The sequence below is a fragment of the Podarcis melisellensis genome (genome assembly GCF_964234715.1).
Source record: "Podarcis melisellensis genome assembly, chromosome: 7".
Lineage (NCBI taxonomy): Eukaryota > Metazoa > Chordata > Lepidosauria > Squamata > Lacertidae > Podarcis > Podarcis melisellensis.
In genome coordinates this window covers 38,829,658-38,901,746 of record NC_138539.1, presented here as the reverse complement: position 1 = coordinate 38,901,746, position 72,089 = coordinate 38,829,658, and the positions used below count along the sequence as shown (strand labels likewise).

The window sequence follows — 72,089 nt, the reverse complement described above, 5'->3', positions numbered from 1 at the left end:
CCATCCTCCAAGACACTGTTGGGGGGTTGAGTAAATCAGTTTTGTCCCTGCACCTCAGCTTGACACTCTTGACATTCTGTCGCTCCTGTAGGCCAATGAGCATGCTTAGCCTTTATCAAACTATTTGGGGTGGAGTATTTTAATTTATATTCAGATACTTTGGGTAGACCTGAGTACACAGAACCAGAAACAAATGTCTTATTGTTAATAATGGGTCTACTTCTCTGCCAAACTGATAGGCACTGGACCACACAGGTTTGATATAGAAGGGATGGTGATTGTGATAATTAAATTGACCTAAGCACTGGGTATGTTTGCAAGCATGCCATTCACTTTGCTTTAAACAAAAAAGAGTGTCTGTGATAATTTCTGTCATGTTAAGACACAGAAAGAAAGAAAAAATAGCTCATGCTCTAAGTATACATTGTTTGCCTCAATTTAACTCTGAATGTATCAAAGAAAAGCAGACCTTGGGTTCTGAATGAATTCCACTCCTGAATAACCCTACCCCCTCCTGAAACCTGCTACCCCAAACATTCCTCTCGCTTTTGGTAATTCTCTTGTATGTGGTACATAATGGTACCCACTGAGGGAGGGGATGATTCCATGTGGATTTCAACATTTAAAAAGCTCACGCTTCAGCAATGATGCCCTTTTGAAGCACGGCTAAACAAACTGATTAAAATAGCTTGAAGAAATACGATTTATTTTGAAGGATTCTATTTTTAGCATCACCCAATCCTTTTTGCAGGTTTAGCTGCCAGAGCAGCAAAATGGAACGTTTTGCTGCATTTGCCTGCAAATATGAATAAGTAAGAAATCTCAATGCCTCTTCCCACTAGTGAAAAATTCAAGTACTACCAGAGCACTCCTGAAGGTGCTTACAGAAGCACCTAGAAACAGACATCACTGTGCTCTGGAAACACCCTCCCTGTCTTATGGTTCTTGCCTTTCCTGACTCACCAAAGCAGTTAGGGAAGGTTTGTTTGGATGCATAACAAGAGTAGTAAATGCCACCTTGAGGGAAGGTATGGTACCGGTAAGATCACTCTTTTTTTTTTAAATCAAAGTTGGCACACCCAATTTTACACTTCAGTCAGGGCCTTCTCCATTGCAGCAGTCAAGTTGTGAAACACCTTTTCCCGTGAGATTTGGTTGACCCCCTCTTGTACTTTTTTCTACTGGCTAGTGAAGGACTTTCTAATCTAGATGAATTTTGTCTTATCAAGTAGATAGTTTTTATTCAAAGGTTATTTTTTGTTTCTCATGACTGCCTCTATTGTATTTTATTGAAGTTGTAGTTTCATGGTAAGATTGTAATTTTAATTATAGGTGCCTGGAGTGGTGTATAGGGCATCAGAACGATGGGGTACAACAATTCTCTTACGAAATATTAAATGGTCAGATGTCCCTATCCCTTTCCATTGCCCCAAACAGGGAAAACAAGTTCTGTAGTTTGGCAGCAAAAACCAGGTGTGCATAGTGCTGATTGGCTAGTGACCAAAATCCTACCCTTCTCCCTGAAGCAATTCTGCAACATTAAAACAACAATAACAAAAACAGATTGAGTGTACTCCTAATAATATAAATGCACTTGATAGTTTTTTAAAAGACTGATAGAAAAGTAAACCTGACAACAAACTGAGCATTCAAAGTTGAGGCAAGCACAACTGTCAATTTCAATGCAAAGCTGCTGGTAGTGGAGTTCTCCCTACCAGAGGAAAAACAAAGAATCACTTCTTCTTTGTAAGTACATCTGTACAAATCTGGATTCTTCTATAGATAAGTGTAGTAGCTGATAGTAGTGAGATCAGTTCCCCCCAACCTGGACATTTTTTTTCTTTTTGCCTTTTGAAAAAGTGTAAGATACAGTAAACATTTGGCGTATTTTATGGGAGCTGCAGCTGACTTAACTGAGCTGTGACTAAACTGAACAAATGAAGCAGCTAGTTTGAACAGCTATTGTGGTTTCCCTTGTGATGAATAGCTTCTGTTTATATCAGAAGTTCAGATCTCCATGTGATACACTTTCTCTATGTTCTGGAACTTGTTTTTTTCCAGTGGCTGCTGGATTTTAGTGCTTTGAGCTGCCTAAAGCGCTCCACAGACTTGAAAGGAAAGATCGGGTGCAAAAAAAGGATCTTCTGATAAAGAGAAAGAACATCAAGTCCATGGAGATTTTCCCTCAAGTTCAAATTTTACTCAGCATACATACTGGGGTTTAAAATAAATCCCCATCACTAAGAGATTGACAAAAAGTGCTCTCCTAACTCTGCCTGTGATGTCCTGATCCCTATGCATTCTTGCAATGAGTTCTCAGGTTTGGGACTGGGGTGTGTATAACTCTTTTACTAGGAAAAATAGCACTGGCTTAAAACAAACAGAAGTACATAAAAGCAAAAAAAGCAAAAATTTAGGGGATTTGGTCACATAAAGTAGGGTTGAATTTTAGGGATCAGGTAAAATCTGGACAAAAATATGTCTTTTACTAAACACTGGAAGCAAGTGATGTTTGCAAGTGACTGCGTTGCACCATAATATTAACCCAGATAAAATAAATCATCCTGCAGGTTATGCGCAGAACAGGGAAAACAAAATGATTGGGGATCAAGCAGTGAAAGCATTGGGGGAAGTATAGCAGGTAGAGAGGACAAAGAAGAGGGTTTTAGAATGGAAAGTTAAAAGAAACATCAATGAGGAGGACTGGCTGGCAGCCACCTGGAAGCGGAATTCATATATGACAGGTTGGAATTATTCACTAAAAAGAGCAACTTTCAGTTAAGTAGCTTTCACTAAAATCCACTTCATTTCCAAATGACTGGAAGGTGGCCAGAATAACAGTAATTACACTCATGGAAGGTGAACAAAAGTAGGCTGTGAGCAGGTGGATGGGCTGGCTGGCAACCTGGCCAGTGTCCAGGAAGCAAGTCATTCATACACTCCAACGTTTCTCCAATGAAAATAGGGGCGTCCCATTCCATAATGATAATTTTATCATTTATACACTCCACATCTTATTGGGTTGCCCCTGCACTCGGCCAGCTTCCAACATATATAAAAACATAATAAAACATTAAATGTTTTTTAAAAAACCATTCCCTATATAGGATTACCTTCAGACAGCTCAGGGGTTGGATAACTCCATACCCTCCAACATTTCTCAAATGAAAATAGGGACATCCTTGATGGCAGAAAGTGAGGAGGAATTAAATAACCTTTTAATGAGGGTGAAAGAGGAGAGCTCAAAATATGATCTGAAGCTCAACATCAAAAAAACAAAGATCATGGCCACTGGGCCCATCACCTCCTGGCAAACAGAAGGCGAAGAAATGGAGGCAGTGAGAGATTTTACTTTCTTGGGCTCCATGATCACTGCAGATGGTGACAGCAGTCACGAAATTAAAAGACGCCTGCTCCTTGGGAGAAAGGCGATGGCAAACCTAGACAGCATCTTAAAAAGCAGAGACATCACCTTGCCAACAAAGGTCTGTATAGTTAAAGCTATGGTTTTCCCAGTAGTGATGCATGGAAGTCAGAGCTGGACCATAAAGAAGGCTGATCGCCAAAGAATTGATGCTTTTGAATTATGGTGCTGGAGGAGACTCTTGAGAGTCCCATGGACTGCAAGAAGATCAAATGCATCAATTCTTAAGGAAATTAGCCCTGAGTGCTCACTGGAAGGACAGATACTTTGGTCACCTCATGAGAAGAGAAGACTCCCTGGAAAAGACCCTGATGTTGGGAAAGATGGAGGGCACAAGGAGAAGGGGACGACAGAGGACGAGATGGTTGGACAGTGTTCTCGAAGCTACAAACATGAGTCTGACCAAACTGCGGGAGATAGTGGAAGACAGAAGTGCCTGGCGTGCTCTGGTCCATGGGGTCACGAAGAGTCGGACACGACTAAACGACTAAACAACAACAACAAAGGAAAAGTGGGACATTCTGGGATCAAATCAGAAACTGGGATGGCTTTTCTAAATCAGGGACGTCCTTGGAAAATAGGGACACTTAGAAGGTCTGAGTCATTTAGTCTGGCAGCATTTTGGTTTTCTATCTAGAGATACGTTGTGCAGACAGAGAAACCAGGCCAGGTTGTGAGGATTTAAACCCATTGGCCTGTGTATCACCAGACAACCACTTTGTTAACCAGTTAAAGTACCTCCTTCAGGTCAGCTGCCCAGCCATTGCCAAGCGCAAAAACTCCTCCTTTTGGTGAACTGCTGTGGTGACCACAGATTGAGAAAGAAGCTGAATTCAAACCAAACTTTGACAGTATGAAATAAGAAAATTGTGCAAATTTAGACTGAGGAATAAATGTGTGTTTCATTTCATTAATTTACTATGCTGTGTTTTCCAGTTTTGAAATGTGGTATGCTGAACATACAGAATTCCAAGCTTCTGGAGTATAAACATTTTGGATCTAAGGATTAAGGTTTCTTGTAACTTTGCTGCTCAATTACTCTTTCTTCAAACAAAATGCAAATATTTTGGATCCAAGGGTTAAGGTTTCTTGTAACTTTGCTGCTAAATCACTCTTTCTTCAAACAAAATCTCTTTGAAACAAAAACAAAAAAGCTAAAGATTAATCATTTTTTCAGCTCAATGGGTGGTTCTGAACTATTGCCTTCTGTGATTTGAGGTCTCTTGTGATCACTTGTATATTACCCCAGCCTCAGATTACTACAATGCATTAAAGCTCATCCAAAGTTGTTCTTCTGTTTTCTCTTGAAAGCATTTGGGTTCAGAAAAGAAAAAGCAATGTCTTGCATTTTTAAAAGAGCTGAAACGAAGTGTAGCCTGGATAGGATCACATATCTGGGGAGAATATTTCAAGAATCAACTTGTAGGGTTAAAGCCAAATTAATTTGCCTGTTACACCATAAATATATATTGGGGAGCATTCCATGTTGTGGTTGATCTCTTTATAAAGCCATAAATTGTGAATAATACCTTTTTATTTTAAAAGTCTCATGAAATTAATTGTTCACTCTATCACAAAGCTGATTATTGAAAGCATATGATAGGCAAAGCATCAAGAGAATGCATGAAACTTTCTGCTTTCATAGAAATAGCATTTTTCAGGTTAGAGTAAATGAGGTTACAGGCCAAAGATTCCTGCAGCGGATATCTGCAAGAAAAATGAGCAGTTACAAATAACCTAACCTTATTCTTTTTCTTCAGAGAAGTTGATTGAAGCCACAAGATTGTTTTCGCCAGTGTGTGGATTGTGTACTCCCACTCTTATGTGTTTTTGGTTGATAGTTTATGATTTAAATATTTCAGACACCTTAATGACGACATTGTAGGATTAGCCTGTCAAATTATTTCATAAAGCCCATATGAAATTGAAGACATGAGCTTGGCAAGGTCTCAGACTGATGAAAACCTGATGCAGAGTATCTAAACATAATTGAGGTGGGAGACAAAAATACCTACAAGCCAGACATAAGCAGAATTCTTTCATAGAAAGAATTCATAGAAAGAATTACTTGGAGCACTTGTAATAATAATAGGCACATGGACTTTATTGATGTTGTTTTTTTCAAACCAATCAAAACGTTTGTTCCCACTGCACTAATACTCATGCATCATACCCTTTTGTTGAAAAAGAACCCAGTTATTCCATCCAATACCTAGTAATAATGGTGACAATATCAGTATGTCATCAAGGACAATTAACCTTTCTCCATTGTACTGTTATGACAATCAGACTTGATAGCTTTGAAAATCAACAAAACACATTTTTTTAAAAAAACCTATCCAGCTTGATTTATTCAGAAATGTGGTGTTAATGCTGAGGTTCATTTACACAAAATAGCCCTTATCGAGCAATCCAATCTCCATCCCCAATCCACCATACCAGAGGTGCTTTGAATATGGTGGGGTCTCTGCCACTCTGTCCAGCCCTGCCACTCCCAGACTGGAGTTAGGATTGCTCCCGTATTTATTCACCGGTTGTCAAGCCTACCACATATCTGCCTCATCCTTTGAAGAGGCAATTCAGAATGTAAATGCACCTGCAATTCCCTGTGCCAGCTTTGTTGCATCTGCACTTGACAAGAGATGTAAAGCTGCAGACAGGGGAATGGAAGCAGATTTGTGGTTGTTTATGTAAGCAGTTTGACCCATTCATATTATATTATATGTAATATGAAAAGCCTCAATAAATGTTTTGACAGATATGATATAGTGGCAGAGAGCAATGATTGTAGGGGTTTTTAAGCCAGACATTCTCTCAGTTCACACTGGCAGGCAATCAACTCTTGTCCACCCCCCTTCCTGTCTGGCATAGCTTATTAAACAAGATGGCTTGGTGGAACAGATCCCAAACAATAAGAATCCTGGGCACAGTTCAGAGAAATCTAGATAGGATGCATCCTTATTGTACAAAATCCAGTGCTTCTGATACCTGGTTACATTCCCAGTAATTTTTGCACAGTGGTTCCCTTTTAAGTGCTGTTCTCTAACTTTTGAGTTGAAATAAATAGCTGTAAAATAGTTGTATTAATCTTCATGTTCCCTTTTCAAGTACTGTTAAAAACTAGACACATGCTGACGGGCTGTTGGAAGTTTTAGTCCAAAACATCTGGATTTATGGAAGGCTGCAGCATTTGATACATTGTTGATGTTTGTACTGTGGAATTGCTTCAATGTATTTTATGGGAAGCAATTCATAACTGAAATCAAATTAACGAATACAGATTCTATTTTTTGCCGTATTTCATTTTGCACATCCTCCATGCTTTACTTTATGTTTCCCATTCATTTGAGTTGAGAGAGAGAGAGAGAGAGAGAGAGAGAGAGAGAGAGAGAGAGAGAGAGAGAGTGTTAGTTCACTGGAAGCTTTTAGGAACTGGCTTGGACTGACTAATTCTGCATCTGCCTAAATATTCGGCTGTGAAATGTGCAAGACTGATTTCTTTCTAGCCCTTCTGCAACTTGATTTCACAAGCTGTGTGGTGTAGCAAATCACTTTAAGAGCCGGACAAACAATATGAAGCCAGTAAATGTCAGAAAAACCAGTTTGCAACAGAGGGGCTGGATCAAGTTGGAAATTGCCTAGGAGGAAGATTTTACTATTTTGTCAAATTAAAACTGAAGGAGAATTCAAAACACACACACACACAACCAAAAGCAAACCAGTTTAAAGCACTGCCCCTCCCCCTCAATTAAGCAGTTCTTTGGAAGGGATACTGTATATGTTTTTGCAGGTTTAGTACAGCTGTAGAGTCAACATGATGATAATTGGAGAACCATAGCACTGGAAATGTTCATTCCCCAAATAGATCAACTGAAAACCAAAGCACAAAAACACCAGCTTATTTTTTTTTAACAGCTGCTTACCTTTTTAATTAATGTCCTTTTGGTTTCAGCTCCTAGCTACCCAGTTACTGAAACCTTTTTCAATTATGGATCTTCTGTCACACATTGGCTCACCAAAAGGCTGGACAAAAGAACTGGCCAGATTTGTTACAGAAACATGCATAGGAGAACACAGAAGACAGTGGAAAGGATCTGAAGAAATGGCATGCACAGGTTTGAGTTGGAGAAGACTTCATGCAGACTTCACAACTGGACTTTCTTCTGAGTAGTCATGCATAGAACTGTGCTATTTGAGTTTAGGGGGGAAAGATGTGGTGTAACTAACAATTCACAGCATCAAGTTAGCCGGGAGAGTATCTATGCTGAGTGAGAGTCATTAAGTACCCCATGCAACTCAAATAATATCTTGGAGACCTTGTTAACTCTTCATTTTCAGCAGGTGATAATGAAAGCTGATGTGAACTGGGTACACAAAGGAAGTACTCAGAAACCAACTTCACACACATGCCAGTCTCATCCCAGATTCACTCAATTCACATGCTCCACATACTGATCTGGTACTGTGAGTTTTTCACCTCAACGAGGGACAATATGCCACTGAGTGTCAGGGACTGGGCAAAGATGGAATGGCAGAGACCACCTCCACATCCTGACCCTTCCAGCAGGAGGAGGAAGGCAGTATATATTTACAACAAGCTTTGAAGGAGGCTGTAGCTCAGAGGCAGATGAAGGGAAAAGTTGGGAAATCATGGGAGAGCCAAAATACACCCAGCTGACATGTTGTCATTAGAAAGCATTCCAGACCCTCCATCTCCCAGAACCTGGCAAGCCTTAAAAGTAGGAGAGCAGAGAACTCAAAGACAGAAGGCATGTAGCAGCACTTGTAGAGGAGATTATTATGATGACGAATGAGGAAGTGGGACAGTAGGGAGAGGGGTGGAGATTCATTTGGGACAATACCATTATTTGAGGGTGGGTTCTATAGCCTCTCTCTGTAAAAATTGAAATAAAAAAGGTCTGTAAGAAACTTTCCCTTGTCTTTATACCTTCCTGGGCAACCAGCCAGGAGCCGCTGACAGCATCCTGACCATATATCCATGGTTGTAGTCCTGCTCATACCAGACTAGGAGAAAGCCTGTGTGCTGCAGGAACTGCTACAGCTTCAAGGTCCATAGATCTCCTCTCTGTACCTTTTCCTGCATGGAAATTAAAGGTGATATCCAATGTCAGTCATCCTATGAGAGTTACTTTGTTGCCTATCACTCCAATCTCTGTGTAGGAAATGTAATGTATGAAGTGACTCTTGGGAACATTTTAGATTTTAGTGCCTGATGCTTTCTCTCAAGAAAGATAAGTAAGTATGAATAAGTTCAGAGTAACTAAATTGTGGTGGAAGGAAGAGTAACTATGCAGCTTTGTATGTTTATATATGACTGCAGATTTATGCTAGCTGTCATTCCCGAAATGTTAAAGAATGACAACCAACATTATTGTGTGCTACAAGGCTGTGTAGCTTCCATAGTAAACAACAATAATAGCTTATTAATTAGTGTAAAATGTTCAGTCAAAAGAGCATTTTTTCACAGTAAAATCAGCCAATGGCACACTTACAAGTAAAGCTAGCAATGCCACAGCAAACAACGTCCACTATTTTAAGAAGAGGTTTAGGAAAACAATATATTCATGAGCCAAATTAGATCTGTCTATTAGCTGGTCAGTCATTGAGTGTTCCCTTTTTAAAAGTTTTAGCTCGAGAACAAATTGTGCATTAAGTAAAGCCAAAATTCACACAGCTGGAATGACATACTGATAACTAACCAAGACAAGATTCTTGATTTGATGGCCTTTGGCCTGTGACAGCATGGTGGCTCTTTTTATCTTCCACTTTCCCTGGGGTGCAGTAAAAGAAAGAGGACTCATAGAGAGGACCTCTCTACACAATCAGTCAAAGCATGCCTGGCCACATTTTAACCTTTGCGCAAGATGCTCATAAATTCCTTTTCAATGACAATGGCATGAGATCCCAGACATAAATAACCAGCAAGAGGAATAGCCTTACTGGGGAAGATAAAACCTCACAATATAGACAAGCTGCCCTTCCCCCATTCTAAAAGGAAAAACAAGTATCTAGCCAAACTAGTACCTGAGCTTGTTATTTTCTTTCTCCCTCCACTTTCCTTTTTCTTTTCACGCTTTTTAGCTTGCAAGTCTGTGGGCAGAGGCCATCTTGTTGAACACAGGAAGCCTCTGAAGAAGCCTTTTTTTAATGGAAGAATGGAGTAAAAACACTTTAAGAAAAATATAAGTGAATGTGTATTTAGCAGCATCACTTGCCACAGCAGTGCCAGACTCCTGACATCCACTTGCAGAGAGATGCAAGGGGACAAACCACATATTGGCAGCACAGGTAGAACAGCCAAAATCACGTATTATGGGTGATGATGGGTAAGGTTCTTTTTGTATGACTTGTAAAACTATTCTTACTTGTTTTTATGATAGGTTTGCAAATCAACATGACAAACATGGAAAAGGCAATTCATAAATCCCAAAATCACCACCATCTTTGCCATCGTCTCCTGTTCCTCCTTGTCACCACCACTGTTGTTGAGGGCAGAGCAAGAAGCAAGTGAGCCAGCCAAGCAGGAGGTGATGGTGAAGAGGAGGACTGGATCTCCTTGATGACTCCCCTGTGGTGGTAGGGCCCCTCAGAAGAGGACCAACCGTGCTGGCCCAGGATGCTAACCCACTGGCAGTCGATTGTTTGAAAAAGGGACAGTACTTCAGAGGGCTGAGCATTCCTTCGCTAGACTTAGCCAGAAACTAGGGTGCAACTGTTGGGAAAACTGTCCCGCTCACATCCATTTTAAACACATGGTTTCCCCCAAAGAATCCTAGGAGCTGCAGTTCACTCCTCACACAACTACAGTTCCCAACACCTTTAACAAACTACCATTTCTAGGATTCTTTTGGGGAAGCCGTGTGTGTTAAATGTGCTTTAAAAATGTAGTGCAAATGTGAGCTTCTGGGGATCTGCCACCTGCTCAAGGAGGTTCTGTGTCTTTCAGAATGAATTCTTGTAAACACATCAAATATTGCAAGGATGCTCTATGTCCACAATATTCACTCATCCAAAGGAAACTAATCTTGCTGGTGCTGCCCCTGGATTTTCAAGAGGGTTGTCCCAGCTCTTCCCAGCTCTTCTCTGTACCATCTGTCTGCATTTTGCAAACATTCTAAACGTTATTATTACAGCCCCTCTTCTCCTGGGCTCAGTCTTATCCATGTTATCCCTGATTATATTCCTGATGTTCCATCGCCCGCCCACCGTCTGCTGAACAATCTGATTGCCAGTATTACTGTCTCAGTGAACATTGAGAATTGGCCCCGGAAAGTCTAATTAAAAGATCCTAAGAGCTTCTAGTGACAATCTGTCAAGTGACATAAATCCGGCCAAAAGTTCTCAAGTCACTGATGAAGGTCTGACTTTCTGAACAACTGTGGAGCAACCTGCAATAGCTAAAATGCAAACCAATTAAAGGTTGCATTCTATAATAAACTGTTATCCTTCTATTTTTAGAGGAACTGGAGCCCCATTCATTTTTCGTAACGATTGCACCACTGATCATATCTGTTAGGATAATCCCTCTCTCACCCAGACACATGCTAACCAAACAATGAATTAAAACAGGTGTCGCCAACAACTCAACGCCAAGAAGCACCTTTTCCAAATGATTTTTGCTGATTTAATATGTGTTCATTCATGCTGATGTGTGTCTATAGTGATATATCATGCTTCCAGTGTTTATTTTTGTAAGGTGCCTGGGGGGATGGTTGTTATGGCTGAGGACGATGGAAGTTGTAGTCTAAAACACCAGGTTGGTGAAGACTGCTTTAAGATAACAGTTGCAGCTTAATGCATGTACCTTTAGATGGTTTATTGGGTTGGATCCAGATTAAGGGCTCTTCCACACTTCTACTTGTGCTGTGCCTAAGAAAGCATGGGTCTTGGGGGAGTTTCATTTTACCTGTACTTTCTTCAAGCAGTTTTCTCCTGAGCCTGCTCCTTCCCAAGGGACAATCTGCTCTTTAGCCAGTGGTGGACTTTGGGCTTTCACATTTCAGCGGCGCCCTGAGTGGTGCCAAAATTTGGTGGCTCCTACCTCTCGCCCTCCATGTTATATCTTTGTTGTGGTGCCCCCTGCAGCACCCTCTTGGTTTGGCACCCAGTGTGGGTGAACTGGTCACACTCTCCTAAGTCCGCCTCTGCTTTAGCAACAGATCAGAACAAATGGCAATCCGTGGAAAACCCAAATTGCCAGTTGCTCCAGTTCAGCGCTAAAGAGTGGCATTTCCTGGGGGAAAGCAGCAGGACAAGAGGCAGTGTGGATAAGCCCTTAGGCATGCATCAATTTGTCTGCAACCACTACGTATTACATTTATATGCCATCCTTCTTCCTTTGCATTTCAACTGAAACAAATGGCTGAATGCCATGAAAACTAATGCTGTGAAAGATCTGTGCCTACGATCCTGGATCGCTGCTGCTAGTCAGAGTAGACAATATAGAAACAAGTGGGCAGATAGTTTGAGTTGGTCTAAGGCAGCTTCTGATATGTGTGCTTTGGCTCTTCAATGAATGCACGGAGCAGAACATGGGACCTTCATGGGACCGGTCAAGGCAAACTTCACAAAACCACCATAAATGATCCAGTGAGCCAGATGCTGGCTAATAAACAAGTTCACAAATTTTTGAAAACTCACCATGTCCAAGGGTTTGATAGGCTTGTCCACTGCGGTGTCATGGAGGGTTGTCTATTTTTGGAAAATGGAGCAACTCAGATAAAAAGCCATGAAATGAATTGTGGGCCACATAAAAAGGTACATCTATGGCTGTGAAGCATGGAATCTGAGCAATCTAAAGTTAGTTTATTTGGGCCTCCCGAAAAACACAATCGTGGAATTGATAGGGGTGTTTGTCCATTAAAACTAGATTGGCACAATACAGCATCACAGCACAAAGAATCCCAATATAGAGCTGTCCTGAGATGCTTTTGCATTGCTCTAACGAAAATATTATACATGGCAGGCCGGCACAATTATGAATAACTTCAGAGTGACATCAACAAAGGATGTACTATTAAGTTTTTATAAGCGATGATCTATAAAAATGTCCTGCTGACCAAGGATGACATTGAATAAGTGTGCTTATCAAACTTTGTATGACTTCAACATTTAAATAAACACACCAGCAGGACAGTATGCATACTTACCAGATGTGATAAATACTTGAACTAATATAAACGATGCACATCGGTGCATATAATCTTTTTTTTCTGAACTCAGTCTGTCCGTATGTGAAAAAGCAAGGATGTTAAGTGGCAGCAAGGGCAGAGGGCATTGGAAAGGGCAAAATTTCATTTTGACAATTAGAAGAGCCCCTGTGACTTTTGCGAAAAATGGAGGGTGGTCAAACCGAGTCCCATTCATTCACAAATTCATCCTGAAATTATTTGCCTCTGGGAAATTTGTGGACACTTCCTACAGACTGGGATAGATGAGGATAGATGTCAGCACTTAAGTGATGATTAGGTTGCTTCATGGAAAGGTTGGGTTTGTTTTAGGAGAACCTTACAGGTTGCTGTGCAATTCCCCTGAAGTTGCAAACCCTTCACCCCCATTGCTTTGGGTCTTCTGTCTCTGTCCACTCTCGTCTAGCTGTGTGTGCAATCACATTGACATTGTGCATCAATGGAGGGGGGAAGACCTTGAATCACCCTTGTGATCATCATAGAGCTGATGCACATTCCTAGCATTTACCGCAAGGGCTGCTACAGGAACAGAGGAAGCTGTGTTATACTAAGCCAGGCTATTTGCCCATCAAGCCTAGAGATGCTGACTCTGACTGGCAGCAGCTCTCCATAGTTTCCGGCAGAGGTCTGTCTTTCAAGTGACGTCGTCCCTTGTGCATCAAGAGAATGAAGGTTTTCTAAATATTTAATCTCATGATGGGGTCTGAATCATCAGGTATCCTTCTGATTTCTATTGGTGAAATAACTGGAAATATAGATGCACTATTCTTGAAAGACTTAATGAATAGAAATGTCCCTATTGCGGGGAGGGGAACAAAATTGCATGAGCCATGATTCTTCCCTCTGAGGGCTTGGTGCCTACCTCTAGAGGGATTCCTAAACCCAGAGCTTTCCCTCCACTTAGAATGCACATATGGATGCATGCAGCACAGTGGGCTATTAGAACACATATTCACACACAATATATACTGAACATTTAAAACTCTTTAATGTGACAAAAAATGATATGCTAACAAAAATAAAAGTATTTTACGAAATCACATCTCTCAGTTGCTTACATTTGCAGGTCTAAACTGAGTGTGTCCAAGAAGCACAACAACTAGTTGCAAAGCTTATTAAATGCCCCAAAATGAGTAAGTGTCTAGATCCTAGGTCTCTTTTTAGCTCAACCAAAGCCAAATGGCCCTTCCTGACCCACCAGGTTCACTCTGCTCCTAAGTTCCTATCCTGTTCCTCTGGTCAAGTAAGTTATAAGCTTCAAAGCGTGTTGAGCCTGAAGGGAAAGCTTAGATGTGGAAGGGAATTTCACATAAGCCTCGCACTTTCTGTGTGAGTGCCCCAAGAGCTGGGGAGGAGACAAACAGGGATTTGCAATGATCTTCAGGGGCCTCTGTATTCGTAGGTGCTGAACCCAAAAGGTGAATGCTGAGATCCCTTGTTATTGAGTTGACATCTCATTTCAGTCTTTTATTCCTCCCTCTCAGTGGTGAAGCCATCAGGAGTTGCAGGGGGTTGAAGACTGACTACTATTTCTGCAGCAGGGTCTTTGTATCTAGTGCCCTAGAGCTGCCCAATCAGCATTAAATGAGATCTTTTCAGCCAGTGTATGCACCAAAGCTAAGCATTTAGGAACACTGGAAACACAGGGCACTTTGGTTTCAAGAGAATGATAAGCAAGTTCTGTTACCTACAATGATACTTCAAGGAAAACACAACTTCAGTCACTCCAAAAGAAGCTCTTGGGGCCCTGCAAATCATTTACCGGTGTATGTGCACAGAATATGGTAGATCTAGCTGATCGCTACATTATTACAATGCATTCCTAATCATTATTATTGTATAATGATAAGATTATTGTATAACCATAGAAAGTTGTATCATCTCAAAATGGGTGTGGCTGTGAGGGTGTATCATGAAGGACCCTGCCTTTCTGAATCCTCCACTTTCCCCCTCAGAGAAGCACTAGGTATCTCCACATGAGACAAATAATTACCAACGAATTCAATACTTGATAACTTAATATAAGATAAATATTTAGTTTGAAAAATCCAAACTGACTGGCTTCAACCATTCAGTTTCTTCCTAGCATTCTTTGACAAGACATTTATTTTATCCCAGTCCTCCAGTCTTAAATCCTGAGCTGATTGTACTTTTTTTGGTGGGGGATATATACTCAGTACCAATCAGCTGTAATTTCCATGGTTTCCCTCTATTGTACAAATTGCTGTATGAGTTCCAGACCCATTGTGTTGACCTTGATCCAAGGGTAAATACAGCTGGCAAAAAAGTAACATTTATTCATTTGATTTAAAACAGAAACAGCTTGAAACAGGTACTTCTTAGGTGAAGAGAAATAGAATATGTTAAACTAATATTTGCACACTTGTAGGAAGTAGGAGGTCAATGCAATAACCACTTGTTCCTGTTACTATTTATAATGTAAATAGTCAATGACTTGTCCTCTCTGACTCCTGGGGTTGGTTTTTTTTACAGAGAGAGTATTTTGACTGAAATATTCAAGGATCCTTAAGGCAGGGCAATGATGTCCACATTCCCAAAAAGTAGAAATGCATTACCTAAAAAAAAGGAAGGACACATGAGGCCACACGTTTGCCTAGAAAATTAGTATGCTAATTTATATAGCAAGATGCACATGAGGAATAATTAGTCTAAACCGAAATGCAATACATCTCATATTCCCCATAGTAGGGAGGACTGATCAGGTGTGGCGGGTGCCTGCTCATTCTGCTGCTCAGGTGGTAATTGTTGATGGGCAACATCACAGCCTTTGTTCTCTTTTCTTGTGGTTCCTTATTGTTGAACCAGGCTTGGACCAAACAGATTTTCAAAGAGAGGACTCCTTGAAATAGTGGATCATCCTTTGTAAAGTTATACATAGCCAAAGTGTTACTATGTGGCTGGTCACCATTACCTGCAAAGTCTGCTGGTGCCACCTGGTGGTACACAGATTATCTCACTGACTATTTTAGCCTCTTCAAAGTTATCTTACACAGTGTTAACCAGGCCTGTCCCAGTACCCACCCCTCCTCCTGCATGAGACAAATAGGTCTGAGAATCACTGCTTTAGAGAAAAACTGAAATGCTATTTTTTATGTTGCTAGGTAAACCTTTCTGACAGAGTCTGTGTCATTCTCCTCAGGTGTTCTCAAAGACTCATAAGAGTCTCGGGCAATTGTTAACTCTTGGATCCACTTAAGTGTGTGGTGTTCCATATGTCTTGGAGCACTTTGGATCACTTCACATTTGAGAGTGTACAAAGAATCATAGAATCTTAGAGTCAAGAGGGTACCCCAAGGGTCATCTAGTCCAACCCCCCACAATGCAGGAATCTCAGCTAAAGCATCCATGACAGATGGCCATCCAACCTCTGTTTAAAAACCTCCAAGGAAAGAGACTCCACCACCTCTTGTGGGAGTCTGTTCCACTGCCTTACAGTCAGAAAGTGTTTTCAAATGTTCAGTCAGAATCTCTTTTCTTGTAACTTGAAGCCATTGCCTCGAGTCCAACCCTCTAGGGCAGGAGAAAACAAGCATGCTCCCTCTTCCATGTGACAGTCCTTAAAATATTTGAAGATGCCTATCATATCTCCTCCCAGTCTCCTCTTTTTCAGGCTAAGCATACCCAGCTCCTTCAAGTGCTCCTCATAAGGCTTAGTTTCCAGGCCCTTGATCATCTTGGTTGCCCTCCTCTGTACACGATCCAGCATTGGACACAGTATTCCAAGTGTGGTCTGGCCAAGGCATAATAGAGTAGTACTATTACTTCCCTTGCTCTGGACACTATACTTCGGTTGATGGAGCCTGGAATGGCATTAGGGTTTTTTTAGGTTTTTTCCTTTTTCTTTTTTACCCTTTTTTTCTTTTTTGCTGTTGCATCACACTGCTGACTCATGTTAAGCTTGTGGTCCACCAAGACCCCTAGATCCTTTTCACTTGTACTGCTAGTAAGTCAGGTGTCCCCCATCCTATATTTGTGCATCTGGTTCTTCCTGCCAGGTGCAGAACCTTACATGTGTCCCTATTGAAAATCATTTTGTTAGCTTGCACCCAGTTCTCCAATCTGTTAAGGTCATTTTGAATTCTGATTCTGCCTTCTGCGGCATTAGCTAGCCCTCCCAGTTTTGTGTCATCTGCATTTGATGAGCATCCCCTCAATTCCTTCATCCAAATCATTTATAAAGACATTGAACAACAACAGGCCCAGGACAGAAGAACCCTGCGGCACCCCACTTGTCACTTTTTTTTCCAGGATGACGATGAAACATCAATGAGTACTCTTTGGGTTCAGTCAGTCAACAAGCTACAAATCCACCTAGCAGTTACCTCGCTCAACCCACATTTTACCAGCTTTCTCATGAGTATATCATGGGGAACTTTGGCAAAAGCCTTATGGAAATCAAGGTACATTATGTTTGCAGCATTTCCCTGATCCACCAAGTTTTTAATTCCATCAGATTGGTCTGGCATGAATTATTTTTGAGAAACCCATGCTGAATCTTAGTAATCACAGCATCCTTTTCTAAATGCTCAGAGACTGACTGTTGAATTATCTGTTCTAGGACCTTCCCTGGTGTTGATGCCAAGTTCAATGGTCGGTAGTTACCTGGGTCCTCCTATTTCCCCTTTTTGAAGATGGGAACAATATTTTCCCACCTCCAATCTGTAGGGACCCCACCTGTACTCCAAGAATTCTCAAAGACAACAGACAAAGGCTCTGAAATTACATCCACAAGCTCCTTTTGTACCCTTGGATGCAGCTCATCAGACCCTGGAGATCTGAATTTATTTAAAATAGCTATGTGTTCCTTTACTACCTCTTTTCCTATCTTGGGCTGCAGCTTCCTCCTTACATCATTTATTCTATTATCACCAGGTTGGGCATCACTTTTCTTTTGAGTGAAGACAGAGGCAAAGTAGTTGTTGAGTAGTTCCACCTTTTCTCTGTCACCCAACAGCATTTCTCTGTGTTCCCCATGCAGAAGGCCTACCACTTGCTTGTTCTTCCTCTTACTTTGCACATAGCTGAAGAAACCTTTTTTTATTATTTTTAACCTCTCTTGCAAGCCTGAGCTCATTCTGAGCTTTAGCTAGCCCAATTTCCCCCCTACAACTGTTGGCTACTTGTGTATACTCCTCCTTTGTGATTTCCCCTTTCTTCCATTTCTTATACATGTCCTTCTTAACTCTCAGCTCATCTGTAAGCTTCTTTTGCAGCCACACCAGTTTCCTTAGATGCCTCCCACTTTTCTTTCTTGTTGGCATTGTCTACAATTGGTTCTTCAATATTTCTCCTTTTAGAAACTCCCATGCTTCTTGGACTCCCTTCTCATCGGGTATTTCTGACCATGAGATCACACCCAGTAGCTTTTTAAGCTTTCCAAAATTGGCCTTCTTAAAGTCCAGAGTGCGTGTCCGACTTCACTCAGTTTTTCCTCGCCTTTGTATCCTGAATCCTAGAAGAACATGATCAATTCCTCCCAAGTTTCCAAGCACTTCCACTTCATCAATCAGTTCTTCCCTATTGATGAGGACCAGGTCCAAGATAGATGATCCCTTTGTTGCTTCTTCCACCTTCTGGGAAATGAAATCGTCAGCAAGACAATGGAGGAATTTGTCAGACCTTGTACTCTTGGAAGAGTGTGAGTCCCAACAGATATCGGGGAAGTTGAAGTCCCCCATGATTACTACTGTATTTCTCTCCTTTTTAAATGTTTGGTAATCTGCCCATAGCAATTGTCACAACTTTGACAGTTTTAGGTGGAATCCTTTAGTCTATCAAAAGAAGGGTGAGGTGGTGACGATACCAGTGTTCCCCGTTAAATGGGTTTTTGAGGGAAGTCTCTGGCCTCATGCGCTCAGCAGGCAGTCATTGAACTCCCCTCAACAGGGCAGAGGGGGGCTAGCTGTGTAAACACACATTTTGCAGTGCCCCCCCCCATATTCCAATTCACCCTGCTTTGCCTCAGAGCCCCAGCAGGGGGCTGAGAGGTATACACACCCAATGCCTAAGCCAAGGTTTCCTACATCTGAAATTAAATAAAGTTGTGGCCATTTTAATTCCAAATTTGTTGTCATGCATATACATTGATAGAGGTCAGGCTCCCGGAGGGGCGGGGGGACTGCGACTGGGCACGCAATAAAATATTTTGATCACATTCTCAGCTTGGACAATTGCCACATTTGAAAGAAACAGGACAACTTATCCCCAGACACATGTGCACCCACATCATACGTAAACCTAATATTCCATGGTACATAATCATTCCACAATAGTTTTCTTTCTCCAAAATACTACCGGTTCCACATGCAGGGCCAGCTAGACAGGCAGAGCTTTGTAGTTTGTCTTGGATGTGGCAATGGTGTCATGAGGAGGAATTTGCATTTGTTAGGCAGTGGGGAACATTCTGGAACAAGCTGGGCCTGTACAAAACAGCCACTTTCATGTTTAATTGAGCCTCTTGAGCCTGCCAATCAGGTCAGCGGTTCAAATCCTTGTGAAGGGGTGAGCTCCTGTTGCTTTGTCCAAGCTCCTGCCAACCTAGCAGTTCGAAAGCACACCAGTGCAAGTAGATAAATAGGTATCACTGTTTCCGTGCGCTCTGGTTTCCATCAAAAATTTTCCTGGTTTTTATTGTACTGTACATTGATACTTTTCTTGTAAACTTGCTTGATATTTTTGGAGCTATAGTGGTATATAAATGTTTTTTAATAAATAAATAGAAAATATAAACTGTTCAAAGATCTTCATATATCATGATTATTAAATTTGTTATTCACTTTATCTTGCCCAAGGCAACCCAAAGTGACTTCCAGCCAACCATATATACAATATATATTTCAGCTAGATGCATACAAATACAAAGTGTATAACACTGTGGAAATATAATGATGCTGTTTATTCAGAATAAATCACATGGCTTTCAAAGTTAGACCCATATTTATATTTGTGCTCCTACACATCAGGGATCCATTTCATTTGCTTCCATCTCTGAGGGCTCTGCATCTTTCGCACAGGTGGCCTTTGTACCAAATTATGGTACAAAAATAATCTAAAATGTATTTTAGTGCAATGTAATGACTCATTGCTACTTCTGTTTATTTTGCAATCGTGTCACAATTAATATATTAGCAGAAGCGGAAACACATGTGTAGTTTAATAGAAATAATATGACATGGAAAGTTTTAAGAATAAAGTCAGTTTAAATGCAAGATCCAGTTAAAGATGCGGTTAATAATCCTTAGTTCTCACTTCAGGTATGACTACGTGTGAATTCTCCTTCTCTCTCTCTCTCTCTCTCTCTCTCTCTCTCTCTCTCTCTCTCTCACACACACACACACACACACACACACACACTCTACTTGAGTTTGGCATTACGTGAGACCCTGCAATCCTAGATCTAAAAGCCTATTCAGATATTGCAATTGTGTATGTTAATTGTAAGAATGAGGATGTGAAATGCCACCCCAGCTCACCAGAAAATCATGTATTTGAGATCACTATGAGAAGTTTGATACAGAAACCAGGTTCTCAGAGTGATTTTAGGAGAGCAATTCAACTTCACTTCTACAGTTCACAGAATTTCTGGGTCCAGGTATAAAACTTTTTGAGGAAGTATTGCTGGACAGTCATGCCATCAGCTTTGGGTCTACATTGAGATGTAAAGGTACTGGGTTGTTAGCTGACCTATTTGTAAGCCTTGCTCACTTTTTGGTGTATTTTAAATGAACTGGTAATTGTTGGATTCTTATTGTGTCAGTTTACAGTGATAACCTTTATTATGATTATGTAATATTATAATAGGGCCATTTTATATTATAATATAAATTATAATAGGGCCATCGTTCTGCCCGGACACTGAGGTCCAGCGCCGAGGGCCTTCTGGTGCTTCCCTCGCTGCGAGAAGCTAAGTTACAGGGAACCAGGCAGAGGGCCTTCTTCCGCCCTGTGGAACACCCTCCCACCAGATGTCAAAGAGAAAAATAACTACCAAACTTTTAGAAGACATCTGAAGGCAGCCCTGTTTAGGGAAGCTTTTAATGTTTAATAGGTTATTGTATTTTAGTGTTTTGTTGGAAGCCGCCCAGAGTGGTTGGGGAAACCCAGCCAGATGGGTGGGGTATAAATAATAAATTATTATTATTATTATTATTATTATTATTATTATTATTATTATGCCATTTTCAGCACAAACACAGTTGTGAATAGTTTGGTATATAAATAAATTGACTATGACTAAAATTAACAAGCATGTCTACAGAATTAGCACTGCCTGTGCAAATATGCACAGTTGACTTCAGTTTCACACAATATACCCTTGTTTTGATACTTAATTTTAGAAGTAAAGCACTTAATCAAGAACAGAGGAGGCTGCTTTGTGGATTTGCTTGAAGAATTGACTTTCTACAGTTAGCATCTGAAACCCTGTCATCTGCACACTACAGATACTTTTCTTGTACTCTTATCCTCATTTGCCTGTAGACCAAAGACACAGATAGAATAAGACAGAACTTAATACACAGCAAATCAAATGGGGTGCAGGAAATGCCTTTCCAAACACCCAGCTGAGCTTGCATAGGGGATAACTTTTTTCTATTCCGAGAGCTTCCTTTTTTAAAAAGGGGGGAGCAAAGCTTACCTCCTACTGATTTCTATAGGAGGGAGATAAACTGTACCAGCTGCAAGACTAGCATAGTCTATTCGCTGTTCTGTGGGGAGGGGGAATCAGAAGAATAGGAGGATTTTGGATCCTGCACATCCATGAATAACCTGGAATGTTCCTTTTTTGTCCTATCTAACATCAGAGGAGAAATGGCAGAGGACTTTTCCACAGCCTCACAGGGAAGGCTTGAAAGGTCGGGTCTGCTCTCCAAGGGTGAACATCTGTCTCTTGCTTTTTTCCAGAAAGTAAAAAGTAAAATGTCCTATGGCTCCTGGGATGCCCTCCTAGAGACCATAGGACTGCAGCATTAGAAAGTATGTAGAAAGCATATACCTTCAAGTATGGAATAATTACTTTAATAGTATCCAGCTGCAATAGAGAATATATTTAACAGGTGTTAGAGATAGTAATTAAAAATCCCCAAATCACCCAAAGGGTCAAGAAAAACATGAAAATATGAGATCTATATTCTTTATTCCACCCAAACTGCATTGCAGTCTTCCAGTCTTTATATTTACATTATTTGCGACTCTTTCTGTAAGTGCCAGTACAAACGTAACTGATGATAATCCAAAACAGCTTTACAAATGTTTCCCAAAGCGGTGTGCATTTTTTGAGCAGTTTGTTCTGATGTGCAATAATATATATACTATGTAGGCATATATATATTTTACCAAAAGCTTCATAATATGAAATATTTTCCACAGAAAGTAAAACATCCCACTTGCAGCTTATTCAGATTTCAGTTACAGAGACTTCTGCTTTTCAAGTTAGTGCAAATAATGAAAGTAAGAGCCTGAGCAAAATGATGTACAAACAATGAAACAAGAAAACAGCAAACACACCAGCCAACTCCCTGCATATAACATTTAATTAGTATATTATTAGTAGTCTTTATATACAACATATTTAAATAAATTGGCTTATTTGAGCTATAGGCAACATATTTACAAATACAAATAAAATACGTTCCTTTCACACAAATATGGAATGTCCGACATATATGAAAATAAAATGCATCTAGTAACAAAACAATGCTGTAAATAAAAAAAGAGCAAGATGTCTTCTCTTTGTCTTGGGACAGATTTCAAGGCACTTTCTCGGCAAACCAGAGTTCAGGCTTAGCAGAAAAGTCTGAAACAAAAAACGGTTCACTTAGATTCCCAGCTATTGAATAATAAAAGTTTCAGTAGAGACCAACGTATTTATAAGTTTTTGCTTACAAAAAAATGAATAAAAAAAAAATTTAATAACTACAGACTTTCCCAGTGTAAACAGGAAACAGTCAGTGGGCAACATAACTGCTGGTACCACCCCACCATTGGCACATTCAACTGAAGATACATTTTGAGAGCCCTGACAAATCAGGATTCCAGTTGTACAGAAAGTCTTTTGCACACAGAGTGGATATGCACACAGATTCTGATCCAAATAAATGCAGATTAGCAGCAAAGTGGTGATCCTTTTCCATTTTTAAAACAAGAAATGCTGCATTCTTAATGTTGGCTTATTTGCATACCTCAGAAATTAACAAATATTTCCGGCCATCTCCCAAAAAAAGAAAGTTGTAACTATCTCCACCATGGAGTCATGGTCTGATATTGTTGATAACCAGTAGTGCAGCTTAAAAAGCTAGTTGTTTGGAAAACAGAAGCCATATTTTACCTATTATATCAGTAGACTTCTCCATGGTCCTGAAATGGTGCAGAAGTAGCCCACCAGGGTGACGTCAACAAGCATTCGTCAAAACTGGAAAACGGCAGGTAAGTCATCTCTTTTTATAAATTCAAGCAGCCACAGGGGAGACTGATCAGGCTTAAAATGGTGGGAGTGGAAAGGGAGCTTAACTTTTTCCACTCTTGCCATGGCACTGATGAAAACCACATTTCCAAAGCAGGGAGTTCCATTTCCAGTGCCAACAGAGGCTTCCCCTTGATGAAAAAAGTTGTATGTCTGATTTTCTGTGATTTTGATTGAAACCACAGTGGGGAGAAGGCTAAACTCTTGTTACTGTTTGGCTTTCGAGAAATGAATATAATAGGAACAAACTGGTTATTAGATTATAAAGGTGTTTTAATTTTAAAAAAAATACTTACATAACAGGCCTCCTATGGCTGTGTACACAGTGGACTCATTGCTAATCTTGTCAGCAATCTTGCACACCTTTTATAATCTATTTAAAACCACAAAAATGAAGTTAACATTAATCATGTGTTTAATTTCCTAGAGTGTAAGTCCAGTTTCATTTGCCATCAGCTGCAAAATGTAGGTGTTTTAGGGAGTTTTTTATATGTCTCCCTAGATAGATTGCAATAAAACAATTATTTAACAAGTAACATTCCTTGTAGGCCAGCCCAATACAAGTGGAAACAAAGGATTCATATATGTCCCCTAATGAATAGAACATTGATATGAACTATTGGTACTATTGGAAAGTTGAAAAGGAAGGAAGTAGTTTTCAACATACATTACATTCAGCATGGCACTACATTCAGCTCTGGCACCAGGTGAAAAATGCCACTGAAAGTTGACAGCACTCAAGGTCGATTTAGCATAGCTCTGAACACCAGTTCCTGGGAATCTCAAGTGGAAGAGTCCCACTATACTCACTACCCTACTTGTGGACTTCCCAAAGAAAGGCCTCAAGTTTGCCAATGGAGAACAAAATGCTAGACTAGTCTAACCCAGCAAGGCTCTTCTTATGTTCTTAGTGGCAGTGGACACATAAGTATTCCATTCTCAAGAAAGACTGGGGGAAATGACTTGGTGTTAAGAACCTGCTCAACCCTGGCCTAAGACCAGACAGACAGGACAATGAAACATGGAAGTAGTTTTTAGCTGGAACTTACAGGCTGGTGTTGAACAATCCCGTGTGTTGTGATAGAGCCGGTGGAAATGCTTACTACATTCAGCTGAAAATGTAACTGGACCTGTTTGAGGATTAATCAAACACAACATTTTGATTGCATTTCTAATTCTATTGTGAACTAAGTTGCACAAATAATTAATAAATAAATAAATAGTTCATATTTGCTTCATCTAATATGTTTCAAACCTTTCACCAGGTACTTTCCTTGTCAAACAAGGCAAGGTAGTGGTTAATAGAAAAGGGACCTTTTCAGTGATAGCACTAGGGGTGTGGAGTGTCCTGGTCAGAGAAGCTAACTTGGCACCTACACTGTGGTCCTTTTGGCATCAAGTGAAGGTATTTCTCTTCCCCACTCCTGCCCCAACCTTTCAATCTTTAAAAATGTTTAGTGTTTTTTAGATATTTTGGGCTACAGTTTTTCCTTAGCTTATTTTGTCTTTATTCTCCTACTATATTCAGCTTTTATATGGTTTTAATTTCTATAATATAAACCACACAGAGAACTTTGTTTCATGGGTGTGGGGGTGTGATAAAGAGATATATAAATAAATAAATGTTCACAGTACAATTTTACAGGAGTTTCTGACAAAAATTACATATAACCATATTAATGTAATTAAAGCTACTGGAATAATGAAAAAGAAGGCCAGGGATGAGTGATGGGTTACAACTATAAAGGCTACAAAATTTTATCACCAAGACTTTTCACACTGGCTCCTCAACTCTATTGAGCCTTTTCCAATCTATTGGGGAAAGGGCGTCTGAAGATATTTAGGGAAGTTAAAAGTTGGGAGTCACTTGCCATTGGAACAGGTAGCCTTCCATACCCTAACCTGTGGGTCCCACTACAACCTGTTGGGAAGCAAGTAGGAAAACAGCAGCCCCAAAGGTTGGACCTGGTAATTTACAATATAGGCTTCCTTCATTGGGAGAGGAGATAAGATATTCCTTTATGTAGGCAACATCTGGCAAGAGATTAAACACAGAATTGCCTTCACACAAAAAGTGTTCTTACCTGTGAAATGTTTGATGAACTTGTCCTTTAAGTTGGAATCTCTTGGAAATACTTCTGGGGAGGAAAAGATATTTCATTATCAATAATGTGTTAAAGAAAAGTCTACATCAAAATATGTGCATGCACACAGAGAGACAGAGAGAGAGATACAGTAACTGTTTTTCAAAAGCTGTGTTGTTTTCCACCCTGAACTCCTCCTTTAGGAGGTTGGATGAGATTAAAAAACAACAACTAATCATCATCTGAGTATGACTTAGATATCACCATATGGGTTTAATAAATATAAACTATATTTGTCCATAAGCTGTTTCAAAACTAAAACTGATACAAAATAAAACCAAACAGCAGTATTTACATAGGCATGCCATACAGAGAATATATATATTAGTTACCATTTAAATACCACTCTCAGTACAAAAACCTTTCTGCAGATGCAGGAGCTCTTCTGTATATACAGAGCTCCACATATGTAAGGCATATTCGTTATGCCAGTGGAAGCATATATTCATTTGTGGGCATAAAGCTGACCCCTCCAATGAGTTTTTGCTGTAAATTGTCCATGAATCAGAAGACCTAAAAAAGCCTGAAACAATGTGAGAAGTCCCCCTTTACTGTGAAGGTCCATGAATGTTACAATACACTCACAGCAATGGTACCCCCACATGGGGAGAAAACTAGTGAGGAGCTGGCATTACCTATGTGCTATACAGCATCCCAACACTTAGAGTTGCAGGGGGAGCAGTATATAGCAAGAGTGGGGAGGCACCTGGTTGGGGGGTAAGAGCACTCTTCCTTCAAGACTACTTCATTCCCTCACTCCCTTTCAAGAAGCTGCCAGCTGCCCAATACACAATTATTTTAGCATTACATTTCTGATAAATGATAAAAACAAAAACAACCACTAAAAAAGAGAAGTAGATATGAAATGTGTTCCCATCAGTTCTGGTAAGTTATGTTCAATCAAACAATTAAGATGTAATTTGGTATTTATGGTGAATGTTTTTTTGGGGGGGGCACAATATCCACACAGAGTCCCGTCAAAGTTGTTAACATGGATCTTTGCTGTGGATAAATACCAACAAACTGAAACGACATTTAGGAAGCATTTTGAAGAGTGACTAACCATTATATTTTTATTATCAGCCCTACCCTCTCATGCAGAAGAAAAGCAGCATGTCATTTTTATACAAAACAGAGTAGTTCTAAAACTCCGTGTTCTGCAAATAAAAGCATCTACTCTTACTTGCGCAGGCTTTATGTTCTTGCATCCTCACAGTTATAGGCAAAGTTGCATTATATAAGCAAGAGTTTCATCCCTTGCATAATCCCAGTTAATAATAATAAGTAATCTTCTTTATCGGGGATTTCTTTTTTATTTCCAATGGGATCTTTCAACTTGTATGCCTAGTCTTCTTTAGATAATTAAGCATTATAGAATAAATCCTGCCCCTTAGTCCACGGCAGCAGTAGCTATGAAAAGCCGGAGGAGTGGCCATACTGCTGATCTAATTCTCTGACGCTTTGGATATTGTTGTTCTTGTAGGCACCAGATGGGGCCCCAAGATTAGCTAGGTTCAGCGGCACAATGCCACACAAGACCTTCCGAGTGACCTTGCAGAAATGCAATTTGTTTTTCTGCTTTAATCCCAAAGCCACTGCCTTTGGAGTAAAACTTCCTGAGGAGAGATTATTTCATGGGAAATAGCTTGAGGATGGTCCCCTTTATAGTTTAATTTGTATCTTCAAAGGAAAGCTTCTTCTTTCTCTTAGTGCATGGTGAATACTTCTCTGAGAAGCAGTGGATCATCAAAGCAGACACATATCAGGTGATAAAGCCTAACTAGCTCTTTAAAATCTGCCCCCGTGGCCTGTTCACAAAGCGATGCTTACCACATAACTGAAGCTAATAAATCTAAGCATAATTATGACAAGATGCTACCACAATTAAGTAATCATGGATTTAGCGGAAGCAGACTTACGAAATGGTCACACTTGTCACCACAGTTCTCATGATCAACTGAGAACCTTGCCAAGGTGAAACCAATAAATATGTTCATAAGATAAGACCTTTGGGAAACGAAACCCATTTTAAATCACCATCTGTGATATACATGTTAAAGACTGATCTAATAGTGTTGAGTAAAGAAAACATTGCTTTGACACCTTAGAGAGACTAAGGATGCAATCCTCTACAGTCTTACTTTTGAGTAAACTGGAAACTAATTGACACTGTTGAATTACTTTGCAAAGGTTTTGGGCTATAACTCATTTATTGAGCCATGAGCTCTTATGAGCAAATTCAAATATATATCTCTCTCTCTCTCTTTCTCTATCATCTATCTATCTATCTATCTATCTATCATCTATCTATCTATCTCTATCTCTCTCTATCTCTCTCTCTCTCTGTGTGTGTGTGTGTATAACAAAGGGAAACAAGGTTGAGTTGATTTAGTGGATATGGACAATATAAGAAAAAATATCAAGAAAACAGGATTGCAGACAATAACTCCAATGCTAACATATTAAACATCAATACAATATATAAACTAAGTATTTGCTGAACATTAAGTAACCATTGGAGCACTGGCAAGCTGGGACAGCCATCCCTTTCCACCCTGCAAAGCCTCATCATTTCTACTGGAGATTTCAGAGGACTGAAGAATGGGGTGAGCTGCTTGTTGCATCTCTGCTTGTTCCATAAATCTGCTGTTCTGCCTCATCGCAGTGGTTGCCCCCATCCACCCACCCTCACCCATTACTAGGATTCACCCTCACTCTGCAATCAGGGCAAGCCTTAGCTTACCGTTTTTGCTTCCCAACCTCCAGGACAACCCCTCCCATTAGGCAGAGTGGGATGACCACCTCAGGTAGCTGATTTCAGGTTGTAAATAACAATAACTATATTACTAAAGCTAGGAAGTAGAAAAACTTGTGGATTTTTTCTGCTATAGGTGGCAAAATAACTTCGCTGGTCTTGGCTACTTTACACCTTGACCAAGATGGAGAGGGCAGAGTTCCATCTGCTTCTACACCTCAAACAGCACAATGTCTCTGATCAGTCCTGCCAGCTTCACTGAAAGTGCTAAAAAAGAGGAGGCTAGATAACTCAGCCTCTGATTCCTTCTGTAGAAGAAGATAATGATCTACATATGGCTTGAATTCCAGCAGCAGATTTTGACGCACAAATTATGCTAGGCTTGAAAGCCATGACTAACGTAACAAAATATTTCCCCCCCATAAAAATCCAGAACGGCTGCATGATCTGGTTGCTCTAACAGCTGCCTTAGATCCCCACAGTGAGTGTTAGGAGGCGGCTTTCATTAGTGGAAAGACAGGAGATGAGTAAGGAATGGCCAGAAAGTCACCATGAGACCTTGAACCCCACTCCACCCTCCTTTGGCTTGTCCTGTTAATACATTGAGGGGGCAATCCTGTTAATACATTGAGGGGGCAATCCTATGCACAATAAGCTAGTGTAAAGTTGCACCAGATCAAAACCCCATTTATCAGTAGGGCTGCTGCTGCTTTTCTGGCTAAACCTGGCAGAGGAAAAACAAGTCTTTTAAATAATGTTCTATGCTAGGATGCCAGGTCACATGCAGTAAATGAGCTGAATAGGCTTAGGATCTAGCCTAAAAGTCCTCCCTCAGTGGCCCCTTTTTAGAGGCCTACACTGGCCAAGGCGAGTGGGTTTTTGCCCTCCTGATCTTCTCTGAGCCAAAGAAGAATTCAGTAACATCAGGTACTCATCTCTCATTGAGGCAAGTGTTGTTTTTGAGCCTGAGGATGATGAACTTTACCACCATCTTTGCTAGTAACACTACCCACATATCATTAGTGGCACATAAGCAAGTATCCACTGAGCCTTGTCTATGTTATATCCAGGGTATACATTGTGGCAAGGAGGAGCAAAGAGCTTCTGAGAGACCGGTTGCAAATTAGTGTTCTGAAAATCCTAAAAATAAATACTACTTTGCACATATGGTCATTCAAAAGAGTGAAATTCCATAAAACATTTGAATTTACTGGAACTATGGTGAAGGAATTAGGTAAACCTGGTGGACTCATTTTTAGTCAATCTTAACTATTTCTTCCCTCAGGTCTTATGGCACTCTAATTTTGTCACTTTAATAAAAAATCAGATTGTGTTGTTCGGTCTTCACTTTTAGTGCACATGCATAGATAATCAGTTTGTTGTGCACTGATTTTACACAAGGGATTCTTCTACACAAATGAGTTGTCTGTAAATTGGTCTGTGGAAATTAGTACATGCGTATGATAGGACAATTGCTGCCCACACATACAAAATTCAACCTGAATAAGCTAATGTCATGCAGTGCACATGATGTAAAATCAACCCATATCATTTTAGCCTACACATGTTAGATTTTACATGCGTAGATGACATTCAAATGTTCCATCTTCCGCATTGGTATGTGTGGCTGGTGTACACTAACTCCTTTCCATGCAACAAGCTAAATCAGAAGAGCAATACTGTGTGATCCAGAACCTTAGCAGAAGAAAGAACTTGCTGAATTAAAAGAGAATGGCTATTTTCTTCTGCTTCATTGTTCAAAATATGTGAAAGTATGTTTGCTTGAGATCATCACAGGTCTATCAATAATCTATATGTTCAAGGCATGACATTTCAGAAGAGAATAACTATGTTCCTCTATTTTGCTCATGAGGCTCTTTAGGCTTTTTGAAATTTCAAGGGGGTGAAAATGTAAATGAAAGTTAATTTTTTATTCAAACAAACAAAACATCAAGCTAAAAGTAATAATAAAAACAGCTATAAAAGCAGGAAGAATAAAATTAAGAGATAATAAAATAATAATCATAGAAAGCTTTTAAAAAGAAATGAATTTGTGGCGTAAAATACATTCCATAGTGGAATACAAAGTTCACATTTGTACCAAACATAACCGAATAACCATGAATGTAACCAAATAAGCTCATGTTTAGTGGGAATGTGCTAACCATGAGATTTGGTTATATAAATCACAAACGTCCCTATGCAAGCAAAGCTAGAGGGGTCCACATTACCCCTGGTGGCACGTATTTTATGAATCAGTTTTTCAGAAATTTCAGTGAACATGACTTTTTTAAACCACAGATCCTTAGAATAACAAGATGCATCCTTGAGAGATCACCAGATGAGCAACACCTTTGCAATGGAGAATTGTCAGAAAGCCATAAGGCCACACCTTCGTTGGTCTATACAGCTTGCTTGCTTGCTTACTTATATGCATACTACTTAATCACAGTCATCTCTAACTGATGTACATAAGACTCAAATCAATGAAACTAAAGGTGAACTAAAACAGCAAAATCAGAATTCAATTTTAAAAACCTGCTGGAATAAACGGGTCTTCGGTGCCTATGACCCCTCAGCAGAATTTCCATAAGACTGGGCCTACAATACTGAATACACAGGTACTAGTAGATACAAGCCATACAACTGAGCTGAGAGGGATCACTAACCATGATGCACTCAAAGACCTCAGTTTGAGAGACCCCTTTTCTCTCTTGAAAGATAGGAGAAATATTATGGAAAATTGACATCTACCTATTAGAGTCTTCCAGTTTCCACAAAGGTACGCTAACACCCACAACTAAGGTACTCTGGAAGGCCTGTGCCTCCCATGCGGCACTCAGTTTTTATCATCAGTGACACAAATAACAGGGGAACTGAGCTCACAATGGAAGTGCTGGTGTACGTGGGTGTCAGCATGGGACCAGGGAGAAGAAATTACATTTTGCAAGGAACAACATACTGCTGATTCTATGGAAATGTAATTTCTTTCCCTCAATGTACCTTGAAAACATAACTGGACCACTGAAAGCAACAGAGCAACAAGTAGGGAGCCTTTAAGATAGATATCAGACATTAGAAATGGCAGTATCTATAAACCAGTGGGAGAACATTTCAACCTCCCAGGATATTCTGAAACTGACCATAAAGTGGTCATTCTGGAAAGACAAACTTCAAAAGAAGAAAAGAACATGAAACAGCTGAATTATGGTTTATCAAGAAGTTCAATGCCATCTCTTGTGGGTAAAACTAATAAAAACTAATAAGTTTTGTTACATCATGTGTCAATTAGCTTATCAGTGCCAGAATAGTAATTTTGCTAGCAGGCTGGATTCAAGATGATTCTGAAGAGTATAGGTATAATCCAAACCATCAATCAAACAAATTTAATACCAGTATGCAGACTCACATAGGCTTAAGGAGGCTTGAGGAATATCAAACAGAGGGCAACCCTCATGTTACAATCTTAATTTCAAAATACAGTGATCCTTATTATTTTCTGATACACCCAATAGTCAATACAAAAAACTTTGGAATTTCTACATATGCCACACACCACCACATTTTCAACACCTCAAATTTCATACCACTTGAACTAAAAGTTCCAAAGTTCATGCTTATTTTATAAGTAAAACTCCAAAACTCATCTGTTCTCCATGAAAAACAGCCATCCATTATTTAACACACTATGTGGTTAGTGTTCTATGACATGCACTATGGTTAAATTTCACAAACACTGAGGACCGACAACCACACAGTAAGCTGAATTTCTCACCAATACAGACGCACACCTGCTGTTCTTAAATTTAAGAAACCTGGAATGAACAGCACAAAGCTAATGAGCTGCATGTGCCCCCCTAAGGCAGTTGTGTATGCCTTGCACTATCCTTGAGTTTCAGATCTTTCCCCTTAAAGTCATTGTATAACATTTGAAGCTGTATTTAAAAAAGAAAGGCGGGGAGGGAAAAAAGTGATGCCTGACTGTCTGGAAAGCCTGAAACCAGAAGCCATATAAGTCAGTCTCAATGTTTATTTTCAAAGCTCAAAACTTCTCTAAACTATCATAACGATTTTGAATACCTCTCAAATGAGTTTGCACATCCTGAAAAAAGTAAAAGAGGAAACCTGTAGATGGGGAAAGGATAGAAAATGGGGAAAAACGAAGCTGGGGTAAAGCATTTCACAGGATTTATAGAGAGGAGTTAAGAAAAGAAGTAATATATGGGAATAGTAAGGATGGTTGAAAGCAGTGAGCTGTGCTTTTTCAGAACACAAAAATTTGACAAACAGGTTTTGAAGGATGGGATGCCAAAATAATGATGGGGACTAGACAGCATTTATATATTGATATAAACTAAGGTGACAGATCTTTGCTAGTCCTAGTAGAAATATTTCCCACTATTCTTAAGCACAGTAAAACAGTAATGGAGTACACATTTTTCAGCCTGCAACAGTAAAAAATGATTAAAATGCAATATCCGTTTTCTTTGACACTTACTTTCAAAAATATTTCAATTAATTAATAAATCTTGTTCTGAAATTTTAGCCTTTTATTGCTAAGCTTGAACAGCAGATGTGAATAAGACAGGGCTGGACCAAAATATTTGATTTCCTGAGAAAGAGCGGGTAATAGTCCCTCCCATTCTAGTCAAGGTGAGGTGGAAGCCAGAGCCAGCCAAGTTATTTTGGTGCTGGATAAAGAAAGCCGCTCCCCGCCAATCCCTGGCTCAGCAGTAAAAATGTAGTAACTGATTGTTTGCTGCCCTTTCATGACACCCTAAGTCAGCTGCCTGCTCCAGGGTACCCAAGTGACAATGCCAGAGAGGGTGGCAAAAGAGACACAGTGTTTTCCTGGGTAGGGGGATGCATTGGTGTCATTGGTGTCAAGTTTCCATTAAACTTTGGCTCTTGTATTTATCTTGAACCCATTTAACAGAAACAAATCTGAAAAGCAATACAGTTATACCTCTTCTTGCAAATGCTTCATGTTGTGTTTTTTCGGGTTAAGAACATGGCAAACCCAGAAGTGTTTACTTCCGGGTTTTACCGCACGTACACACACAGAAGCGTTCTGTGCGCTTCGCAAATGCGCAGAAGCGCCGCTCTGGTTACAGACTTTTTGGGGTGCGCACGGCACCCCGGAATGAATTGCGTCCGCAACCAGAGGTACCACTGTGGTTACTGGTCACAAGTTAATATCCAGAAAATTTAATGCTATGTTTACATGCAGAAATCCATTATTACGAAAAGCTCACTATTTCTCAGGAGAAATATGATCCATCAATATAGGCAGCTGCCGGTTTAGTCCTTCAAGTACTTCTCTGTCATGAGTTCTTGTAATATGACTTACACTGGCAGGGTGTATTGTGGCCCAGATCCAGCTAAGATTTACAAAGATCCCACAAAAAGAGTCTGACATCATTGCATTTCATAACAGTAAAATGTCATACAAGAGAACACCACCACTAAAGCAATTTATAGGGGGGGAAAGATAATTAAAAAATTGTGGCAATAAAAGAGTTAGTGGTTTAATTGTGGAACAAAAAAGATAGTTATTTTTTATTCATTGTAAAATTAAAAATGTTATTGTGCTTTGGCAGCAGCGCTGAACACGACACTTTCCACAAGGGCCAACATTGATGCCGAAATCCAGCATCGCCTGAGCTCTGCGAGTGCAGCTTTCTCCCAACTGAAGTGCAGAGTATTTGAGGACCAAGACATTGGCAGGGAAACCAAAATCCTTGTTTACAAAGTTGTTGTACTACCAACCTTACTGCATGCTTGTGAAACGTGGACCACTTATAAATGCCATCTCCAACTCCTCGAAAGATTCCATCAACGGTGTCTCCGAAAAAATTTACACATCACTTGGGAAGACAGAGAAACTGATGCCATTGTAGTGGAAGAAGCAAAGATCACCGGTGTCGAAGCAATCATTCTTCAACACCAACTCTGTTGAACTGGTCATGTTGTGTGGGTACCTGATTATCAGCTTCCAAAGCAACTAGTCTATTACAAATTTTAAAATGGAAAGCGTAATGCTGGTGGTCAACAAAAGAGGTTCAAAGACTCTCTCAAGGCAAGTCTTAAAAAATGTAGTATAAACACCGACAACTGGGAAACACTGGCCTGCGAGCTCTCCAGTTGGAGAACAGCCGTTACCAAAAGTATACTGGGCTTTGAAAACGCTTTAACTCAGGACGAAAGGGAGAAACACGCTAAGAGGAAAGTACGCTAGGCAAACCCTCACCATGATCAATTCCCACCCGGAAACCAATGTCCCCACTGTGGAAGGACATGCGGATCCAGAATTGGCCTCCACAGTCACTTATGGACTCATTGTTAAAATTGTGTTTATGGAAGACAATCTTACTCAGCTATGAGTGATCGCCAAAGAAGAAAGCACACTACACACAAAACACACTCAGACTGGTATAATCCTGACTGAATGATTTCAAACAAGCATGTGTAGGATTGTTAGAATCATGGAATTGTAGAGTTGGAAGTGACCCTGAGGATCATCTAGCCCAACTCCCTGCAATGCAGAAATATGCAGCTGTCCCATAAAGGGTTCAAACCTGCAACCTTGGTATTATCAGCATCACACTCTAACCAACTGAGCTATCCAGGTTAGGATATGGTACTGTATCTTTCTACTGTATCTTGTAGAAATATTAGACAGTGATGAAGCCATAAAGATCGCAAACACTTTACTATCCGAACTGTACAATGTTCATGCAGAACCACCTACGAACATTTGTAAACTGTTTGAATTCTTTAAGCCAAACATTTCAGAGAATGTCCTTACAATAGGAAGGATCTACTTGAAAGCTCCCTTAAACGAATTTTAATGAAAGGATAGTGAGACATACTGTACTAAAAACATGCCTGTTCCTTGATTGTGTTAATTATTTTGGGGGTCGGACCAGGTGGTGAGGGAAGCAGCTGGTGCCAGAATGTTTCAAGGATAAAAACAAAGATAGAGTCTTGCTGCCTGTTTCTGTCTACAGCAGAATCAGGTCCTCAAACTTTCTTTTCAGTCTTTTGCCATATTTTTAAGGGGCATTTGGGGGTAAATACTAAACTTCAAGGGAGAGGAGGGGCCATGAAGAAAGAAAAGAAAAGGGGGGAGAGTGAATTCATGCTTTCACTGCTATGGTAAGCCCTTCCTCCAAAAAACTATTTTGGGTGCAAAACCACAGCCTCTGAAATGGCTACCTGGAATTAACTGCCTTCCGAATGGGGTGACAAATTTGGAATAAACACTTCAGTCCATTCCTAGACAGGAGGCAAATATGTAGCAGTGTGGAGGCAGAACAGAATTGGCTTCTGTTTGTAGTGTTATACTGCCTCTAATAAGTTAAAAAGGCAAAACAAGAGAACATATGAACACCCACATCCAGCAGAATAAATTCTACCAGGTCATTTGACCCAGGTTTCAAAAACATTCAACAAAATAACCATTAGAGGTTATACGATGGGTCAAATCATTCTGGTCCTCCTACAGGTTTCTACAAGTAAGGGCCAGCAGCCTCCATTCAGCAAGCAGCAGAAGCTAGCAGCAGTTCATTGTGTCAAGATCACTTCCACAACATCAGAGACCCTAGGCATTTATCCAATCTTTCCTCATTTTTCTTGGAACTTGTGCGAGTGCAGAGCTTGGAAGACTAAGCCTGAAATCTTTGCAGTACTCCTATTACAGACACTTCATGTTACAGACGCTTCAGGTTACAGACTCCACTAACCCAGAAAAAGTACCTCGGGTTAAGAACTTTGCTTCAGCATGAGGACAGAAATCACATGGTGGCAGCACGGCGGCAGCGGGAGGCCCCATTAGGCAAAGTGGTACCTCAGGTTAAAACAGTTTCAGGTTAAGAATGGACCTCCAGAATGAATTAAGTTCTTAACCTGAGGTACCACTGTAATTTCATTTGGATTTTCTCAGCAGCATTTCTCAGTCAATTGTACACCGAGTTTTACCATATTCTACAAATGTGCTACTTAATATTAAATATATATTTTGAAGATGTTATATTCTGAAGCACATTGCTTGATTAAAAGAATAGAAAAAGCCATTTGTTTGATGGCTACAAACATTTGTTTAATGGCTATTTGGTCTTTTGAACAACATTACTCTGAAATAAATGTAACTGTTAGAGAAATATTTTATTGTTTTGTAAAACATTTGGGAATATAGAGACACCACTTAAGATGAGAACAAGATTGTGTAGGATTGCACAATGCTTTATATAGGTTCTCAGCAACTTAGTAGGATCAGCATAGTAAGGTATATTGGATTTGTAATGATTTAATTTGCTTGATTGTGGGACAAGCAGCTGGAGGCTCAAGCAGATAATTACAGCCCTAAGCCATGAAGTAATCCATATGTGGGGGGTTGTAGAACAGTCACACATGATAGGAAGCTTAAGTTAGAAATCAAGTTAAGCTGACATTCACAACACTTTTTAGTAGTACAAACTTCAGTGAATGATTAGCATTTAGGTATTCAGGGAGTTTGAAAATGCATAATACTATTGTTTCCTGAAAGGCGGAATAAAAGACCTTGCAGTAGGAGGGGAGGCACATGACTGATATTTCTTTGGCAGGAGGGATGAATGGTCACAGGGTCAAGTTTCTAAATGCTTTCCCCAATAGGCACATAAAAATAAAAATTGCCTGCTATTTAAACAACCCCTCCCTCCAAAAAAGATCCCAGGGTGCACTTATGGCAACCTAAGACAATTTCCCCTCACATTGTCTTTATTCTGAATGCCTGTCTCTCTAGGGTTGTTGCCTTGAAACCCTAAACATAAGAAGTGTTTGCAAAAAGTACCACATATGCTTTCAGTTCAAGCCTAATGAACATATTTAGCCTCTTGACTGAGTCCGTGTTGGATTGTGCCTACGTGATGCCTTTGAAAATATTTGACAGGCAGCAGTGGAAACTGTAGCCCTAAATATTATTAACAACACAGCAGAGATACTTTTCCTTTGGCAAGCAATTGTTACTCAAATTAGTAATGAATATTTCTAAGAATAAATGGTCCACATCAGTGTACATTCATTCCTTTGCCTGGCTAAGTATCAAAAGCATGCCTTTCAGCCAGACATTGTGCAGTCCAGTTCAACCAAATTCCTTTTCTGCCTTTGCAGGCTTCCTCCCTATAGGTTAACATCTTGTTGTTTTGATGATCATGTTCTATGCTGCCATTTATCAAAATTCTGTCTTTACTTCCTCTTTTCCTCACTGCACCAATCCAGGGCGAAAACATCCACACACGTTACTTCAGGGGCTGTAGCTGACTAGCTGAGTGAAAGTTTTCCATTCAGAAAGTCCAAGCTTCTAGAGTTATCCGTATTTCAGACAGCAAGGCTGAGAGAGAGATTTCAAAGCTGCCACCAGTCAATATAGATAGCACTTTGGGTACATCAGCCAATGATCCAAGTTTCAGCCAATGATCCAAATTTGAGCATATTCACTGTTACCAACCAAGTTTCAGCCAATGATCCAAGTTTGGTATTTGAAGAAGTGTGCATGCACACGAAAGCTCATACCAAGAACTAACTTAGTTGGTCTTTAAGGTGCTACTGGAAGGAATTTTTTTTTGTTTTGACTATGGCAGACCAACACGGCTACCTATCTGTAACTAAGTTTATATATGTTAACCTTAAGCTAATATCTCCAGCTTTCCATTCCCCTTTATATTATCCTACTGCGGTGGTGAAACAGTCCACACCCATCACAATCCTATGCGTGTTTACTGAGAAGTCACCTGAATTCTATGCAAGTATGTATATGATTGCAGCTTTGCTCTATCCAATGTTTAGCTGTTAATTTTAATGGATTATTCAAACTGATTTAAATGTTTCTTTTATCCCTCCATTACTTCATTTCCCCTGGTACAACATACACATTGTCTGCTATTTATTCTTCTTACTTTCTTTCTTTCTCCCCATTGCATTTTCCATCTTGCTGCTCTCTATGTGTAGAACACCCTCTGTGTTGTTTTCATACAAGTAAACAAGATTCAGAACTGTGTTCTCGCTTTAGGCATACTTGTTAGTTTCTAAAGTTATATTTTGAGGACTCTTCAGAGTAGCACATGCGAGCTGTGCATGTCTTGAGGATGACCTACAAAGGCTTGCCATTTGGTACCTCCTTTCCCACCCCCCAATCATAGCTATAAGAAATTAAGAAATTCTGATTGACACACAGTTTGCAAGCACAAAAAGGTAGACTGTGTCTTACATTCGGGGATTCATGATTCACTGTACCAGACATACAGAACTGACTCCAGATTCTTGGGCACTATGAAATGGAGGAAACTTATACTTCTCTCTTTTGAAGTGTGTTTCAACCTTTGAATCCAAATTGAGACTCAGTGGGCTTTTGCTAATTTTCCCTAGTAAAAAAATTATGGCTCTGCTTCCCTGTGACATGCTCTAGTTAGCAGCCTAAAACCTTGAAATATCAACTCCACAGTGATATGTGTGCATATGTGTAATATATGATCCGGAGGTCATGCAGGCTTGGTTGGTAACAGTGAATATGCTCAAACTATGAGCATATATTATAATACCCACTGATATTATTATTAAACCTGTTTACATATTATTATTATTATTATTATTATTATTATTACAATAATATTAATAATTGTTCATAGCACTATAGAATGAATTAGGAGGGATTACAGCTACACTTCTGTGGTTAAAAATATCAAAGAGTTCCTTAAAGCCCATCTGCATTAGAAAGCATTGATTTGCACTTATGAACCAGTTTGTGATACAATAGGGATGAAGGCGAGGGACTGAATGTCTGAACTCCCTGTATATACCATCATTTAGAAAGATAGGCTACGATAGAACCCTTCCCCCCAGCATGCTATTTTGCATTTACTAGAAATTCTCCATGTGGAGGTACATTTAAATTTATTTTTCCTTCCCTGTGGTTTAGAAACAGATGTAAAACCTGAGCTGACTGTGTACTCCATCTCTAAGGATCACTGGGCAGGAATACGAAGGGAAGCAGCCAGAAAATATATGCATCAGGAGTCACCAATCCAGTGACATTCACTGCACTCTTGAAAACCATATTGGTATCCCAGAAAGGACTCTGAACTTTCATTTAAAAGAGAAAGCAAGTCTCTAGCCCTCCTTGAAGAAAAGTCATGGAGAACAATTTACAGGTACCCTTCTAAGCAATTTCTGTGAAATGAACTAGACTTGCTGCTTCTGCTTGTTAGTGTTCTTAGCCAGTAAGTGAAGTCAGAGCCGTAAATGAAAAGTTAGTTGTTTGGACACCAGGCAACAGTAATCCCCAGGGTCCTATGCTTTCCCCTCCCTTTTAGTGCACTTTTCCTGAATCTGTCTTATTTTCTAGTGCTTAGAATCTCCACTTTGCCCTTCCTTTTCCCCTAGCAACTAGGATGCATCTTTCCTGTGATGGTTGTGTCTATGATTAGGTAGTCCCTTATAGGTGATTTTCTGCAAATACTACTACACAATAGGTGTAGGTGGGTGTTAAAGACCTGCCCTCCCAATCCCCAAGAAGGCGAATGTAAAAACATTGTTAAGAGGTTCACATATGTCTTCTGCTGTGCCAGAGCTAAAGACCAAGCATTCACTGGTCCAAAAAGGTTGGTGACCCCTGGTCTACAAATAAATGTTTCCAATTCAGAAATCTGATTTAGTAAAGTGATACAACCCTTTTTCAAAGTTCCCAGGATGACATCCACAGTTTACATATCCGTATTATAGTTGTTGCTATTTTATTATTATTTTTCCTTTTACTTTTTTGCTATGACATGAGAAAAATATGCATTTTGTCACATTTCAAAACCACTAACTTTTACTCAGAATAGACCCACTGAAATTAATGGGCTTAGACATTTTCATTCATTCCAATGGGTCAAACGTAGTTGACTACTGCCCAAAATTATTAATTCAATTTACATCCCACCTTTCCTTCCAAAGGAGGGGGGGGGAAACAGCTTTTTCATAAAAGTCCTTTGTTCTAGGAGCATATTGATTAATAACCATCTAGTATGAACACTAAACAGTTATTTGTTTTGCTTTCACTCTAAATGCTTAGGACTCACCCGCTATTTAAAAATTGCAAGACATGACTAAAACAAAAAACTAACCCTTAAAATGAAATATTTTTATTGTTCTATGTCTATTTCTGTGGTCTCAACTTTGAACCTATACTTCCATAAAACTACATAGGTCTTTGTATTTGCTATCTACTTTTTGCATTTTTCCTATGCATTTACACTGCACTAGTCACTGTGGGTTAAACCACAGAGCCTAGGCCTTGCCGATCAGAAGGTTGACGGTTCGAATCCCCGCGACGGGGTGAGCTCCCGTTGCTCGGTCCCTGCTCCTGCCAACCTAGCAGTTTGAAAGCATGTCAAAGTGCAAGTAGAAAAATAGGTACCGCTCCGGCGGGAAGGTAAACGGCGTTTTCATGCACTGCTCTGGTTCACCAGAAGTGGCTTAGTCATGCTGGCCACATGACCCGGAAGCTGTACGCCGGCTCCCTTGGCCAATAAAGTGAGATGAGGGCTGCAACCCCAGAGTCGGCCACGACTGGACCTAATGGTCAGGGGTCCCTTTACCTTTACCAGTCATGGAAATACCCAGATACAATGACACCAAAAAAGTACAGTGGCCCAATTTAGTCATAATGCTAATGTTCAGATATAACACTAAGTCATGGTTTGGCATTACATGAGTGCTTCCCTGTCCTCTTCTCACCCAGTAAATAATAAAAGTTCAAATGCTTTTGACTTTCCCTTGTTGTTTCATCATATATGAGATAATGGATTATCTCAAACTATGGTTATTCTAAACAAACCAACTTCATAACCCATGGTGATTGCTAGAGTGAGTAACCATAGTTCCTTTTGACGTCTAAACTGGGAACCATGGTTGCCAGGTTCAGATCAAACCAGTCTTTGAAAACATGAGCTGGTGTCAATTTCTAGTTGGCCCAGTTTGGCCATAACAGAAGGCCATTACTTATCATCTGTACAAGTCTTAAATCATGGCATGGAGAGAAGGGTACAGGCAGTGTGGGAATGGATTACACAGGCACATGTCTCATGTGTAGCTCAGCTTAATAACATGTTGCTGTACATTTAAACCAGGTGTTTATCATCCTCTCAAAATAATTTAGTCCCTTAAATCCATCCCTATATTATTCCTTTTCTAGAAAGCTTTCTAACACAATCATCTACATTGTTGCTTATTTCATTCCAAACTTAATTGAACGTGTTGCAAGAATGCCATCACTGATAAAGATACATCAGTAGATACAGTCACCAAAAACATAAGGGTGGCCTCGTGCTGATACAACCCTTATTCTATTTGATCATTTTCTATTCTTTGTTTATTGCCATTCTCTTAATCAGATTAAAATGCCTTAAGGCAGAGAGGCCTGTCACTCTTACATGTTTGTTCATATCTAAAGCACTGAGTAAAATCAATGTTTGATTTTGCTCATTCAACAGTTTGTTCACAGGCCTTCTTCTAAGATAGATTTATTCAAACTGATGACCTGAAAGCAAATGTTCAATAGCAAAGGCCTCTGTTCAACCACAAATCTGGTATGAAATTGTTCATCGGCCCATCACTTATTTCCCTACATATTGATTGGGTCTAATTAATTTCCATGTATTGTAAAAAGCATACCTTGCCCTTCAAAATTATTTTAGGATAGAATTGGATAAAATATTTTAGGATAGAATTGGATAAATAGAAATATCATAAACGTCCATAGTATTTTGTGGGTGATTGGTCTGAAAATTGAAGAGATAGGGAGAGATACCCTAGAGTAAGACACTTGCCAAACTGCAGACAGATAAGACCCAGGGCTTTTGTGCTAGGCAGGCTGTATAGATGATTCTGGAGTGGGCAAAATCATTCCCTCTGATTACAAGCTAATTCCACCTTCTTGATCCTGTAATTTTTCTTAATCTAGAGACAAGTCTTTTAATTTTGCAAAGCTGCTCCCTTTCCCTCCTCCCGCCATAGCTTGGTCTTTCCCTTATATGGTAAGCTTGGAGACATTTACTAATTGCTTTTTATGTATGGCTTGCTGAGGCACAACAGGGCATTTCAAGGGTCCCTGCTTTGACTTACGCAGCTTTGCACACATCCTACTTCATCTCAGACAAACACAAAATCTCTCAGAAGCACCCTGCCTTGGCTTGGAATTCATCCATATCCAAAGCACATCTTTATTTCCCACCAGGTTTTATTGTACTTTCCCCCAGGTTACTTACTCGCTGTATTAGGTAAAGGTAAAGGGACCCTGACCATTAGGTCCAGTCGTGGCCGACTCTGGGGTTGCAGCCCTCATCTCACTTTATTGGCCAAGGGAGCCGGCGTACAGCTTCCGGGTCATGTGGCCAGCATGACTAAGCTGCTTCTGTTTACCTTCCCGCCAGAGCGGTACCTATTTATCTACTTGCACTTTGACGTGCTTTCGAACTGCTAGGTTGACAGGAGCTGGGACAGAGCAATGGGAGCGCACCCCGTCGTGGGGATTCGAACCGTCAACCTTCTGATTGGCAAGTCCTAGGCTCTGTGGTTTAACCCACAATGCCACCTGTTTCCCATACTCCCTGTATTAGGAAGTTTGTAATGTCTGATGTCTCACTGTGCTTATCTAATGTTGGAAGCTGCCCAGAGCAGCTGGGGCATCCCAATTGGGTGGGAGGGGTATAAGCAATTAATAGTAGTAGTAGCAGTGATGGTGGTGGTGGTGGTAATAATCATTTTTTTCATCCTTTCCATGAGAGTAGACCTTTTAGCTTCAATTTTGTCCCCCATTCCTTTTAACATGTACACTGAGGTTGAGAACCTCTAGCCCATGTGCCAGTCTTGGCCCACCAGGGGATCCAATTGGGCTTGTGAGACCTTTTTCCGGAACCCATGCCTCCCTGCCCATCAGATGATGGGCAGAAGGACAAGATTTAATCCTGCACAGGCTGTCATCCACTGAGCAACGATAAAAGCCCTGTGCAGACGCACCCTTTGAAGCACCTTGCATGTGACAAATGCTTTAAAGAGGCTTCCACAAAGTGATGTAGCCCCTATACTCCTGTTTGAGCCTCTGGAGGATCAAATGAGAGCATAGGGGCTATTTTAAAGTATTCTACAAGTTTCTCCACTCCCTATGAGTTCCTGATTCTGGAGGCCTGAAATGGAAGCATGGGAAGACTTTGGTTCCTTCCACTTCCTTTTTAAGCCTTTGCAACTGAAAGCTTTAAATGGCAGTGCAGGGAGGCTTGCAAACCACAGTGTACGACCACTGGGAAGAGTCAAGAAATACCATAGGGCATCTGTAGCAGCACAACCAGATGCCTTCATCTGCCCCACCAGCAACAAAACATGTCTTTTCTGCATCAGTCTCTACAGCCACAGCAGGCACTTCAACCTTCCAGGAGTTTGACTTCACCCCCAAAGGTACACTCCTCCCTTGTCCCCCCGATACAGATGCCAGAAAGACACTATACATGTATCAAATTTGACCTAGGAGGCAGATCTTGATAAGGGTCTTGCCCATGTAGCCAAATGATTACCCACCTCTCATCTACATGAAACAAATGGGGCAGAGTGAAGTATGGGATCATCAGAATTCTATTACTCCAATACCTGTTTTTCCTTTGCATAAAATCCAAGTGAGGAAGTGCAATCCATGAATGCATATCTGGCTGCTGCTCTGATTATATCTCCTATTTCAAAGGCAAATATTACTGCCTGAATCTATTTCCCCCCCCCTGTTATCACTGTATCTTTTGATGTAGTCACTGGCACCCAGTGTCCAAAATTGTATGTGACATTTAATAACACTTTGTTCTGCATCTGTTTCATTTTCTCTGCCTTGAGACTCTAGTATCCAGTGCAAGTGCATTTGCACTCAGTGGTTATTGCTTATTTCAATGTTAATCAAATCATCAACCACCCACCCCATAAATAGTGAAAGGTAACTAAGGAAGTCTCCACAAAAGTTAAGTGACCCAAGCTCCTTCTGGTTCCCTTGTAATTTGAGCAACGGACCTTATGGTCCAAATGTTTCATATTATTATTAAGACTACTAGTATTGGGTTGTATCCAGTGGTGGCTTTGAGTAAGCACTAAGCATTTCTGCTTGTGCAAGGTGGGGCTCCCAATTTTTTGCTGTTTCCCCAACTCACTGCAGCTTCCCATGCCCCCCAAGCTACCCCTGAGGATATGAGACACAGAGGAGGCAAAAATAACAACAAACGAAGTTAGAGCAGAGTCAGAAAGGCAAGAGAAATAAAGGATGATTGATGCATTTATTTATGCAAACCACTGTCCAGCATATCAGATGATGAAAAATGTTATGTTTTCTCTCAATTTAAAACCTTCTATCAGCAAGAAACCTACACATATTGGGTCAGTTGCTTATTTAGGAACTGAACTGTGAGAGATTTAGTTTGAAGCCATTAGTCCAATTAGTATCTGCTATGCTTGCTTGTAGTATATTTTGCTGGACTGGGATGTTTGCCAGTGAAATGAGGGATAGCATGTCAGCCCCACAGTTCGAAACTGACTTTATAAAAGTAGGGCAAATAAATTAGGTCTCAGTCATAGTAAGGGGAAATCAAAGCAAGAAGCAACTCAATCACTATTTAATAAGACTCATACTATGGGAATTCAAGAAAAACAACAGGTGCTGTGATTCAAGCATCAAAAGAATATACATTTGTGCTCCTTTTTCTAAAACATGTGATTACCTTCTCACATTTTCTATCAAGTAGAAACCACCTCTGTGGTTTTAGGGCTATTAATTTAAGAGAGTCATCAGGGAAAATACAGAGTAACTAAGGAACCTAAGAAGTATAACTATACACTCACAGAATAGCAAACTTCAGAATACACCATGCTTTACAATTCTTATACTTAATTGTACTTAATACATAAAACTTAATACTACATTGGTGGGGCATCCACATGCAATTAATCATTTCAATCAATTCAGAATTGGTTTTCCCCAAGCCTTGAGAATGCTTAGAAAAGTATTCAGCTTATGATAAAAATTCTCCAATGCATGACAAGACCCACCAGCTCTTTCATCTGCCAATTTCTATTACCATCTCCTTTACTATATTTTCCCCAAACTTATGAGGGGTGATGGGATGGGAAGGTATCGGCAGCCAAGCATTTCTGCAAAAGCAGAGGGCTTTCCCCAAGTTTTCAGCTCTGTGCAGTCGAGACCTCCGATCATACATGGGCCCACCATTTTTACAGGAAATGTGGCAAATCAGCTCATCAGAGTGAACTGAAGGCAGTTCCATCCAGAGTCAGAAATCTAAACCAAGCACACCAAGAAGGCTTTGCTGCTTTGGAATGGAAATGTCTTCAACTTACTGTGAGAAGAACTTTTCGTTTTTGTTTTTAAAAAACCTTCTGGTCAATGAATAAAGAGGATGAAAAATACTACGCTTGCTAGAATTCATGTTGGCAGGAATGGGCAATGAAGTATGGCATAGTAAGTCCACAAACTATATACAGTTAAGGACTAACAGATTTGTTGTAGCATAAATGAGAGTCTACTTCATCAGATCTGTGATGAAGTGTTGCATATGATGAATTGCACTCCCATCCATACCAGGTTATCTCATACCAGATGTGCTAGTCTTTAAAGTACCACAAAATTCTTCATTGTTTTTGAAATCAAAGGATTTTGTTGCATATTGTCGATAAGGTATGTCATACAATCGGGTGGGGCAGAGGAGCAAGGAATCATGCAAGCAAGATAAACTGCAGGAGAGGAAACCCCCGATGAGAAAATGCCTCAAACCCACTGAGAAAAAGTATCAAAGAAAAACAAACAAGCAAATTGGGCACCTGTGTGAGTTTAGCAACAGGGTGAGGAGACCGGTACAGACAATCCACTCTTTCCCATTTTAATATTACAATTAAAAATGTAATATTACAAATTCCCAAGTGAACAACAAAAAGCCATTGTATCACGTGTGTTGCACAGAATGGCACATGTACCTGCTGGACAGAAGCCTTGAGAGTGTAATTAGTGCAATGAATTCTTGCCTCTCAGGGAACAAGTTTGATCCCTTAAGGCCAAAGTAGTCAACCTGGAGAAACAGAGAGGCAGAGAAGTTTGTGGATGAGGTCTTTAAAGACATGCCAAAAGCATTTCACTACCATGGACTCTATTGTCACAGAAAATGAAAATCAGAGAGGAACTATCCATGAGGGAACAAACAACTATCCTCTTGTGCCAGGAATCCACCACCAGGGACCCAGGTTCTACTGATAGTGAGTGATCTGATTATAATGGAAACAGACAGTTGGATTTGTCATGGCCATGGAGATGGCGCAATGATGTTCCTGCATGCCAGGCATGAAGGTAACAGATATCATACTTCATCTAGATAGGTTGGCAGATAAAGCTAGGGAGGCATCAGCAGTCATTCCACATGTCAACATCACTGACAGGAACAAATAAAATGTGGTTCTAGAACCAAAATTTAGGTTGATATGTAGAAAACTGAAATCCAGGGCCTCTGCTGTAGCTTCCTCGAGTATGCTACCTGTTTCATGCATAGGACCAATTAGAAAGGTGGAGCTGAGAGGTCAATGAGCAAACAAAATTGTGGCATTTTATTTTATCTTTACTGCTTCTTTGAATTCTGTGGAACTCAAACTGCAATAAAAGAAAAGAAATAAAAGCAATAAAAATACAATTAAAGATCAATACTGTACAGATATTTAATGCAATGGATGCACCACTTGTGGCCTTCAGCCACAAATCCAAAGACATGCCATGGACCACCTGAAGGGGAGCCCCTGATGTACATTAAAAGGTCACATTACAGGAGTTCATTTAGCTGCTCCAATATAAACTTTGATTAAAGAATAAAATAGTGGTTTCAGATTTATGCCACTCATAATCTTTTACTGAAGGCTTTTCTAGTACACATTATATATCCAAGTAGTCCTTTCTTTAAAACAAAACAAAACAAAAAAGGTTGAACGTGTGCTATTTGAAGATAAAAGCATGAGATCAGTAAACATTCCAGAACAATTCTAAAGTTAAATGGAATGAAATTAGAAACCCAGTGTAATACTGTACATATAGGTGGTGTCCAATGTTGTCTGTCTGCTAATGGAATTTATTTGTCAGCAGAAAAAGCCAGAGTGGCAATTCTCAGCAGTTTCCCCTCCACTCTGCAGCCTCCTATGCCCCCTCTAAATTTGCTCCGGAGGATCCTCAAACATTCTAGTTTGCACCAGGGTGCAGCGGGCTGCAAGACCGGATACTACTCTGTGAAAATGTGATCACTTTAAGATATGTTAACCAGTGGCAGACCTTGGGACCTCAAATTTGAGCAATGCCCTGTGAAAAGCCAAAATCCCCCCCACCTCCCCCTTTCCATTCTACATAATAGTTGTGGTGCTCCTAAGCTCTGCACCCAGTGCGAGGAAATCAGTCATGCGCCCCTAAATCCACCTCTGTGTTATTTTATGGAATTTGACATCTTGGGGGGTGGGGCATTGTGCCCTTCCACCAACCATGTTAGGATAAAATATTAATACCTGAATTTGCTTTCTTGAAATATGGTACCAATGGACCGAAAACTACTTTTATGCCATTCAGACTGCCATGATAATTGTAATTGTCCATAAGGTTCTCTCTTTGGTTATCAGATCCTAACTCCACTTAGAACATAGACTGCACTGATAGTATTCCTGGCATTTTGGCAGACATGAGGATAAAGGAAAATGGTAGTTGAACTGACTGCTCCAGTAAGAATTCAAAAGGGCTCCAAACTCAATCAGCAGCAGAAGCCGAGTCCACAGCAAATAAATATTTTTAAAGTCTTTTTGTTGTTTCATAAAAGGACAGATTACCATAATGTATTGTGTTTTCCATGGAGAAAATTTCTAGAAAGCCCAACGATCTAATGAATTGTTCTTAATCAATGGCCAATTGTTGTAATTTCTCATTGTACCCTGAAATCTTCACATAGAAAATAATGGAAGTTGTTTAAAAACAATGGCTTTTAATCTCAATTGTAATAACTCACAAATAATTGTCAAAATCCATAGTTTCTTCATGCCATGTTTATGCTAATTTAGCTCAATGAGCTGATTATGTCTGTTACTATCTTCCTGATATTATATCAGAAAAAGGACAAACTAAAAGGAACACAGTGTAGATAATATGTAATCAACTAAAAATGTGGAATAAGTAAAACGAAAAAGCAATTTATTGGCAATTGAAACTGAGCATTCCTTCAATGATAGCTTGTTATATAAAATTTCATATTTGGATGTAACCATTTCTGTGATATTGATTGTGTGTATGTTTGCAGAAAATATTCTACCAGATGATAGTGGTAATTTATGACTAAACTTACTTAACATTTGTCAAATTGTACTTGAATGCTGTGGCTCTTGAGTAGCAGCTTCATGCCAAGCATAATGGTAAAAGCGATGTCAGAGGGCCTTGGACTTACTGGGAAAGGAAATGTGCTTTTCTGAGCATGGTATCTTAGAATATCATGAGATTTTTAAATATTTCCCTGTATTAGCAAAATATACAAATTCAACCATCTTTGTGTAAACTGCATAAAGCCATGAAAGTGTAAGTTGTGTTAGCTTCTCTATAGTTTATCTCCAGAAAAGAAAAACTTTAATGAGTTTTATATCACTTAAAAATAAACTCTTCTGTAGCTGTTGAACATAAATGGAAATTTAACAATAATTAAATTACCCTTTAGCAATGAAAAAAAGGTGGAATAAGTATATGTAATTAAAATGTGCATCCATTTTTTAATTTACATCAGTGGCTGCACCTCTACCTCAGGTTAAGAACTTGATTCGTTCTGGAGGTCCATTCTTAACTTGAAACTCTTCTTAACCTGAAGCACCACTTTAGCTAATGGGGCCTCCCGCTGCTGCTGTGCCGCCGCAGCACGATTTCTGTTCTCATCCTGAAGCAAAGTTCTTAAACCAAGGTACTATTTCTGGGTTAGCGGAGTCTGTAACCTGAAGTGTCTGTAACCTGAAGCGTCTGTAACCCAAGGTACCACTGTACTGCCAAAGCACCTTGCCTACAGTGCAGATTGAGTGGCTTACTTGCTTGCATCTGACAGAAAACTTCCCAAAGGCATTGTACAGACCAGATATATCAGTTATGCATTGACGACTATACAATGTACAACTGAACTCACACAGATTTGTCCTCGTGTAAATGCAGCTCTTGGGAAAGAAAATAACTATCGTCTTCGGGTACAATCCAAAGACAGACTCATGTAAGTTCCGATGAGTCAGAACTGAAGCAAAAAAATCGCATAAATCATTCTATGCTGGGTCCTATGAACTCCAGATGGAGTTTGTTGCCTCCATCTCATTGCAGCCTCCTGATCCTGACATCCAAAGACCCTTAGGAATGGTGTGATATGAGACATGGGGTGGTCACAGCTGGAGGAGGACCAGCAAAAATAAGGACAGCCTTGTCTGGTGAGCAGGAGCTCCTTCAGTTTACACAAGCCGTCCGTTGGATCAAATCCACTGCCTTCATTTGATGTATTTTAGTGGGACTTGGGTAGACCTAGCATTCTGTGCATTGTGCCTCTTATTTGCAAACCATCACTCTCCACTTCCAGCCACTTAGGCACTAAAAGAGAAAAGAAATTATCAAGATGGAAAAGTTTGACAAAAGTCACCACTAAAACTAAGTACTTATTTAATCACTTCCTCTGTCTAAAAATCCAGGAATGTGGTGGGTTGGTGTAAACTGTGTTTTGCCCTTAAAAATGTTAACTATAGTTGTTTAGGAAGGCTTTGCCTCTTTCTCGGTGTTAAAAAGAGTAACACACTTTCTAAACAACAGATACATTTTTTTATCTTGATCAATGTGGAGCCAGAAGCAAAATGGGAGTAATAAATGCCAGGGGCCAGGTTGTGATCTGAGAACACATGAAAGAAATCTCCACCTTTAAAAAACTAATTCAGTGCAGGAGAGGAGATGGGTGCCTCCTGCCAGGGAACACAGAGAACAGAAATGCCAAAAGCCAGTGTTGCTTCTCCCTTTAATATTGCAAAAAGGATTTCTTTGGGGTCTATTTGCCTCCACAACGAAAGACAACAGCAGACTCTCCTGGAACTCTGGCTGCTATGTACATAAAGCTGGAAGGCTGGTGCCTTGAGGTTTTAGCCTCAGAAGACCTGTACCAATTAACAGTTCAATAGGCACTTGGAAAGCCTGAAAGTGAATGAGCCTTGCATACCCTGGAACTTTTCAGGACAAGGCAGGGAAAGTTAGGGAGATCTGCTGAGGATCAAACACCACGCTCTGTACTAGACACAACAAAACCAGGGCTGTGGAGAGCCAGCCAGAGAAATAAGGCTTGTCAGAACAGCTGGAGCAGCAACATTGAAACCATGAGCGACAGTAAGCAAATCAACAGGTTAATTTGCATTTTAAAATGGCCTAAAACCCAGCTACCACTTGCAATATGTTTGGGAAGCACCAAGTCAGCCTGGCTGTTTACCACCCGGATCCTATTTCTAACAGTCATCTGGAAGTAGAGTTAAAAGTAGCACCGATTTCAATAAAGTCATTTCGAAGTCATTAGGTCAAAGTAAACCAGAGGGTAAACCTTCTGTCCTGAGTTCAAACGATGCCCGCTGCATCAATGTAAGAGCGGTGAGCAGGGATGGTCCTATTTTAAAGCTTTCTCCTTTACTATGCGAAACTACTAGGGATGGGGAAAGCAGAAGGTAGCACCATCGCGTTGAGGAGGCGCGCATCACCAAGGGAAGGCGGAGGCTCATTCAAGCTTACCTGGAATCCAAGCCTTGAGATCTCAGTCCCAGGTAGGAACTGGGTTGAGGGAGGCGGTGGCGCTTTGCACATGGACAGCGGCGCCGTGTTCTTTCCCTTTCCCCCTGCAAAGGAGCTCTGACCCAAGCTGCGATGGGGCAGGAAGGGCGAGACCCCTTAGGGGTTAGGCTGTTCTCCGCTTACCTGAATGCCGGGAAGAGGTGAAGAACCTGGGTGCCTGCGCGCCCGCTCGCTCCCTGGAGGAGGACGACGACGACGACGACGAGATCACTCTGGCTTCTCGATCCACCGAGGCGGAGGAGTAAAGGGCGCCGCCGGTCGTGTAGCGCCGAGCGATGACCCGTTCCGCCCCCAAGGGGTGAAAAGGCGCCTGGTGCTGAGGGCGGCTGTGGCCGCTGCCCCTCTCGCGGAGGGCTCTGAGCAAGAGTTCCAGCAGCGCCTTCCTGTCCGCCGCCGCCGGGCTCTGGAGGTCCCGGGTCTTGTTCTTGGCGGCGGCGGCGGCGCCCTCGGCTCTGGGCGCCCGTCCTGAGGTGAAGAGCAGGAAGAAGAGGAGGGCAGGCAGCGCGTGGTAGCGGCGGCGGCATGGCTTGGCCCCTTGCATCTCTCGGCCTCCTGAGGGGAAAGAGAGCGAGGCGGCGGAGGCAGCGCTCGGCGGTTAGCTCCTGCTGCTGCCCCTTCCCGCCCTCAGCTCCCGCCTCATCGTGGGGCTGGCACTGGCCGCGCAGTCTGGGGCTCGAGCGGAGGGACGACACGCCGAGCCCCGCGAGCGCGAGTTGGGTTAGGGTTGGTCGCCGCTGCTTGCGGGCGCGCCAAAGGCACGTGTCGCGGTTGCCGCGCCGGGGAGAGAAAGTAGGGCGTCCGCGCGGCGGCGGAGGCTGCTTCCCAGAGGCTGGAGCCCTCTCTCCTCTCGGCTTGGCCGCTGCGAGGGGTGTCAGGCCAGCTCCCCGGGCGCGCGCTCCGCTAATAGTCCCAGCGGGGGCCTCGCCAGTTGCCAGCCCGGACGCTCGCTTCGCGCTCGGGTCTGTGCCCGGCGTGTGAAGGGAGGAGGAGAAGGAACACCAGGCGGAGCGGGAGAGGGAGGGAGGGGCTCTTGGGGCTGGTCCCGCCGCCGCCGCGACCCCGCCCACCATCAGGCCGCCGCCGCCGCCGCGGCTTCCCTTTTAGACCCCGGAGCCCTTTAGGGCACATTTATAGACACGGATTATGAGGAGGGCATTAAGCAGGCCACGCATTTCGCGATCCGCGGGGCTTTAGGCGGGATTTGCCTGGCTTTCTTTCCCAAGCGCTCCTGGGTCTTTAAAGCGCTCGACGGACGAGTTTTCACTCGGAGCAGGGGGGCGCCAAGGAGGGTGCGGGGGGCTCCCCCCGACTCCCCTCTCCCGAAGGAGAATTTGTGAATGAATTTCTAGGGGTATCTGCTTGTTTCTTACCCGGATCTTTAGGTCTGTGATCAAATATGGGACTCCACACACACATTGCTCGGGTTATCTCGCTCCGGGGCGCGCCGTTGCACCAACGTTGCGCGCACCTCGAAAGTGATTCTATGGGGCGGGCTAGTTATTTGTTTGATTGTTTTCAACACTGCACAACGCCTGGGTTTTCTACCCCAGTTTATTGATTTCCCCCACCATGGAATATGGCAATTTGAAAGGATTTGTAATTTGACATCTTTTCTAGAATGGGCACCCAGGACATGGAGGATTCGTCCGAGGTGCTGTTCAAAATCTAACTCCAGGACTTGGAAGCAGCAACCTGACTTCGATTTTTAAGCATCTCTATTAAGAAATTACACCCTTAACCCAAAATTATATTCAGAAGCCAAAGTCTCTCTTTCTCCCTCAAACACAGCTAAAATCTTTTGCATCGCGAAATACTATATTCTCAATTTTTTTTAGCCCTTCCGGAAAATTCCTTGGTCGTTCCTTTTTTTCCCCAGTGTAATCCTATGCTTGTCTACTAGAAAATAAACCCTAGGGAATAAAATGGGGCTTGGTCGAAGTGTTCGCAAAATTGCAGGTTTAATATCCCTCCGCCTCTATCATCGACGGCAACTACAATACTGTATTTGGATTCGTAATCTGTCTTTATAGGGTGGGGTTTTTCTTCAAGCTCTGATTTGGGTGGTCTTACGCCTACACCCACCCATACCTCTACCGCTTTAAATCCAGCCCTGCCCATTCTGCTGAGTGGGGCCCTGGGCTACCTTCCCGAGGACACCCATGTTTTAGACCCCCTCGGGAAAAGAGAGAAGAGATTAGAAACCCGACCACGAAGGGACTCGGGCTCCCAAGCTTTATCCCCCTAAGTAAGCTCTCCAAATATAGCGAACAATTAGGATTAAGGGAGGGAGAATATTAATTCAGTTATTCACAAACCCACTTCTTTGGGTTCTGTCTCTTCCAACTCCCTTTCACCCAGTGTTGTCTTTGGGAGGGGGGGAAATCTAACGGGGGGAAAAACACAGAAACACCCACCCACCCGGTGGTCGTAGCGTCTGCACAAATGCAAACTTCTTCCATTCACCTTCCTCCTTGGCAGGTGCATCGCCTGGGAAGCGATTTCACTGTTCCTTCATACCTCCCACCCCCGAGGGCACCCTGATTCATTTCAAGCAGAAATATACTAGTAGACCCTAGTAAACCCTCAGTAATACTCAAGGAGCCCCCGTCCATTCACAACAACGTTGAGAGACCTGCCTAAAGCCTGTCGTGAGTCTTTTCAGGGGCGAGGAAAGGACTTTACCGTGCCAAAGTTGCCTCTTCGGTCCTGCGACTTCCCCGCTTGGAGGCTGGTCTGCGATCCGCAAAAACTGCGTCCTGGGCGTCGCGTCGCAGCCGTCGGAATTGGCTGCCATACACCTGGCTTATATAGTTCCGCCTCAGCCAGTCCGCTGGAGTGCTATCGACTTTAGGTGGGTGGAAGGCAACGAAGTCTTCTCTTAATCATTCTTATTCGGCTCAACGAGGGTCTCCCCCCCTCCCTCCTTTTCCTGACAAACTTCCTCCTCCCCACTCCCCTGAGGACGCAGGTTCAAACTCATGGAGATGACTCCCCTCCGCTACTTGTGAAATGAGATTGTCGCCCAGATTAGAGGATGCTCAGAGCTCATATATCCGAGCGCTTTGCTTTCTTAGGTTAGTGGGATTCCCTAGCATTGACGTCTTGGGGGGGGGGGGATGACCGGAGTGGGTGGGTGAGATACGCAGCAGGAAAAGTATTTTTCCTCCTAGAAACTGAATTGAGTGTGAAAGACCTTCTTCATTTCAAAGGACAGGTTGTGTATAAACTGCTCAAAACTAACCGTGAGTTGATCTCGGGAGAAAGGGGGGTGGGGGTGGGACGACACAGTAAAGTTAGCATCAAAAGGGAGAACAAAAAAAATGAGCCTTTTCAAAGTTTTATCAATCCTGCAGGATGCAGACACCCCATTTATTCAAAGTACACTCCCCACCACCACCCCGCGCCCCACACAAAAAAAGAATAGTGGGAGATGTAGTTTATCCTTCACAGGACTACAACTTCCAGCACCCAAAACTACAGTTCCCATGATTCTTTGTAGGACAGGGATTTATTTAGAATGCACTTTAAATGTATAGTGTGAAGTGACAATAAAATATCTTATGACACCCTCACAATAATTCATTCAATCAACCATGCTGGTGTAAGGGAAGCAGAATGGCCTCAGTCCAAGGAAAGCATTTTAAACCCACCAAAGTCAATGGGCTTTGAATATAATTTAAAATGTCTGCAAAATAAAAACAAGAAAATGTTTTTTTATGCACAGAATCAATTGTTTTGACACGGCCCTGCTTTGAAAATAAGAGAAAGAGTCACTTTCCCACCACAGTGTTTACTGCTGCAAGAGAGCACTGGGACAAAGATTTTAATGAGATCCAAAAACGAATGGGGTTGTGGTCCAAAAAGATCCAAGAATATGTGTGCCTACTCCAAAATAATTCTCATTAAATGCAATGGGACTTATTCTTAGGGAGTGAGCTTTAAGATGTGCTCCTTTGTCCTCCCCTTCCCCCACTTCCCCCATCCCTCTTCCTCCTCATTTTGGCTCTTGCAGGTTCTGCCACATTTTCCCAGCAGCTTATTGGATGTGTGGGAGAATTTTTTTTTTGAAAATGGGGCTACGGAAACATTGATCTGTATCCCTCTGAAACATGACATCTATCTGAGCAAAATCATTCGCTACTAGGGGTATCAACAATGTCAGGATACTTTTGGTAGAAGTGTTAGAAAGCTGATATTTAGTATATACATAGTCCCAACGCACCTCCATCTCATTTTGCTCCAACAGGAATTTACGGTAATGTGAATGATCCCGCATTTTAGAGGAAGGCCTCATCCAGACTGGAGTTTGATGTGACGTTGAAGCTGCTTAGGTCACTATTCTCTTTTGTGATTTACACATGGTGTCTTCTTCCTCAGTGGTACCTCCCACCCCCCTCACAGATAATCCAGTAAGGGGAGAAAGTCTGATATAAAATTGCACATTACATGACAGTGGATGTACTGAAGCACATTGTGTGGTCCCCCCCCCCAAAAAAGCGTAGTGCTGCTTTACTGACTGCACCACCTGCTAGATATGGCATTTCCATGCACTGCATCCTTTTCCACCAGTTGCTTTATCTTTATAATTAAAACCACTTTTTGTGCAGAATGGCAGTTCCACAAAGCAACTGTATTAAAAGCAAAAAATAAAATGTGCCCATGCAAGTACAGGAGGCAAGAAAAGGAAAGCAGAAAGGAAATGAAGTAGCAGCGTCTCATGCCAATAGTTTCAGATGATTGCCTGGATTTTTAACATTATTGCTCATTGGTGCAAATTTGCTATATTGAAAAACTTGTAGAGGAATGATTGTTACAATTATTGGACTTAGCTGAGATGGCAAAGGTGACGTGCTTAATCAGTGATAAATCATTGTTAATATTTAGTAAAGATTGGAAACTCCTTATAGACTTTTTGCAAAGAAAAAGAAAATGAACCTATGATATCTGGGTTTGAGGACTGAATAAAATATTGGTTTATAGTAAGTGAAATTGTTGGGTGTTATCTTGGAGTGGATCTTTTGAATAATTTTCTCTATGTGGCTGACAGATGAAGAATCAGAAGTTCACATTTTCTTCTTTTTTTCCTTTCCTTTTTCCCCTCTTCCTTTTTCTCACCTTTTCTTTTCCTCCTTTTGGTTTGTGCTTTTATTTAGATCAGCTTCTTTTATCTTTGATAAAAAGATATTGGATAGTAACCTTTATATATTTTCTTTCAAACTTTAATTAAAAAATTATTGGGGGAAAACCTTGCATTTCACATATGAAAGGTGCATACACACAAGTAAACAAATACCTGCATGCACACCCACAATTGACTTATAGGTGTCCTTGCTTGGGGTAGCACCCACACATTTTTTTTACTGCTCTTTTGTGCAAATCTGGTACATAGAAAAATTTATCAGCTTGTACTACCAGCAGTTCCCAAAGATTGCTTACAAGGGAACACAGCTGAGATAGGTTCCCAACCCCTGCCTTAAAAACCTGGAGGATAAAAAGACAAGCCATGGGGTGAGGCTGAGTGACTCCACCTTTTAGGATCAGCCTCCCTCAGTTTCACAACATACAGGGAGAGCTGTAGCTCTGTGGTAGAGCATCTACTTTGCATGCAGTATGTCTGCAGTTCAACCCCCAGCACCTCCAGGTAGGAGTGGGAGAGAGGGCTATCTGAAGTCCTGGGGAGCTGTTTCCACTCAGTGTAGACAATACTGAGCCAGCTACTATACTGAACCACCACTTGTCTTATGCGGTATAAGGCAACATCCTGTGTTCCTAGGACAACCATCCCTGCTGCAGACCAATTTACATCAACCAGTGAAAGCTTCAGAAAGAAAGAAAAGTGTACGTGTGTATCCTGTGTATTAGAATCATAGAACTGTAGAGTTGGAAGGGAACATGAGGGTCCAAACCCCTGTAATGCAGGAATCTTTTCCCCAGTGTGGGGCTCAATGTGGGACCCTAAGATTAAGAGCCTCATGCTTTTAGCAACTGAGCTATCCTACTGTCCTAAAGTATATTATGTATTTCTGCTGGCTACACCGTTGCATATAATTATAAGAAAGAAAGAAAGTATCAAGAAATAAAGCTAGCCCACTTTCCCGTTGAATTGAATTCTATAAATTCCATAAAAGTGAGTGCATCAATGTGATCTTTTAAATGCTGTCAGTCATGCAGTGTTATGCTCGCACCAAAGAAAATTGTGACACAGGCAAGAATGTTTCTGACCACATGTACAGGATGTCGCTGAAGGGTTGGCTAACTCAACCTACTTCTGGCTCCAATGAAACAACAGGAACACAGACTGTCTTGACTAAGCATATCGAGCAACTGAAAACCCATCTATCAGTCTTGGAAATGGAAGACTCAGTTTCAAATCCTGAGTCATCACGGTGATTTGCTGGATAACTATTGGCAAATGACCGCCTCCAACCTCAATTTCTTGTGTATAAAAAAGGAACAATGGTGCCTGCCTCAGTTGGCTACAGTGAAGATAAAATATAAAGCTGTTTCTGTGTTAATAGAAAATGTGATTTTGCAAATGAGAAATTAAATTGAGAAGACTGGTAATGTGGGATGATCTTCCAGTGGCAAAGTTCTGATATCTAATTAATTTTCACAACAGCAGTGTGATAATCTAGATAGAGCTCATCTTTAATGTTACCAGGATCACATAAAAGGTGTTTTACTTGCAAATTCCTCTGTGTGTGTGTGAGAGAGAGAGAGGGGGGGGTGGAGGGAGGGAGGGAGGGAGGGAGAGAGAGAGAGAGAGAGAGAGAGAAATTCAAGATCTAGAAGCTGTAGCTTACACTACAATAAGTGGAATATCATAGGACTGTTGATCAAATCTGGATTATTGCTTTTAAATGCATAATTTGGTATCTCACCTTACCATATTGATTTAAAAGGTGGGGTATATATTTTAAAATCATTGAAGTATGGGACTTCTTCAGCAAGTGACAAAAACTGCAATCAATAAACTAAGATGCAGAAAGAAAGAAGAGGATGGTGGAGGACAAACCTAATAGAACCATCAAAAGTCATAGATGTAGTTGAACAGATAAAGCCTAATAAAGCTGCCAGAAAGGATTTAATAATTACGGGAATACTAAAGGCACTGAGTGATGCCTGGAAGGTATGGAAAGTGAAGGTATGAACTCATTCCTAATCAAAAGCAGATGCAACCTGGGTTGGGGAAATATGTCCCCATTGAAAAAAGATAAATGCCCCAGACAATAATAATTTAGAGCTGAGTTTCCTGACCCACTTTTCAGTGTGCAAAACTATTTGCTGTGGCATATGGCCTATGCAATCTAGAGGGATAAAAAAGCTAATTTGAAACTTGTCAAAGCACTGTGCAGCTTAATCCAATACATGTTTCTTCAAAAGTCTCTACACAGCCCAATAGGAGCTTCTTCCATATAAGTACATTGGTTTCGCAGTCTTTGAAGATTGCAAATTGAAGGCATATGCATCCATTTTATTATTAGGGATGTTAAAAAGGCATTGCAACATTCTGCAGATTCAACATTTGCATACTGTAGACATCACTTCCTCCTCAATGCTGCTGTGTCATGATCTGTCAAGATTTTCCAAAACGTCTTCTTACACAGTCCATCCATGTCCTGTATCTGGACGGACTTCACACAGGCTAAAGAATAATGCAAAGGGATGTTGAGGATAATCTCTGTAGCCTCCAATATTGTAATTATTATTATTCACCCAAAGATTCCAGGGCAAGTTACAACAATTAAAACATTAATATTAGAACACAATATTACACAATACTAAAAACAGTTTGAAACAACCTAAAATTACAAAGGTAAGGTAGGTACTAAAAATAGACATCTCAAGTGTCAAAAGCCAGGGTGAAAGATCCACACTGAAAGCCTTTTGTATCTGTGGAGGTCACCCAAACATTTAAGAACCCTGGAACAGAAGGGGGTCTAAAACAAGCAGGGAACCTCATGGATACACAAAACAAGGCCAGCCTACCATTAGGAAAAATATGAGGCAGCAGACAATTGCCTTCCACAAATTCAATGGCAATGGGGTGAAGGAGAGCGCTTTCACTTGCCCCCACTGCCCCTTCTCTTGTGATTTAACTTAAATCTGATGCCTGCATGAGGATTTCATTTTGTCATAATAAGAGGGCCAGACTCTACCATGCTAGAGGGAGCTTCTTATCTGACCCTTCCCAGTAGAGGTAAAGTGGAGAGGGTGCATTTCTACTGCAGCTGGGGAATAGGCTGTGGGTCTTCAGTCAGGGAACACACCTGGTTTCCATCAAAAGTGCTGGATGCTGGAGAAGAGGCTTTAAAACTTTGGTTAGAAAGATAAACACTACTGTTTAAGAACACTGTTACCTATCATAGTTATGCACTGTTTCTAGAAGGTTGTCATTCACTGCTGTGAGAAGTTTTAACTGTATCATTTTAGTATTGACAAGTTTGCTGCCCTTTGGTGAAAGTTCACAATATAAATTTAATCATTAATAACAACAGGCATTAGAAAGGCAGAATATAAATTGCTTGTCCATCTAAATAAGTAAAGTAAATTATTGGATGTGGTAGATTCTTCCATATTACCTGTCTCTCTAAACCTGCTTTCATACAGTATATTCAAGCAATGTACACATGAGCAGTCTCTGAAACTCACTTCTCCCTGCTGTGTTTCAAGTGGTATTCTTATGTTGCTGTGCAAACATCAGGAAGGTCTTCACCTGATTTGTTTCTCCACACCAAACCCCAGTTCATTGTGCAATGGCTGTCTGAAATGTACACACCTCAGCTTAACCATGGCTTATGTGTTCAAAATCAAATCAAAACTTTATTAGCAAAGCCAACAGGCCACAGCTATACAAGAGTTAAAAGTGAAAATAGGGATAAAAGGAAGAAAAGAACAAGCAAAAGGAGGTCCGTCAGATGAACAAGTCTGTCACTCAGATGGTGGCCCTCAATTTCGCAGCTCTCTCGATGTACCTCGCGACCTTCTCTGTTATCTGACTATCCGTATCAGATAATAGAAAATACAGTGTAATGTCTGGTGAACGGCCGGGGTTGGAGAGAATGAGTGGAGTAATAATCTCATTCCTTAGGTCTTTGTAAAGGGGGCAAGATAGAAGGACGTGGGACACTGTTTCCGTGTTACCATCTCCACATGGGCAAAGTCGTTTTTCAAATGGAGTCTTTTGGTAACGACCTTCGAGTACAGCAGAGGGAAGAACATCCCATCTAGCCAATGTAAAGGCACGTCTGTATTTTGGGATGGTTAGTTTAAACAAATATGAAGCTGGAGAGTCAAAATGAGAAGGGGGAAAGTAGGTATACCATGGGCACAGTTTCTTTAGGATAGTCAGGTTGTTTTGTCGTTCAATGTCTTTCAGGCACTGGCCTATTAGACTCTTTGCTTTAATGAGGCCCATTGATAGTAGGGACTGTGAATGCAGACCGCATGTAAGGAGTTTTTGATGCACAGTTTTGAACCACTTGCTTTTGTGAGGGTCTTGCATTACTAGAGGCAGTAGACCAGGTGGATTCAGATTAAGACGAAGCCAATAGTTGAATGTTCTCTGCCAGGTCCGAGTTTCCACAGATGGAAGGCAGGCCTCGAGTCGTAATGCTGCGTTTGGAACACAGGAGGGGACGCCGAATATCTGCCTTAGAAATTTAGACTGAACAGTTTCAAGACTGGAGCAGTGGTTCCCCGTCCAGATTTGTGCCCCGTACAGTAACTGCGCCAGAGGTTTTGCTTGAAAAACTTCAAGGGCTGCTGGGATGTATCTGCCCCCCTTCGTGTAAAAGAAGCGGGACAGCATCTTGATACTTTGAGCTGCTTTTTCTTTGGCACATTTTTGATGGACATCCCAGGACCCGGTCGACTGGAAAACGATACCCAGATATTTGAAGGCTTTAACCTGTTCAATTGTCTGGTTATCCATCCTCCAGCTGTACTGTCTGTGTTTCCTTGCAAAAACCATAATTTTGGTTTTCTGATAGTTTATTGCAAGTTGCTCTCTCCTACAGTATGCTGAAAATTCACCTATGAGCCTATTTAAGCCTATTCTTGTTCGAGATAGGAGTATCGCATCATCAGCGTACAAAAGCACTGATATTGATTTGTCAGCCAGTTTGGGGGCGTGGAAGTCCGGAGATGACAAACAGTTAACCATATCATTGATGTAGATGTTGAATAGAACTGGGGCCAGGATGCAACCTTGCTTGACCCCCTTACTGACAGGAACTGGTCCTATAAGATGGCCATTTAACGAAGTTCTTACATGCAGCACCGTGTCTTTATATAAACAGCTGATCAGAAATAATAGTCTTTTGTCTATACTTGATGTGCTCAATTTATCCCAGAGTCTTACACGTGGAATTGAATCGAAAGCAGCCTTTAGATCGATAAAGGCTGCATATAACACCCCACGGGATTTTTTGGCATATTTGTCAATTAAATAGGCTAGGGTGAAGCAATGGTCTATGGTGGATCTGCCTTGCCTGAAACCCGCTTGCTCTTCCGCTAGAATAGCTTCAGTTTCCAGCCAGCTAGTTAGCTTGATATAAAGATGTTTGGCATATAGTTTGCTGGGTATAGGCAGAAGGCTGATTGGTCTATAACTCGCCGGGTCTGTCATGGGTCCTTTTTTATAGATTGGGATAATTATTGCCTCAGTCCAACCATCTGGGAGTAAACCCGTTGAGTCGATCCAAGAAAATAAAGACGCCAGCAGGGGGGCCCACCAGCCAATGTTGGACTTCAGAAGTTCGGCAGGGATGTAATCATTCCCTGGGGCCTTGTTGTTCTTTAATTGTGCGATTAAATTCTCAACTTCCTTTGCAGTTACTGGTGGCCAATGAGGTAGGTCCTCCAATTGAATGCATAGTTTGTAATGTTGGGCTTCCTGGTCATAGAACAAAGATTGAAAATGGCGCAACCACTCCATTGGTTCCACTGTACAGATGGAATTAGTACGCTCCTGGTCCAGTAGACCAGATATGGTTCGCCAAAAGCAAGTAGTATCTTTCTCGTGCGATGCCTTAACCAAACTGTGCCATGCGGCTCTTTCAGCTTCCAGTTTCTTTCTCCTTAGTAATTGTTTGTAAGACCGTCTCAGATAAATATAAGCATTAAGTAGGAGGGCAGTCCCTGATTTCCTGTATCTCTGGTAGGCTGTTCTCGTTTGTCTCCTTGTTTGCCTGCACTCCAGGTCAAACCAGCTAGCTCCGTCCTTTGCCCTCTTTGTAGCGGAGCTATGTATCACTGTTGTTAAATGGGGTTTCAATCTTTCCAAAAGTAATTTAAAGCGTTCCATAATCGCATCTACTGAATTGCCTGATACAATAGCGGAGCGAATAAGCTTTAACTCCACTGACTGAAGAAGGAGGGTTAGATTTTCATTCAGTATTGGGGACCATTTGAGTCTTTTGGGGGCAGGTATATCCAAATTTACAGAAGGTATATATTGTGGCTCGGCAATAGAATAGTCAAAAGGCCGACCTGCAAGCTCTAAAATTAGGGGTAGGTGATCACTCAGAGTATTGTGGCCCACTTGGAACTTCCTTACAAAGCTGTGAGCAAATCTTGAGATTAAGATATAATCTATAACGCTTCCCCCAGCCTTGGAGAAATGGGTATATTCCCCGGGGCGGTCCCCCTCTATATTGCCGTTTAATATCAGCAGTTCCCTCCGTCTGGCAGCCTGCACTAAGCAGAGACCTGGGAAATTACTTCTACTATCTTTGGACAGTCGTGTCGCACCAATATCCGTCTGTTCTTCAGGGTCCATAAATTGGTTGAAATGAGTGTATAGACTGTTGTCATCTGTTCCTATACGAGCGTTGAAGTCTCCACACACAATAGTCAGGGCAGACGGGTAAGTAGATTCGAGAGGCTCTAAAAACGCCTCTAGCTCAGCCCATGTAGCCTTGACAACGGGGGTTTTTTGGCCTGGGGGAATATAGACATTGACCAGCAAGAGAGTAGTTCTCTTGAAGCTAAGTAGAGCGGCTGTTGCTAAAGAATTGCAGCTGGGTAGGGCTGTTAGAGAATGCGCCAGCTCCGTGGAAATGAAGCAAGCTAGGCCACCACTAGATCTGCCGCCCCTTAGAGATGGAGAGGCAGGCAGGTAGTGGCAGTTATACCCATTAAGAAATATAGGGTCATTCTGCCATGTCTCCTGAAAGAAGATGATGTCAAATTGCTTAAGGTAGCACAAAAATTGTTGATTATTTTTCTTGGCGTGCCAACCCGCGATATTCCAAGACAGCACTTTTAGGCCCCGGGCCCTTCGGGGAGCTGAATCTATGTCACCACCACGTCCAGCAATTCTTTGGTGTCTAAAAAAACACACCCGTTGGCTCTTTTCGAGGATGACTGCTTGGAGAGAGTGTAGTGATCCTCTTTTCTTGGTGATTTGGGGCTAGATTTTGGAGTTGGGGGGGAAGCTAATTCATTCGGAGACAATTTAAGATAGCTGTGCCAGGAGCTTTGAGGTTTCACACCTTGATTTGGTCTTACTTTATTGTACATCACAGGGGGCTCAGATTGTAATTCCACGTCTACACATTTAAAGGTGCCTCCCACTGTCTTCTTATCCACCAGACATTTGGGAGATATGGGCTGCACCTTATGTGTTCAAGTTGGATGGAGCTGTTTGAGGGAAAGCACATCAGAGAGGGATATTTCTCAAGACACCACAGAATTGTGGCTAATGTCATGCATACTTGGCTTCAAACACCAGCTGTGGAAATGTACTGGTGCTGGAGTAAACAGTCTATCCAGAGGGAGTAGATAGTTCCCTGACTGTCCTCCGGAAATTTTATATCGGCATGGTCAGCTATTATTCATGACACTGCTCAACTGGGAAAATGACACAATGTAAATATAATCACTCCCAGATTTTTTGCCACCACAAACAAGGGACTGTTTTCTTCCTAGAGAGTTTAGGAGCTGCAAAGCTCTAGGTTTGCCATACAAGATGTTATTGAAGGAAGACTCAGTCTGAAGACTCGGTCTAACTCCAACTGCAGGTTAGAACACACTTGAAGGAATACTGTCACAGCCGCACCATACCTTTTAAGCGCATGGCTTCCCTCAAATAATCCTCACAGAACTACAATTCCCTGCACCCTTAATAAACCATGGTTCCCAGGATTCTTTGGAGAAAGCCATGGGCTTGAAATGTGGTTGATATGTATGGTGTGCATGGTGACAAAGACATCTATAGCACTGTTCATGTGATCAAAGAGCAAGTGTGAGCATACCGTGTGGAGGAGGCATGAGAATGTGCTCACCAGCTGTGCCCCCAACATCACCATTCCCACTGCTCCAACCCGACTGCTTCATGTTGGATGGGAAGGTCAAACGTGTGGTTCTTCATGTATGAACTTACCTTCCTGCAGTGGAGAACCTTCCCAGTTCCATGGAGGATTCTAAGCACGTTATGCTGAAAGCGCTTAGACTCCCCTTTAAGAACTTCCCACTCAACACAAGAAATTGAGGGGCTCACAGAGACAGTGGAGGTGGTGCGTGCCCCCCCCCCCATATGCACTTTCTGCCCACATGTCTTATTTGAGCACAACGCTATTGTGTCTGCTTAGTCTTTGCCTGCAGAGATTTCCTGGGTGATAAAGAGCTTATTATATGCTAAGCCCTGGGATGGTTTGCTGGAACCTTCAGAAGCTTGCTGTGACTTATTTGCAAGGCACTTTGTGGATAAAATCACTCACATCTGTTTCAATGGATTCCACTTTAGATGGAGTGGTTCATACACATACACAGAAAGAGAGACAGAGAGAGACACATCACTGTTCTTTGAATTAGGCTTTAAAGTTCAGCACCTTTGAATTGAGGTAGAATGCTTTGAATTGAGGCAGAATGAAAATGTGTGTCTGTGAATATGGCTTCACACATGGATAATATTATCTAATCTGCAGGTGCCAAGCAGCAGCAAAATTATGAACCAGATGAAGTTTCTGAATTGTCTTCAAAGGCAGTTCCAAGAAGAGTTCATTACAGAGATCAAATTTCAGTGCGACTAGGGCATGAATGACGGGTGTCATTTATGGATCACATGCATTCAGGTGCACTGGGGATGTTACTATATACAGAATCCAAAAAGGAGCTGTTTTCTGTATGGACCTTCTCTGTTCCTTTCCATTTGAAAGCATCCCCAACCCCATTTTGGGTTGTGGGGAGGACTCTTTTACCAAATAGTAAAATCAATGGAGTAAATGGCTTTCACCCCAGGCCCACTACGAACTAAATCAACAGCTTATAAATTATGCTTCCTAATTTTTACTACCATGCACTTTGTTTAATGGGTTTTTAGTTTTTTGTAATAAGCACATCATTATGTGTTCCAAAATATCGCCCCCTTCCCATGTCAAATTTGATACAATGACCTTTTTCTTATCATTTAGACAGGAATTGCATCTCTTATCTTGTTCCCATAATACTTCCATGCCAAGCCAATGCGATGAGGACAGTACACTAAGTGCTGGGTGCAAAAACTATTCTAGATGAGTCAAAAACAACAAGCAAGGTTGCAGTCGCAGCCCGTCATATAATGCTAAGAACTGGCCCAGAACAGTATAAAATGTAAGCCTCCACTTTAAATACCTTTTTCTATTTTCTTTTTAAAAAAAAAAACAGGACCAAGGGCCTAAGAGGTTTTAGAGATTTATTTTCTGTTATTGTGCAAAGCCTTATCTCTGCTTAGAGTGTTTGGGCATGTGTTTTCGGCCTGTATTTCAAAAAATGACACACAGACAGCACCTGGGAGAAGGAGGCTGTTTTCCTAATCCCAGACAGTTTTGATGAGTTGAAATCCTATTCTCAGCCCCAGTCTGCAGGCCCTATCTGGCAGTAGCCACAAAGGGCTCCTCCATTAATCTGCTCAAAAAGAATCCCAGGGTGAGCTTCACAGCAAAAGCCTCTGAAAGAGCAGAGAAGACACAGATGCCTAATCCCACCAATTGACACTGCAATTTAGTTAGGAAATAAGTAAAGCACATAGCCACAGTCATCGTAAATCACTTGCTGTAAATCAGACACTGTGGCAGAACTGGAGGGGGAAGACCAGAGAGAGAAGGAGAGCTCTCTTTTCTATTTGCCCATTAAAATTACAAGAGCAGTCAATACAAATTCCTTCCAAGTTATTACTCTCCCCCTTCCAAAGTACAGAATTGCATAATTTTAGAGATGGGAGGAACCCAAAGGGTCATCTTGACTAACATCTTGCAATGCAGAGATGCAATCCTGGGAGATCCCGCTAAGATCCTTTAAAGAAAAGCATTTCCAATTTGAGCAGGGACCCTGGCATCCAAGGCCCTGGGGCCATTTTGGGCAGGGACAGACCTTGCCCCCATCTCAGGGATGCTTTATTGCAGCTCCCTTGACTTCCATGGGAGAATACCATAAAGCCCGACATTCACCTTAATGGGGGGAAATGAGGGAGCTGAGTTTAGGAATTCCAGAGACTCTATTGTCAAGAGCAAGGTGAATTTTATACCCATTCCACCAGTTTGCATGCATTCAGGAAGTAACTGCACAAGGCATTTCGCTGCCTGAAGTGGAACAAATGCCCAGTGTGGCCATTGGCCAACTATTAACTTTCCCCTCCCCAACGGTAGCACCCTTAAACAGGTTACTTCATTCTACTACTTAAAGACTGTCCTGACATTATGTGAAATATAAATAGATGGTGATTGTTTTAAAAATCCTGCTGCATGGTAGGGCCAATCCTCTTCTTCAGATAAATCATTTTCAATGCCATCCTTTCAGTCAAATCGCATTCAATGCAGCTCCCATTGCATAGTAGTTGTATGTCTGCAGCTTTCTGTTTGCAGTTCTGACCACACTCCCTGATAATTCTCTTCTCCCACTGTTTTTTGAGCAAAGCAAATACTCTCAAATCATTATTTATCTGTATTTAGTGTTTTATCAGGTGCAACACCATGATAAAATACGGGCTTTTCTAGATTAGAATATGGATAATTGCTTTGGATTTGGTCAGAATTTACCCTTAAAGCTTATCTCATAACAGTATCCTTCAGGTGAGCCAGTGATGGCTTCAGAACAAGAAATAAATGAAGGGTTGAAATTGGGAGAATAGAGTATTACCCCTCAGGGAAGTTACCGTAAGTACCAAGAGTGGGGCACTTGCTGAAATCTTTGCTTTCAGTAAACAGAATGTTGTTTGGATAAGTTCAGGGTGGTAAGCCTTTCTAAATTGCTGGAGATTTGCAATAATTGCAAATAGGTTTTACAGGCAATTACAGAAAATTGGATGCATTGAGTTAAGAGGACAATTTCTCTTGAAGTTGCAATATGATCTGGGTTGTGGGGGGGGCGGGTTAAGGGGGAAAAAAGGGGGGGAATCATTCATCCAATTCACCACAAGCTCTCCGGCTTACAAAATTATGATGGTCACCTCTCCATCCATATGACTGACAGAGCAAACAGAAGCACCACTGTGAACTGTTCAGCCTATACAACTAGCAGCCTGTCTTGGCACAGGAATACCCCACCACTTATCTTTCTAGGGAAGCTTCCATAGCTCCTTGTTGTGCATTAACATCACCAAACTGAGGGCCTGAGAAGCTATACAAAATGCATGATTAATTTGGTGGTGACAGTGCACTGGATGCAGAGTAAACAGGAGTGTGCACAATTTCCAAATCATCAAAACACGCTCTCCTGGCTGTGCTGTAACCTGTAGAAATCCGTTTGGCAGCAGCCAGGGGGAGAGCTTTTGGGGTAATGACCCTTTTCCCTTGGAATCACCTCCCCTCTAAACTAAGACAGACACTGATATAGTTGCCATTTTGACACCTGCTAAAAACTTATTTATTCTCCCAAGCCTTTGCTGGACATCAGTCCCAGTTGATTGTAAGAACTTGTTATGCCTATTTCGGCCTGCTACACTGTCTTCTGTTTTATTTATTCTGCAATAAAATGTAAATGCATCACACTGCCTTGTGGTGCTTAAGTGGAAAGTGGTATAGAAATCATGTTAATTGATAAAGAATAGTAAATATATTTGGTTCACTAAAAAGTAAAAACTGTGTTTAGTAAATAAAATATTTATTGTTTAACTAGACTTTTTAAAGTTGGGTGCAATTAAGCTTAACAGTTCAATTACATCCCATATGTTTTTTGTTTTGTACATAGTACATCCTGTACTGTTTTGGACAATGTTACAGTTCTGTTTCATATGAAATGTTTTTGTTCCTATGGCGGAAAAGAAAACCTCAGCTATATCTAGTTGGCATTTTCAAAATTCTTTACATTTTGTTTTTACTGGATAGGAAGCAAAGTTTCTGGAAAATCCGTCCTGACACATGAGTCTCCTGGTTTCATGATGCCCTGTGATCCTTAACCTTCCACTGCAAACTGAAATAAGTTTATAAGGCACTTTGGAAACAACTACTAGAGTTTAGCACTCAGATCTACTGCTGCTGCTATGTCATATATACCCAAATCACATTTAAATTCTACTACTGCTTACCAAAGCCCTATAGAGAAGGACGTGGAGGGGAGATGGCCTTAGTATTATTATTTTAGTGCTTTATCTATTTATCACATTTGTATATCACTGTTTCCCACCAAAAGTGGGAATACAAGTTTCTTCCCTTCCTCATTTCATCCCTACAAGAACCCTGTGAGGCAGGTCAGGCTCAGAGCAAGTGACTGGTCCAAGACCACCCAGTGAGCTTCATGGCCAAGTGGGGATTTGAGCCAGGTATCCCAGGTCCTAGTCTGACACTCTAACCACTACACCAGAGTGGCTCTCTAATGTTCTACCTCACTGTCTGGGGTAGTGTATGCTTCTGAATGCTGGGAGTTGTTAGTGGGGAGAGTTGCTGCTGCACTCAGGTCCTGCTTGTGGCTTCCCATAGGCAACTAGTTGGCCACTATGTGTCCAAGGGACTAGATGGGTCTTTGGTGTGCTCTAGGAGGGCTCTCCTTATGTTTTGTTGTGTCCTTCTGGGCTGTTTGTCTCCTCCTGCTAGTGTAGGCAGGAAACGATTCCTTGCTTAGCATTCCATCTGAATCAGAGATGAACCATGATCTGTAAACCAAGAACAACCATGGCAAAAGATCGTGGCTTGTTAGGGAGTGAAACAAACATAATCTCTGATTGAGATGTGATGCTAAGCAAGGGCAGACTTTGGTCTTTCAAATTTCAGTGTGTAAAGCCAAAATCCCCCCTGCCCATCTGTCACCTTCCATTCGGCTCAGTTCAATATGCCCTGCTGCGCAGCCACTCAGTTTGGTGCCCAGTGTGGGGAAGCCAGTCGTGCTGCCCTAAATCTGCCTCTGAGCTAATCCAGAGACTGTGGTTTGTTTCCTCCTAATGCAAAGGAGGAACAGGCAAGTGGTCAATATTGGCATGTTCAAAATGAACCATTAACTATAGTTATCTGCGATGTGTGAACAAGCCCATGGTCTATCACGTATGTGTGATATACGATTGCCATCATTTGTTACATGCCATGATGCTTTGCCCTCTTACAAGTAAGGTGCTACAGCCCAGATCCACTAATTGCTTGTGGGTGCTTCCTCTAACAGTTTAGCGGAAGAGAGTGGATCTATATAGTCAAGGACACTTTCAACCTGATCAGAACCAGGTTCATTTAGAAACATTTCAGTGGGACTTCCAAGTAACAAGGCTTGGGAACATGATGCAAGTGTGGTAGGAATACCCTGTTATGCAGACACATTATGCCTCTCAGATAAATGCCACAGTTTCTACAACTCTGCATTGATGAGAAGGTAATGCAATATTCCATTCATTATCTACCAACAGATGGCAGTGATCCCCTAGTTTGCTGCAAGCTTAATAAAACTCAGGTGTGTTCAAGTGGTCCACTGCATATGGGTCAACATTCTACCCAAATGATGTTTTCTAATCTGTGTATTTGTGTAATTGTGCAAACATTGATGTATCTTTCTCATTTTCAGGTATGAGAGACCAACTTAATGCTATGTCCTAAGTAGGTTGCCATCACTAGTTTCAAGTTTAGGATCTTTCCTGCTTCAACTTTATATAGCCTGGGCTAGATCCAGTTTTGGTCATATTAATGTAAGTTAGTCTTGACTAGCTTAATTCACCGTAGTTCCAGTGACTATACCCTAAGCATGATTTAGCTTATGTTTGGGACTACAACTCCTCTCACCCGTAAGTACTGGTCATGCTAGACTGAATGGAATTGTAGTCCTCATCATCTGGAAAGCACTGCATTGCTCTGTGGTTTATATCCAACTTCCTATGATTTTTTCCATTGTTTTAGTTGGTCTTTAGAATTACATTTCTTTAATGTACTCAGTAAACCAAACCTGTCGGGAAAACCTCTATTTTCCCCCTCATGTTTATTTTCCTCATCTTTCTATAGAATATGGCTGCAAAGAACAATTGACCACTAATGACCAGACAATTTGGTTGGGGGGGATCCCACAGTAGAATGTCTGCATGTTCTTCGTTTTCCAGTGAAATGTTGCTGAGCCATGACTGATTTAATACTTGTTTTACTCTGTCTGCTTCCTTTTTGTGGAGATGCTTAAACAGTCGAAAAGAAGCAAACAAATGCCAGTTCTGCTATGGAGCGAACATCAAAAAGGGAATTTTGAGAGAGAGATCCTATTTAAATAATATCCATCAATTTGTCTGATGCTGAGAAAAGACTCAACTTCGTACTTGAAGCACTGATGAACTCATCACCCTGATTAAATAAACATTTCCCCCCATAACATTAGTGAAAGAATGCAGCATAGATTTCTGCTCTCAATTCAAGAAGAAACTTTTGGGACCGTGTACAAGAAAAAGTTCAGAAAATGATGCACAATTTGGGAAACTGGACACAGGTAAAAATTTGGGGTTTTCATTAATGCAGCATACTGCTAAATTTGGGAAGGGATCACTGTGTACATGCACACAGAGATGACACACCTATGCTATGACTCCCTTCCTTGACTGAATCTCATGAGCTGAATTCATGTTACTCACCACTTTTTTCAGAAATTGTTCATTCACAATCAACGCATTTGCATAAAACATTGGTAGAATATCAAGACATTCCTAGATAGGAACAAGGAAAGTGGAGAAACATTCTTGTAAATTAGTCAGTGTCTGGATATAATTTCCGATAACCAAAGGTTATTTTAGCACATTTCGGGTATGAAAACAGGAACCTGTAGACATGCGGGAGTAAGTATCTGTCTGTGCAAATGTCAGTTTGGCCCAAAGGATTCTAAACTCTGACTGGTGACTAGACTACAGAAAATTCATGACCTTGACATGGCCCATAAAAGTGTACAAGAAGCGCACTTCTCATCTTAGTGTGATTTACAGTTGCTACGAATTATCTGGAATTCCTAAGCTAGTGCAATGTGTCAGTGAAAGGATTTGCCTTATCTGCCAGAACACTGGAAGATAAATGGAGATAATTATGAGGTTACTTTGCAGCAGCTTCAGCTAAAAGAAATTTTGAAGTGAAACACTTCAAACACAGAAGCAAATTGAATGGGACAGTTTCCAAGCAGTTTTGTTTCTTTCATAAGCTGAAACCTAAAGATGTAACAGGAGCGAGGGGTGGGATAGGTTTGTATCAGGTGGGATGCTGATTATTTTTTGTAGAATTTTCAATGGGCCAGATCAGGCAATACTTCTTCCCTGATCCCCACACAAATTACTTGCTTGGAGTTCTGCAACTCTAGGCTGACCATTGGCAGACATTGGGCTCTAAAATTTCTGTGGCACCCTGTGTGGCACTAAAATTTGGCGCCCCTTGCCTCCTACTCTCTGTTCCCTGTCATTGTTGCAGTGCCACCTGTAGCGCCAGCACCCAGTGTGGCTGAATTGGTCACGCCACCCTAAAACTTTTTCTTGATGTGCTTTCTGCCTGACTAAAGCATTGTCAGGCATCCATCATAGACCACTGTGAGGACTCCATCATACTGAATGGATTCCTGTTCATAGTACAGACAGAGCACATGGACCCACCCCAATTCCTTGCACTGAACCAGATCAAAGGGGAAGCATAATCTAAACTAGCCCTAATCTAAACTAGCACTATGAAACTCAGTAATTAAATGATAAATAGTGATAACTGTTGTTTTAATGCTTATATATTGAAATGGTGTTATCAGATTTAATGGCTTTAGCCACCA

At 41.3% G+C, this 72,089-nt stretch overlaps 1 protein-coding gene across 3 annotated transcripts; it reads right to left on the bottom strand.

Moving 5' to 3' along the window:
• Positions 1-21,770: 21,770 nt before the first annotated feature.
• On the bottom strand, positions 21,771-53,911 carry ALKAL1 (ALK and LTK ligand 1). 3 transcript variants are annotated; one of them, XM_081917638.1, is made up of 7 exons: positions 53,604-53,911; positions 52,292-52,402; positions 51,045-51,473; positions 25,198-25,248; positions 24,163-24,243; positions 23,410-23,486; positions 21,771-22,447 (listed from the first exon to the last, which is right to left on the bottom strand). In XM_081917638.1, the coding sequence occupies exons 1-6, from the start codon at positions 53,713-53,715 to the stop codon at positions 23,422-23,424; spliced, it is 849 nt and encodes a 282-aa protein (XP_081773764.1). In that variant the 5' UTR covers positions 53,716-53,911; the 3' UTR covers positions 21,771-22,447; positions 23,410-23,421. The 3 variants fall into 3 exon arrangements, with proteins under 3 accessions (XP_081773764.1, XP_081773763.1, XP_081773765.1); XM_081917637.1 differs by having other exon boundaries at positions 25,198-25,251; positions 53,604-53,890; XM_081917639.1 differs by lacking the exon at positions 52,292-52,402 and having other exon boundaries at positions 25,198-25,251; positions 53,604-53,882.
• Between the last annotated feature and the right edge of the window lie 18,178 nt (positions 53,912-72,089).

Bases quoted from the DNA above. Each gene is read 5' to 3' on its own strand.
- ALKAL1 (XM_081917637.1), bottom strand. From the start codon at position 53,715: ATGGCAGCCAATTCCGACGGCTGCGACGCGACGCCCAGGACGCAGTTT. The intron at 51,474-52,291 runs GTAAGAAACAAG...CTTTCCCCTCAG, and splicing joins TCACAGACCTAAAGATCCGG to GAGGCCGAGAGATGCAAGGG. The intron at 25,252-51,044 runs GTAAGCGGAGAA...TTTCCTCCCCAG, and splicing joins CACCTCTTCCCGGCATTCAG to AAGTATTTCCAAGAGATTCC.